General features: G+C 50.4%; 1 protein-coding gene across 1 annotated transcript; it reads right to left on the bottom strand.

The window, feature by feature from the left end:
- Positions 1-38,025: 38,025 nt before the first annotated feature.
- On the bottom strand, positions 38,026-70,677 carry TGFBI (transforming growth factor beta induced). The gene is made up of 17 exons (XM_077911767.1): positions 70,522-70,677; positions 65,869-65,967; positions 56,049-56,113; positions 54,197-54,357; positions 53,694-53,858; positions 53,282-53,428; positions 51,070-51,211; positions 48,431-48,643; positions 47,504-47,641; positions 46,800-46,945; positions 45,762-45,898; positions 44,868-44,998; positions 42,322-42,446; positions 40,936-41,038; positions 40,276-40,355; positions 39,205-39,229; positions 38,026-38,697 (listed from the first exon to the last, which is right to left on the bottom strand). Exons 1-17 carry the CDS (start codon positions 70,653-70,655, stop codon positions 38,657-38,659), a joined length of 2,052 nt encoding a protein of 683 aa, XP_077767893.1. The 5' UTR covers positions 70,656-70,677; the 3' UTR covers positions 38,026-38,656.
- Positions 70,678-70,903: the final 226 nt, after the last annotated feature.

Here is a 70,903-nt window from a genome sequence, read left to right as displayed (position 1 = left end):
TTTATAGGTAAAGAACCTAGGGTCCAGAGAGGGATGGTGACCTGACCAAAGCCATATATCTAGGAATGGGAAAGCTGGGTTTATACCAGCAAACAGGGGCAAGTGTGGAGAAAGTGAGTGTGGGGGATGGGAGGGGTACAGGACTCTATGCAAATAAGTGATGCTTCTTTAAAATCCCTTTTAAGAAGTTTCCTGTGATGACCCACCTACTTTCCACTTTGACCCACCTACTTTCCACTTTGAGAATCTCTTGGTCCTTATTGCCCTCCAGATAGAACAAGAGGGGTGACTGGAAAACCAGGGTCTTTTGGGGGTGTTTCCTCTTAAGTTTTTTTTTTTTTTTTAAAGGCTTCTGCTTCTCCTCCCCTGTGATTACTAGTCCCTGCTATCCAGGACTTGTAGATCAGAGTGGCCCGTAAGAAGGAGACCTAGCCCACCGTTCTGAGAGCAGAAAGATGGGAGGCAGAGCAAGTAGGCAGGCCACGTGAACACCTGGGACTGCCACCCTGCTTTTCCAGAACCATCTCAGGGGAGGTTGTAAGTACACCCGAGAGTGGGCCCTGGAGCTGGGAAGCCTCACTGTGCTATCAACCAAGGGAACCGGGGTGAGTCCTTCCCACATATGCAGAGCCTCAGTTTCTCCCCCTGGAAAACTAAGGAACAGGATGACATGCCTTCTGAGGCGATCCCTAGTTCTGGAGTCCTCTGCTGCCCCTCGGAGAGGATCCGGGTCTCACTACTCCAAAAGCTGACAAAGCTGCCTTACCTATTATTTTTTCAGACCCAGTTTACTTTACTGGCAACAGACTTTGCATTTGGGCCCCTTTGTGTGTCCTTTTAAGTTGTGAGCTTGTTTATCTCTATCTTTGATTAAGGACACCTCTTCTGAAGTTATGGGACCTGAATTTAGCAACAGAGCGGTGGATCCGAGAGCTGAACAGCTCCCCTCCCCACCCCCACCCGCCGCAGCACCCACCCGCTCCACTCACTGAGAGGGGATAGAAATCCCCCGCACGTCTGCAGCAGTTTGCAGGCTACCTTTTGTTTCTCCTCTGGAGGGTGTTCATGTGTATGAGCTGGAGGAGATGGAGCGTGAAGAAGCTGAAAGATCTAAGGGAGAGGAAAGGCCGGAAGTTTACAGGGAAGATGGCTAATCCTTGCCAAGGAGGTGAAAAAGTCAGACATCTGGTTGCTGGTTGTGTTTCCTGCTGAAAATCAGGGCAAAAGGTCCCTTACAAGTTTGGATCTGGGTGGGAGGAGAAGAAAAGGAGTAGGAGGGTAGACGTGAGACAGAAATCCCGTGGCTGGGGGAGGGGGAAGAGGCACACAAAAACAACTGATCCTGTATTCTTGCTGCTCCCATCTTCTTCCAAGAGTGGGAAGGAGATTTGGCAAAAGATTCAAAGCAATCCAGCTTCCGGGGAGTGAGCAGTATCTAAGAAGCCCTTACAGGTTCGCCCTTGGCTCAGCTACATGTTTTCAGGAAGAGCCGCACGGCTGTGATCCAAAGTCCTGCCAGATAACAGAGGCTGGGAGGCAACCTGGAATTCTTCATTAACAGAGCAAATTAATGAGACGGAGAATAAACAGATACCCGGATGCTCTGTGTATGCCCTTGGCTGCAATCAGCCCTTATATTTAGACAGCACTTTGTACTTTGTATTTTTACAAGGGACAGCGGCCTACATCTGATTCCCATCATCCCATCCTGGTGAGCCATGAGGGGGTCAGGCCTGGGATATTAATCCCCATTTCATAGAAGAAGAAATCAGATGAGAAAGGAGAGCTAATGTGACCCACACCACAAAGTCTCAGGAGGCCTTGATGAGACCCTTCAGGCCCAGATGTGTCCTTGTCCCCCCAACACCCTATGTCATGGGGCACCATGAGGAAACCTTGGCTCTGCATGTGGGTACCTGTAGCTTTTTGTTCAAGGTGCTGCTTCTGGGCCGTGGAGTGTAGAACGGGTTCTTGATAACTGAGAACTCCTAGAGCAGTTGGCAGTGAGTACTGGTCCAATGCCTCGTATGTCACAACCAACCAACCCAACTTTAAATTCAGTTTTCCTTCACATGAATTTCCATCGGTAGATCTTAATTGACATTAGCAATTGTTGAATCAATACTACACAACTCTTTCACCTTTCTAGATGTTTCAACATTTTTGTGATAGAGTATCAGGGAAAAGAGTTTTTATTTTATGTGTGACCCTTCAAATAAACGTGATGAGTTGGCCTGCTTGCCTTCCCTCCATCATTCCACAGATATTTAATGAGTACAACGCCAGTGTTGAGAATATAATCGAGAACTGGGCAGGCACTGACTTTGACTTCATCGTGGGGAGGATTGACAATACACAAATTAACATGTTTGAGGGGCCCCTGGGTGGCTCAGTGGTTGAGCTTCTGCCTTCAGCTCAGGGCGTGATCCCGGAGTCCTGGGATCCAGTCCTACATCTGGCTCCCTGCGAGAACCCTGCTTCTCCCTCTGCCTATGTCTCTGCCTCTCTCTCGATGTGTCTCTCATGAATAAATAAAATCTTTAGAAAAAGAAAAACATGCTTGAAAATATGAGGATATCTCTTCATATGTGCCTAGAAGGTAAGGAGGTACTATGGTAAACAAAAATGAACAGGAGGATGTGTATTTAAGATGGGAAAGGAGGCCGAAGACCAGGAGGGAGAGCAGGATGGGCAAAGGGAGGGCATAAAAGGGCCCCCAGATGGCCTGGGGCATGAAGGGCTGATGAACTTGAGAAGAAACCCTGTATGGCCTAAGCTCCTGGGGGAGCTTCAGAGGCAGCTGCTCATCCAAGAAGTCCAGTATGTTGCTCCCCAGCAACATACTGGGGAGCATATTTTCACTGGGAACCTCAGTTTTCTCATTTGTAAAGTACAGGAAGTGAGACCAGCCTCAATGGGTGTTTGAGACAAAGATGAAAATTCTCAACCGAGACATACAAATGTGTCTTTATCACATTACCAGATCAGCTTAATCGTGATGTCTCACAGGTCTTCCATGCTTTGCCTTTCTCCCACCAGGGGAGTATTAAATGATCTGGAAACACACACTTAAGAGTTTGGGACTGCAAGAGGATGCTGCAGAGCTTTGGTCCAGCACCACTTCACCCTCCCATGTATCGTTCCAGTGCTAATGGCAGAGTCTAGCCTAAGTAATAGACAAGGATGGCCTTTGTATATAAAAAAGAGATTCCTTCCTATTCTCTTATACCTGCCACATATTTGAGAGACTTTTAAAACTTAGGGAACAGGTGGAAATAAATACAGACAACTCTTCAACTTACTGTCAAGCAGTATTTCTCAACTTTTGGCTATCTGGATGCCTCCTCTCTGTGGGGCCCCCACCACATCTTTGAGAATCACAGAATCTTGTGTGTTTGGTATTTAAAATCTATGGGTGTTTTCTTAGAATTGTATTTTGTATCATCATGTTTTATAGTTTACAAAACCCTTTGATGAAACTTAATTGAAGGCCTGGCAACCTATCGTGTTCAATCGTACCACCACCCCGCTTGATTGTCATCATGGCACTTTCTGGGAGCACTATCATCTGATAGAGGATATTAGCTAGTGAGTGTATTTTCTCATCTCTTTTCCCACTTCTAGAAATGGGATATTCCCGCTTGAGGATACCTGTCTTGTTCACTGTTATGTGCAGAGCATCTAGAAATATGCCTGGCCCATAAGAAGCGCTCAGTAAGTAGGAGTCTGATGAATTAATTAATGGGTCTCATTTTACAGATGGGGCAACTGAAGCTTAGCAAGCCTCAGTGACTTTTCCAGGTTCATGCAGGTATTAAATGGTAGGGCCAGCACGAGAAATCAGATCTTTGGATTTCTTATCTGGGACTCTTTCTGAGATACCTTTCCCTCTTTCTATGGTATAACCATAAGCCCAGAAATATATGAAATATATATTTCTGACCTATCTGAGATCCTAAGAGCTGACTCTTATAATTAACTTGGTGTTTTGTTTCTTCAACAAAGGAGACTAGAAACTCCAACTGACATGGGAAGAAGCAGGAGGGAAGGCCAGCATCTGACATCAAGGGAGAGGTAGAAAGACTGAGAAGCAGGCTGGGAGCTCCAAGGCATTGGGGCCTGGGGTCATTTACCCTAAAGACAAAATGCACCAAAATGCACCACAAGTAGCTCTAGATGACAGCATCCTGGCATCACAGCATTTAATGACACTTTAGGGGAAATTCCAAGTCGGGAAGAGCATGCCATGAACTCTAAGAGTGGTTACCTAGAGAATAGGAGCACACTGGGCAGACTTCCAGTTTTGACTTTTATAGACCCCTTCACTGTTTATGTTTGTTTAGCGAGGTGTATAAAGCTTAACAAAAGCCCAGCAAAAGCAAAGAAATTCACTGTTCTTAGAATACTCTATTTAGTAAGCCTGGAGAATATGCACTTCAATGTAGAATGCTTCCATAAAAAATAATGAAAGTCTAAAGAAAAATAGTTAAGATACAAAGGACGGGATCATTTTCACTGGCAGGTCGAGTTGCTGCTATGAAGGAATAATGCTTAACAGACACTGAAAGCAGTAACATGACAGGTTCTATGCTGAGCATCTTGCTTACTCATCTCATGTAGCTCTTGTTACAACCCTCCTATTATCCCAAATTTATGGGAGAGTTGGGCTCATAAGATTAAGAAACTTACACACAGGCAAGCTACAGGGTGCAGACTCAGAGGCTGTCCCGTCTAACACCCAAGTTCAGGTTCTGAAGCCAGTGCCCTGAGCTGCCTGGTTTTTGGTGTGAATCCTGCACTAAGGGGGCTGTGGCAGATTAGAGGTTCATAGAAGTGTCTCCATTCTACAAATCAGCATGCCTTCAACAATTCTTTCCTGCTCCCTGCTGGTTACAGATGTTAATTAGCAAACCTCCTCTCTCCACCAGCAGCCCGCCCCCCTCCTCTGCCCTGGACCTGAAGCTCTTAGCACCAGCTCACCCTGCCCAAGAACTCACGGGCCTACTCCTTGCAAACAAAGGGCCATAACCCTCTGTTCTTGATTTAATAATCCCTATGTGTCCTGTATCCTCGAAAAATGTTGTTTATCTTGCTATCTCTTTGACATTTACAAAGGAGCATATGAAAGTGAAAAGATATTTTCCTTTGGATCCAAGAAAGGATTTGGATACTTGAGTTGTGAATTCCTCAAGGGCTCCAGTTTTGCTTTGTATCTTTATGGTGAAATGTGACATTTTGAAATATGGAGATGTTTGTTATGGGTAAAAGTTTTGCTTACTGAGGCAAAAAAAAAAAAAAAAAAAAAACCCAAGGTGATTTTTTAGTATTTTCTAATAAAAACACTTGCTTTGTATCTGAAATGTAGCCTTGCTCTGCTGGTGTCCTCTCAGAAGAGGTGCTGTAGTGCTGCCTGAGGCTCAGAAGATCAAAGTCCTAGTCCCTTCCTGGAGGAAGGGAGAGAGGGAGAAAGAGATGAAGGGAAGGAGGGAGCATGGCCTCTGGATAATCCATCTGCATAGAAGAGAAGCCTGCAACTCATAGACCAGGGACAGTATATAGCCAGTGCGGGCAGGTACCAGCCTCAACATGCAGGACCAGATGTTAAACCTCTCAACTTCATTGGCTTCCTGTATAAAATAAGCACAATTAGGGTGCCTGGGTGGCTCGGTCCATCCATTAAGCATCTGCCTTTCAGGTCCTGGGATCCCAAAGCCTACTTTGCTTTTTTTAGCCTATTTCTCCCCACCCCACCACCCCACTCATGCTCTCTCTCCTCTCTCTCCCTCTCTCTTACAAACACACACACACAAATAAAATCTTTAAAAAAGAAAACAAGCACAATTTAAAAACTCTGTCTCATAAGGTTATTGGGAGGATCAAATGAAATAAAATATGTAAAAGCACTTAAACATTTCATAGCACAAAGTAAATTCTCCATAGAAACCTCAGTTATCACTATAGTCTCAGCGAGGTGCCAAGTACTGAGTCAACAAATCACACAAATTGTCACAACATGGTTGAGATGAGTGCCCCAAAGCACAAGGTGCAATGGAAATGATAATGACAGGCCATAACCTAACTTGGGGGGACAAGTCAGGAAGAACTTGGATAGAGAAGAGGTGAAACTGAAACCTAAAGGCTAGGAGGAATCCTTCAAGTGGGATAAAGCCAGGACTATTCCAATGGTGCTTTTCAAAACCAACTACAGTGTATATGGTAACTTTCAAAGACTGCAAACGTGAAAAGCATTTATACCTTAGTACTGTTTTTATTTGCCTACCTTTGATTATTAATGACGTTGAATGTTTTCAAATATTTATTGGTCATTTGAGTCTTTTTTAATGACCTTTGCCTAAGTTTGTTAATGAAGGGGAACTGTATTTAAGATTTTATTTATTTCAGACAAAGAGTGAGAGAGCAGGAGCGGGTGGGGGGAAAGGGTTGGGAGCAGAGGGAGAAGCAAACTCCCGCAGAGCAGGGAACCGGATGTGGGGCTTGATCCCAGGACTCTGGGATCAGGACCTGAGCTGAAGGCAGAGACTTAATGAACCAAGCCACCTGGGTGCCCCATCTTACTTGTTTTTAAAGGTTCTTTACATATTAAATATATTAATATTTATCATAGACAGTTTTCCAAATCTGTAATTTATCTCAATTGTGTGATGATCTTCAAACTTCAAGTATATATGCAGGTGCATTAGTATTTTGAGAAATATATTTGCTGTTGTGTTCTTTGTCTGTTAAGAGTTCTTGCCCCGCCCCCACATCAGATACTCACCTATATTGTCTTCCTTTTTGATGGTTTTATTTTTGATTTATATACTCGTAAGATATTTTAAATTCCCTGCAATGTTTCAGTTATGTTTTATTGGTTCTACACCTACTCATTTTGATTCTTGTTAGAATTAATCTCTATTATTTATCCTTCATGTAGATCATTTCCTTTCTTATCATCTTTATTGCTTTTCCCATTTCCTCTGCATCTTGTAAAGACTGCTGAAGTTCAACCTCTGTGTTAGTGATTTAATTTTCTGTGCATTTAGTTCTTAAGAGCCTCCTATCTTGAAAATTTTAATCTTACCACTAATACATGAGTTTCCTTGCCTTCTTGATATCTTTTTTCATCTTGTTTTTTTTTTCTTCATCATTTTCTACTTGTATTAATGGAAGCTATATTTATCAAAGAGGCCCAAACATTTTTTAAACTCTTCTTCTGGATGCTGCCGTACATTATTTCCATCATTACATTCTTCCTGTAAGTTTGTGAGATGTTATCTCTACTCTGGTATTCTTCATGAGGGTTTGAGTTGTCCCTTGTCAGGTTCCTTCTTCTTGACTTGGTTCTGCACAAAGGGGGAACTAGCTACAGGGCAGTTGTGTGGGTGTTTTGCCTAACTCCACTTCTCGCGAATTCAGAAGTACAGCAGGTGGCTGTGACAGCTCATGACCCAATTCCCAACGTCCAATAGGAGTAATTACTACGGTTTTCAGCAGAACCCTTTTTCAGTAAAAATTCTTACTTGGAATTCCAATATAAAAACTCTCAAATCATAAAAAGCTTGACTGAAGCAAAGGATAAAGGCCCAGACTGCTATTCTGTCGAAGGTCTCCCTCATCCTCAGATGGATTTTCTCCTCCTTCCCAGGATCTGATGCATTGAATTGATGGAATAAACGAGAAACACAAACCCTCATCAGGTGCAATTTATAAAGATCTCTTCTCTCTTCCTTATTGTCCAAGGATTGACCTTGGGTCCTCAGCACTTTGAACCACTCCATTTCATCTATTTTTCTCTTGCCTACCCCCCAAACTCCCTGCCTCCTCTGTTCTGTGATTCGAAGTCTTTTAATGGATATAGAACATGTGGTACTCGATAGCCAAACTGTGGAAGGAGCCTCGGTGTCCAACGAAAGATGAATGGATAAAGAAGATGTGGTTTATGTATACAATGGAATATTACTCAGCTATTAGAAATGACAAATACCCACCATTTGCTTCAACGTGGATGGAACTGGAGGGTATTATGCTGAGTGAAGTAAGTCAGTCGGAGAAGGACAAACATTATATGTTCTCATTCATTTGGGGAATATAAATAATAGTGAAAGGGAAAATAAGGGAAGGTAGAAGAAATGTGTGGGAAATATCAGAAAGGGAGACAGAACGTAAAGACTCCTAACTCTGGGAAACGAACTAGGGGTGGTAGAAGGGGAGGAGGGCGGGGGGTGGGAGTGAATGGGTGACGGGCACTGGGTGTTATTCTGTATGTTAGTAAATTGAACACCACTAAAAAAAAAAAAAAAGAAAAAAGAAAAAAAAAAAGAAAAAGAACATGTGGTACTAGGGGCGGGTGGAAAATCCTCTGGCACCTCTAGCCCAAGAGGTTTAAGTGCTACCCTCCGGCCCTCCTTCATCCTTCCCTCTGGGCCCAGACCCCAGGAGAGGGGGAGGAGGCCACCTGGGCAGCATGCCCCTTCCCCACCCAGGGCTCAGGCGCAGGTGTGAGGGTCCCCTTTCTTTCCAGTTTGCTACAGCTTTGACCTTGCTTTAGGATGTCTTACTCTGTTCCAGAGCCCAACAAAGTCGGCATTTAGCTAATGAGCACCATATTACTGAGAATGTAAAAGACCCCATTGTTTCCCCCTCCCCTTTATGGAGGGATGTGGCTTCCTGAGGTCAATTAATTTGCGGAAGGAGTCAGAATAACCAATTGCTTTACAATGAGCAATGCTTTAAGCCACTCATGCACAGGGTGGGGCTCAGGGAAAATATTACACAGTATTACTTTTCTTCACCTAAGTCTTCTGTGAAAAAAGACTTCTTAAAACTTTTACTAAGGTATTCAAACTATGAACTCTGAGTGGTTCTAAAACACTCCCTTGCATTCTTCCTCATCTTCTGTGAATACCTTTAGAAAAGGCCTGAGTGTTAAGTTGCTGGAAAAAAGGAAACAGGTACAACAGGACGATTGAATATGGCCCTCTGCCCCAGAAGGGCAGGTAGTTCAGAGGAGATCACAGATGCACCAGGCAGTGACAAGGGGCAAGTCTTCCTAAGAGTAGTAAGTCCCTCATGAGAAACACTTGCCAGGGAGAAGAACCATGTATGTGTGTTGCGCACGTGTATGTGTGTCTGAAATTTTTAATGAATGAGTGCTTTTTCATGTTTTTTAGAAGTTTTCATTTATTTATTCATAGAGACAGAGAGAGAGAGAGAGAGAGAGAGAGAGAGAGAGAAGCAGGGTCCATGCATGGAGCCTGACATGGGACTCGATCCCAGGTCCCCAGGATCACACCCCAGGATGCAGGCAGTGCTGAACCACTGCGCCACCAAGGCTGCCACCACTTTTTCATGTTCTAAAAGTAATTCACCTTCAGAGTAACAATTCAAACAGTGCAGAAGGGAAGAGGTGATCCTGGTTTTTTTAAGGGCCAGAATACCACATACACGCACGCAAGCCCACTTGCATGTTCATGTATAATGTTCTTCTTCCAATGAGTTCTTCTATGAAAATAAATGGGAGAAGGTGCGTCTGTAAGTTATTCAAACTATTATCTCTAAGCAGTTTTCAAAAGCCACTCTGAATCCTACTTTTCTCACTTCCTTTGAGTACTTTTGGAAGAGAAGTCATTTCTCAAGTAAAACGCGATTGGTGGAAATGTCATCTGTTGGATTTCCCAGTAGGACAATGAAAGCCCGGCAGGTAGTACACATTCACTAAATAGTTACCGAAATAGCGGTTTGTGAAATGAAACTATGACCCTCCTTTGCAATTTGATTTTTACTTTCAGCACATTTTGGGCATTTTTCACGTGGGTCCGTGGAAATGGGTAGCAGTACTGCTAAGTGCTGCATTGTGTTATGTTGTAGGGATGCACTGTCACTTGACCAAATGGACATTTCAGTGGGATATGCGGTAGGACTTCAGGATAGAGCTTGAGTCCAACATCTGTAAGTAAAAAAGCAAGAAATGGATCAGGGCCCCTCAACCCTGTCCCTTCATTCCAGATACACTTGGAGTGTTTTAACATTTATGTCTGGACCTAAATCCAATGACAAGAATATGCCAGGGACGTTGACATCAGTGTTTCATATTAAGAAAGAGGTGAAGGAGCAAAGTGAAGTTCAAACAGAGAAGCATTAACACAAGTTTCATTTGGGACATCACTGATCAGAGGAATAAAGATTTCTGTTTCTTTGGAAAAAATTTAAAATACTATTGGAGTTAAATTCCTCTACCAGGGATCCCTGGGTGGCGCAGCGGTTTAGCGCCTGCCTTTGGCCCAGGCCACGATCCTGGAGACCCGGGATCGAATCCCACGTCGGGCTCCCGGTGCATGGAGCCTGCTTCTCCCTCTGCCTGTGTCTCTGCCTCTCTCTCTCTCTCTCTCTCTGTGACTATCATAAATAAATAAAAATTAAAAAAAAAATTCCTCTACCAAATGACTACCAAAAAAAAAAAAAAGCCTACAAAATACATATCTATGTGTGTATAAGTGTGTGTATGATTAACAGGTTATGCAGTGAACACCAATACTACAATGATAGCCTTATGAATAACTTTTTTTAATTCATAAAAACAATGGAGCAATAAAATTCTACGTGTGGAAGTGGGATAAGTTTGATACCCCAGAGGTATTAGGGGTCTGTTCTGGTATGCCAGTAGCCCTCTGGGGAGTGACCCCTCCGGAATTCTCTGCTCTCCTGTCCGATGGCTTGCCCTCCTGGCTATCTGCTTGCAGGTGGGTGTAGGATACAAAGTGAGACTCAGACTTGAGATAACAATCTAGCCCTTTCATCTAAAATAGCATGGCGTCATCTTTGCCTGTCCCAGAATGAAGCCACATCAGAGTAAGTCAATACAGAGAAGGAAACAGAGAACAGAGCTGGAAAGACCAAAAGAGAGAGACAAGAGATGACAAGTTGGAGCCTCTCCTCCCTGCCAGTTGACACCTTATTGTGTGAGTCAATACACATCTTGTCCTTGCCTAAGCTGATTTGAGTTGGTTTCTGTCCCTGATAACCATGAGAATCCTAAGGCAACATCTCGGCCCCCAAGAGTTCAGGACACATTTATGAACACAGGCTGTCTGGGCTTACTTTCATCAAGAATGCTTTCCTCCACCAGTAGGACGTGATTTTAACCCAGGATAAATTTTTCTGTGAAAGCCACTGCCTCACAAATAAAGAGAGCTTTGGGGGCCTTCTCTTGCTATTATCAAATGATCTGTCTGTTCTGCCAAAGGGTATTGTTTTAGTATGGTTCTTAGCCTCCCTCTGCCCTAGACCTTTATCTACCTTTGCTGAATAGAGACCCTCACTCCTACAAAATTTGGCCCACTCCCACCATCCAGCCTTATCCCCTTTCACCCTCCCTCTTTTCACTAAACTCCAGACAAGGTGTTTTCTTTCTTTCATGACCTCAAAAATGCCAAGCTGTCACCCAACCCCAGGCCTGTCCCCGTGCCATCCCCTCCCAACTGCAACTTTCTGCTGAGACTCTCTCCTTCCTTCACTTGGCTGCCTCTTCGTGAGTCAGCAGGGATAGTACTTATTCCTTTTTTTTTTTTTTTTTTTTTAAAGATTTTACTTATTTGTCAGAGAGACAGAGAGAAAACACAAGCAGGGGGAATGACAGACAGAGTGAGAAGCAGATTCCTGCTGAGCTGGGAAGCTGATGCAGGGCTTGATCCAAGGACCCTGAGATCATGACCTGAGCTGAATGCAGACACTTAACTGACTGAGTCGCCTGGGTGTCCTCATCCTTAATCCTTCTTCCTACTTCTTTGACAGTCACATCTAAGATCTGATATCAGCTTTCGCTTTAGTCTTTGCTGTTCTTTCTTGGCATTTATCACAAAGCATAATTACATAGTTGGCTGCGTCATTTCTCCAGCTGGGTGTCAAATATCTTTCTTTCCCTAGACGACCAGCCCCACGAAGGCAGGGTCAGGGTCCATTTTATCCACGACTTCCTCCTCAGTATCTAGAAGAGTGCAGAGTGCCTGACCCATGGATGGCCCTCCTTAGATAGTTGCTGAGTGTGAGTGCATGTTCTCGACCAGCCTTGCAGACACTGGACAGTTCCTGGAACACACTCAGAAGGAGGCCTGACTGTGGAGGAAATATCATCATATTTTTAAATTTTATGAGCGCTTTTGTATTATTCTGTCTTATTCCTCACAGTATAGAGCAACACCAGGCAAAGGCTTTGGAGTTAGCAAGACCTAGGTTTTAATCGTGCCCTGCTACTTTACTAGCTGTGCAACCCAGAGCAAGTTGCTTAACCTCTCTGGGCTCTGGAGTTTTTTCTTCTGAAAATGGAACCTCCCACATAGGGTTCTAGAAGGCGGGTGGGCATGAAGGTGGTATAATCAATGCAAAGCACTCAGCACCATGCCTGGTACCTTGTCAGCTACCGCTCTTAGCTACTGTTATCTGATTGATATTGCTATTGTCATAGATACAAGCAAAGCATCTAGAATGGGGGTGACTGGCACATAGCAAATATCAATGAGCTAGTGCTACTCTTTGGGTCCAGCATAGGTGATGTTCCAATATTTACTGACTGTGGCACAAGCCAGTTAGAGGGAAGATAGGCATTGACCTTTGGGTGGTTGGATTTCTGCTGAGGAGTGGGTACAATGGGACCCAGGAAGGAGGGATTGCAGGGATGGCTGTGATAGGGAAGAGTCATTTTGGGGGTCTGTGCAGGGGCTACTTACCAGCCAGGGTGGAAGTGGTTCTGCAGTGACCCCCACCCCCCTGGGGTGGCCGCACCAGGTCATGTCAGCCTGGAGCAGGTGCTGAGCTAGAGCATGCACAGGATCTGAACACAGGGGCACGGCTGACTCCCACCCAGTTAGAAAATCACCTCTCAGAGCTCACACACGCCAACGGGGCATTGTCAGGCCTCAGCTGCCTCTTTGGACTGTTCTTCTTCAGCGACTTCCTGCACAGGAACTGTGACCTCTGTCCATGCCCACAGACTTGCAGCCTCAACACTTCCCAGGCTGCACTTTGCAAGGATCAGCCTCAACCCACTTGCCTTGCCTCCCACCCCCTGAACCTTTGCTGCCTTTCCTGCTCTCCAGCAGGGCTGCCAGACCCTCCAATGGTCAGACACTCAAGGGCTGGGTGGGCCTTCCCACCTCCAGCTGACTCGCACTCAGGAAATGGCCAGTCTCTATTTTGAGCAGAGGAACGTGTCACACCTCCCTGGGCCAGGACACCTCCTCCCTTGCCAAGAAACCACACTCCAACTGTGCTTCGCCAACGACATTTCAGTCCTGGTCTGCAAAGGCCTTTGGGACCTTTCACGTTGCTTTGCTCCTCTGAGCCTCCAAAGAGTCGATCTTATTTTCTCTTTCTTTCCTAAAGTCAGCTATATATAGCTCCATGCACAACAGCTAACCTTGGAGGGCTGGACACTTGGACAGGGTGGACCTATTGTTTCAACACCCGCCCACGTGCCAAAGGCCCACACCCAGCTGGGAGCCGTGTGCAGGGAGGTGTCCACAACCAGGGACCAAGTGCAGCTACCGCAGGCCATGCACTTCCAGGCCCTCCCACTTCTCCGCTGTGCACTTCTGGATAGCTGATTGTCTGATGCCTCTGAGACTCCTTTTTGAAACTGTCACAATACTATGAATCTGTTGGAAGGATCACAAGGATTAGCGCATACACATATATAATCAAGAATCTGACTCATGGAGGGGGTCAGCTTGGTTGGTAAATAAATACTTGCTGTTAATCATACTATGCGGTGACTTTTTGAAAGCCCCAGATATTTGGGAATTTGACAAACAGATCTTCTCTTTTTGCATCTCACAAACAACACATTCATGCATATACTCAGAAGGGTCTGTTTGCTTTTTCTTAATGTTTGACTCTTACTAATGTCCCATCACTGCGCATGTTCCTAACATCTGTGGAACCGAATAGCCGGGAGGCTAACCTACTGGGAGACTACATGCTCAACAACTTTACTGAGGTGTGACTGACACATGGTAAACTGTACACGACAGGTGCAACACGGGTATACACCCAGGAAACAATCACTGCAAGCAGATAGTGAACATGTGTAACAGTCCCCAAAGACCCCTCCCCCTGGTGTAATTCCACCCTGCCTTACCTCCCACCCCACCTCTACCACCACCCAGCAACCACTGTTCTGCTTTCTGTCAAAAGGAATCAATCTGCATGTTTTAGAATTTTATGTGACTGGATCCGTAGAGTATGTATTCCTTTCATTTGGCTTCTGCATCTCAGCATCATTATTTTGAGACTCACCCATGTTGATGCAGATACCAATATTTCACTCTGCTTTATTGCTGGGTAGCATTCCATTGCATAGATGTATCACAGACTATTTATCCACTGACTAGTTTTTGACTATTTGTGTCCTGTTTGGGGCTATCACAAATCAAGGTGCTAGGAATATTCATGTACAAGATTTGGCTTCTGTATATGCTTTCTTTTCTCCTGAGGGAACACCCAGTAGTGGAGTGGCTGGGTATGTTACATGCTTTTTAAGGAACTAACATTTCCTTACGTGGGGCTGTACCCTTTCCACTCCCACCAGCAGTGCATGAAAGCATTCCACTTCCTTCCCACCCTTGGGTGTGACTGACACTTGGAATGGTCTTTTCCATTCTAGCCATTCTGACAAATGTGCAGTGGAAATCTTATTGCGATTTTAATTTGCATTTCCCTCAAGAATAATGATGCTGAGAACTTTTTATCATGTGCTTATTTGTCATCCATGTATCTGCTTTGGTGATATGTCTGTTCAAACCTTTGGCCCTTTACTGAAAAATGAGCTCTTTGTTTTCTTGATAAGGAGTTTTGAGAGTTTTTCTAGTCTGTATATTCTGGACACTTTATCAGGTGTATGATTTGCAAAGATTTTTCTCTCAGTCCGTGGCTTGTCTATTTATTCTCTTAACAGGATCTTTCAAAGAGCAGAGTTTTAAACCCCAGTGAAATTCAAATAATTTTTTTCTTTTATGAATCATGCTTTTTGATCTGGTACCTAAGAAATTTTTGCCTAGCTCAAGGTCAGAAAGATTTTCTCTGAGAAGCTTTATGGGTTTTGGGTTTCACATTTAGGTCTATGATCTGTTAGGTTTTTTTCCTTATTTTTAAAGATTTTATTTATCCATTTGAGGGAGAGAGAGAGCACAAGCAGGGGGAGGAGCAGAGAGAGAAGGACAAGCAGACTCCATGTGCAGCACTGAGCCTGACATGGGGCTTGATCCCATGACCCTGAAGATCATGACCTGAACTGAAATCAAGAGTTGGAGGCTCAACCAACTGAGCCACCCAGGTGCCCTTCTATTGTTTCTTTAAAAATTTTTTTTTTTGGGCAGCTCGGGTGGCTCAGCAGTTTAGCGCCTCCTTCAGCCCAGGGTGTGATCCTGGAGACCCGGGATCCAGTCCCACATCCGGCTCCTTGCATGGAGCCTGCTTCTCCCTCTGCCTCTCTCTCTCTCTCTCTCTCTCTCTCCCTCTGTGTGTATGTGTTTCTTATGAACAAATAAAATCTTTAAAAAAAATTTTTTTTTATGATTCCATTTTTTATATGGTGGGAAGTATGGCTTAAACTTCTTTCTGCATATGGATTACCAATTGTGTCAGCCCAATTTGTAGAAAAGAATAGGCTTCTTCACCAAATTGCCTTTGCAAATTTGTTAAGAATCAATGTCTATTTTTGTAATCTCCATTGTGTTCCATTGATCTATTTGTCTATCTCTAGGCCAGTATCACTGTCTTGATTAGTGTAGTCTTCCATTCAGGTAGTATTAGCCTTCCTATTTTATTCTTCTTTTTCAAAGTTGTTTGGGCTAATACAGGTCTGTTACTTTTAATATGAATTTTAGAAAAAAAATAATATGAATTTTAGCATGACTCATCAGTATTTAACTTAAAAGAAAGCCAGATGGGATTTTGATAGGCTGTATAATAAATTATAGAATTTGATGAGAACTGACAACAATACTGAGTCTTCTGACCCGTGAACACACTATGTTTTCTCTATTTATTTAGGTTTTTAAAATGTGTCTCAGCAAAGTATAGTTGTCAGTCTATGGATCTTGCACATCATTTGTCACTTTCATCCCTAAGTATTTGATAATTTCTGGTGCTATAGTAAACAGTATTTTTTTCTTAAAGGGCGAGAAACCAGGGATTGATTGATTTTTAAAGATTTTATTATTTATTCAAGAGACACATACAGAGAGAGGCAGAGACACAGGCAGAGGGAGGAGGAGGCACCTCAAGGGAAAACCGATGGGGGACTTGATTCCGGGACCCCGAGATCACAACCTGAGCCAATGGCAGATGCTCAGCCGTGATCCACACAATCTGCTTTAGGCTCAGGTCATGATCCCGGGGTCCTGGAATCAAGTCCTACATTGGGCTTCCTGCAGGGAGCCTGCTTCTTCCTCTGCCTGTGTCTCTGCCTTTCTCTCTCTGTATCTCTCATGAATAAATTAAAAAAATAAATTTCATTTTCAGATTTTATTGCTATAAATGGAAATACAATTGGTTTTTTGTATGCTGATCTTGTATCCCTCAACCTTGCTAAAGTTGTTTATTAGCCCAGGTAGTTTTTCCTAGATCCCATTAGATTTCCTGCATAAATGATTATGTCATTGGCTAGTGACAACATTTTTACTTCTCTCTTTCTGGTTTGGGTAACTCATTTCTTTTTCTTGATTTATTGCACTGATGACAACCTTCAGCAAAATGTTAAATGAAAATGCTAAGAGCAGACACCACTGTTTGATCTTATAGGGGAAAGTCCATTAGTCTTTTATACTTAGTTAAAATGTTAGATGTAGAGGTCTTATCGATGCCCACTATCAGCTTGAGGAAGTTCTCCAGATTCCTGGGTTGCTGATAGCTGTTTTTTGGGGTTTTATCAGGAGTGGATTCTTAAGTGTCTTTTCTGCATCTAGGATATGTTTTGGTGCTTGTTAATATAGTGAACTATGTTGATTTTCAAATGTTAAACCGACCTTCCATTTCTGTGATAAACCCTACTTGGTCATGATATAGTGCCTTTTTATGGATTGTTGGATTTCTACTCACTAAAATTTTGTTTAGAATTTTTGCATCTACATTTACAAGGGGTATGGGTCTGTTGTCTTCTTCCAAAGAGTTTTTCTGGTGTGGAATTAGAGTAATGTTAACCTCATCAAATGAGTTGGCATCCCCCTGGGTATGGTCCATTCTTGGGAGGATGCCCCGAGGAAAAAGCTTAGAGACCTCGGAAGACCCTCAGGGCCATTCTGGCAGGTGACTTCAGTGTTACCTGGAATATGATCTAGAAGAGTTCTGCATATGGTTCCTCTGCTATTTCCTTACTGTACTGTGGAGAGCACTGCAGGCAATGCTCTTTAAAACACCAGACATAAGGTGGGGCCCCTGGTGCCCAGAACTAAGGCACGCTACCACCAGACGGCCTTCTGGAATCCTGCCTAGCCATCGCCTGCAGTCTTTGCTCAGTATGAAGCTAACCTCTTTCCCTTCTAGAAGCCTGCTGTGTGAATCATCCTGGTGAAAACACTCTCTAGTGAGTTTTTAACTTCTTTGGCTACTACCACCTTCCCAACAGCTTTTAGACAGGGTCAAGACTCTCCTCTTAAAACCAATAAAAAACCAAAGCTCTCTCCAGCCCTGAAGACCCTCACTACCCTTGCTCTTTCTCTTTCACAGCCCAACTTTCAGGAAGAACGGAACACCCTCACTCTGTCCCCACATCCCATTCCACAAACGGAAATGTGACTCTCATCCTTACCACTCTTGCCAAGGTCACCAACAAACTCCTTGTTGCCAATCACTTGGGAGCCCTTCTCTGCTTCACCATTCACACCCTCGGGCACTGCTGGCTGTATCTGTGCTGGCTGTATCTTCTGTTGACTTCTATAACAGCCAGTCCTTCTCCTCTATCACTGGCTTTGTGTCTTTTGCAGACATCAAACATACTGATGTTCCCCTGATATCTCTTCTTTCTCCTATTCTTACTCCTTAGACTGATGCCCTAATTCCAGGTGACGTACCCCATCTTCACACGTTTGTTCAGATAGTGCACAGGCTGACTAAAGACAGCACTGTTTGCACTGGCTTCATTCTGCAGGGCAGAGCCCAGATTTGAGTTATGTACAACCTGACCATTCTGTGACTTTCCTGCTTCTACACACTCCAAACATACCACTTGACACCCTTCACAGCAATGGTCTCTAGGTTGTAAAGTATGTATGTATGTACGTATTTATTTATTTATAAAAGATTTTATTTATTTATTAATGAGAAACAGAGAGAGCAGAGAGAGAGACAGGCAGAGGGAGAAGCAGGCCCCATGCAGGAAGCCTGATGTGAGACTCGATCCCAGGCCTCCAGGATCATGCCCTGGGCTGAAGGCAGGCACCAAACCACTGAGCCACCTAGGGATCCCCCTGGAAAGCTTTTAAATGCTGAATTCACCTCTTCATCATCTTTGACAGGCCTGGCACACAGATGATCTTTAGGGTGTGCTGTCTGGATAAGTCCACTCCCCAGTCATGGCCAGTGTAGATTTCTCCCCTGAGAAAGGCCATCACATGCCAAGTGTGAGGTGGTCCTCATTTGGGGCTGTGTGTTCTTTTGTGCAAGAGGAAGGTATTGAGCCTGATGCGAGTTGTGCCTTGTACTCTACCTCTTTGACCTGAGTTTGCTCAACCAGCAAAAAATATGGTCAACCTTACAGACAATGGGGAGGATTACTGAGGCTGAGGTGTGGAAATGTCCCCTGCCTTCTATCCCCCTCTGTGTTCCCTAGGGCACTCAGAACAATACGTCTGATCAAAAGATATCTGGGGGAAAAATTTCTTAACCCAGGGAGGGAAAAGGAGCCAAAACTTTGGAAGGTATGTCCTGCCTGCCCCCTGCTTGTGTTTCTAATCGTGCCATTTATGTATTCATCCATCCACTCACGGAACAGATGCTTGCTGTTGCCAGGTGCCGTGGCAGCCGAGAGACCAGGACCATACGTAAGACAGAGTGTCTGCCCTCCTGACGCTGCACCCCCAAGCACTGGGAAATGTCTGAGTTGATCTAGGCGTATGCTTGCTAAGGGAAGAAAAACACTGGCTTCTGAGACAAAGAAGTGAGGTGGATGGTAGAGATGAGGCCCTTCAGACAGAGTATTCAAGGAGGGGCCCTCAAAGGGGCTGAGCAATAAACAATGAGATCAGAGGGTAGGGAGATTTCTGAGAAGCAGGGAGCAGCTAGAAGGGGCATGCTAGAGGGATGGGGATGGCGATGCGGTAGCAATGGAACCAGGGCAGGAGAGAGGGACCTCCAGTTCCATTGGAAAGGTAGGGAAGCACCAAATCATCCAGGGATCAGAGTTCCACCTGGACTCTTAAGAACCAGGCCTTCCCTCAGGGTTCTGAGTAGGAAGGGATAGGATTTGCTTTAGGGTTTCCAGGTGGGGGATTTCCTCACTGTCAAGGGACAGCTGCCCACCAGGGGGAGCACCTGGTTCGATCTGGCTGAGTCACCCCTTTCCACTAGGCCTGTTTGCTTATTCCTACACCTAGGCCCCAGGCCCCAAAGCACCAGCTTCCTTAGACCAGGAGCTGGGAACTGATAGGAGAGAAAAGGTTGTTGGCAGTATAGTGGGCTCATCGCTTATGGAGTCCTGCACACCTGGCCTGAACGAGGCACGCTGTCCCCCACACAACCTCCCAGGTCTCTATCAGACACAATACTACCCATAGCTCCATTTTTGGGTGGCCATTTGGCAATTACAATTTCAAATGTGTGTGTTACTGCTGAGCAATCCCACTGCTGGGATTCATCCTCGAGAAATACTTGTCTAGTTCCATGAAGAGGCTTATGCAAAGATATTCACGGGAGCGCTATTTGTAAACTGGTTAAAAAACGAAACAAAACAGAACTGCCCAGAAATGACTTCAGGGTCCAGTCCTACCAGGGGAATGGCAAAATAAATCATGGTTCATGTACTCTTGGGGAGCTATTATAAATAATGAGAGATCTCCAGACACTGCTGTGGGATCATTTCCCAGACACAATGGAGTTTCCCACAAAACTGGTGCACGGCAGCCCCATCCTATCAAACGAAACATAGACATAAGGAAAATAAAGCAATTTTTATTTACTTTACTATGTCAATTTATAGAAAGAGGACTAGGAGGGAGGCACAACAACCTTTTAAAAAATAGCTCTTTTCTCTGGGGAAGGGTTAGGATGAGCCACACAAATTAGGTCAAGGGTGGCTTTCATTACGTGTACTGGCTTTAAGTGGTCATGTGTTTTTTGTTTCATACAAAATAAAAAAACAAACAAACAAACATTTGAGCTTGAAGTTACAGAGCTGGGAAGTGGGGGAGCTGGCATTCAACGCAGGTCGGAGGGGCATGCGCAGTTGCTGGCACAAAGCAGGCCCACTTTTCCTAGTCACCCACTCACTCATGATCATTGGCTACTGTGGAGCATGCACTGTGCTGGATCTCTGGCCAGTGGAACTTACTAGTTGTCTGAGACATTTTAAAGCAAGACAGGCACACAGACCCTACAGGTAACTCTTCCCCTTCCCTGAGGGTTCAAACTTTGGTTGAGCCACTGAATCACGGCACCACTTTTTCAAGTTTTACCATTTCAGTTACTTCGTGTCTGAGTCTCTGTAGATTCATCTACAAAATGGGGCAAAACTACTAACAAGTTTATAAATGAGACAGAAGCTGAACCCTGGGCTTGGCAGGGTGATGTGTGCTCAGTTGACGGGGACATTATGATCCTTGAGGTTCCAGTACCTTTGTTAGCAATTGTACACATCAGATCTCTATCCAGCTCTTGAATGATCCAAGAGGAAAGACGCACAGACAAGAGGGTGCTATTGGGGGAAAAAGCAGGACAATTCACTCTCCTTTATCCTTCAGAGAGATTTTTTTTTTTTTTTTTTAATAAGGCCCGAGGCTTTAAAGTTTTCGCCTTCCAAGTTCAGGTTGTTATTGTTTTTTTTTTTTTAATTTATTTTTTATTGGTGTTCAATTTACTAACATACAGAATAACCCCCAGTGCCCGTCACCCATTCACTCCCACCCCCCGCCCTCCTCCCCTTCTACCACCCCTAGTTCGTTTCCCAGAGTTAGCAGTCTTTACGTTCTGTCTCCCTTTCTGATATTTCCCACACATTTCTTCTCCCTTCCCTTATTTTCCCTTTCACTATTATTTATATTCCCCAAATGAATGAGAACATATAATGTTTGTCCTTCTCCGACTGACTTACTTCACTCAGCATAATACCCTCCAGTTCCATCCACGTTGAAGCAAATGGTGGGTATTTGTCATTTCTAATGGCTGAGGAATATTCCACTGTATACATAGACCACATCTTCTTTATCCCTTACACTGTTGGTGGGAATGTGAACTGGTGCAGCCACTCTGGAAAACTGTGTGGAGGTTCCTCAAACAGTTAAAAATAGACCTGCCCTACGACCCAGCAATTGCACTGTTGGGGATTTACCCCAAAGATACAGATGCAATGAAACGCCGGGACACCTGAGCCTTCCAAGTTCAAATCCTCCGCTTTATGTCGAGGCTCAGTACCGGGAAAGCCCATCATTCATTCACTCACGCCCCCCTTCCCCCAACCCAAAAGCACTTGCACATCACCAACTTTGTCACCCAGGGGCCCGCTCAGGGCCTGGCACGGGGATGAAAGGAGCGGTTCTCAGCCCTGGGTGACATCACAGGCTGGAGTGGGAGATTTTTACGGAGACGTGGGCTGCTGGGTCTGCTCAGGGACACCTCGAAAGCTTCCTAGGCAAGGACTTCTCGGAAGCCTGGCGGCTAGTTCCAGACCGTGCTTGGCTCCCGCGCCCTCCCCGCTGCCGCGCACCCTCCTCGGGGCCCGCAGGCCGGGGGCGGGCTCAGCGACGCGGGGAGGCGCGGACCGAGCGGGGGCCGCCCCGGGGCCGGCAGAGCGCGCAGCCCCGCCCCCCGCGTCACGGCCCCGCTGCTTAGAAGCTGAAATGACGCCGGCCGCTCCCGGGTCAGCTTTAGCTCGAGCGGTTACTTCGCAACTTGTCTTCGGACTAACAACCCCCTTGCGGGGGTTCGAGACCCGCGGGCGCTCCCTGACCCTTTTGTCCTCCGAGCTTCTAGAATCCTCTCTCTTTGAGATTTTTAAACTTCCGTCCTCTGCCACTCTTCATTTGCCCCATTATTTATCGGTTGCTACTATACTGTGGTATCTTTAAGGGCTTGTGGGAGAATACGAAGGGCATCACTCCTGACCCAGAGTCGGCTTACCCTGCACGGCGGGCTGATTAGCCTTAGCGCCGGCTACGTAGTCGGATACCTGGGGGAGGGGTGGCCCTTGAACGGGAAGCCCCCCGCGAGGGAATCCCCGTCAAGGTCAAGATCAGAACGCTGCGGTGGGGATTACGGATTTCAAGTACGAGAGTGCCTCCCAAACTTTAGTAAGGATCGGCGCCATTTACTGTTATTTTACCCTTACAGACTATTTTGTTTGCATATACGAAGCTTTACAAGGACCTGCTGGATAAAGCACAGCTAGTGAGACCTCCCCCTCCTCGCTCGCCCCGGAGTTTTCCTTAAGGCCTGAGACACCCCAAAGGTCTTCCCTCACTGGCTGTGGCCGCACTGCCCCAAGCCTGCCCCCCAACCACAAGGCAAGCTCTCCTTTGGCCTCCCCCCACCCCACCCCTTCCCGGCCTCGCTCCCGGCGTTGCGTGCACAAGTCCTGACACCGTCGGGCACTTGGTTTAACTGGAGGCTCGCTCTAGAATGTAAACGGCACCGGGCAGGGGTTGGGGCCCGCCGCACCCGGCACCTAGCCCGTTGGGTGCCACCGAGGTAACGCACCCGGGACGGCTTCCCGGACCCGCGGCCCCAGGCCCCGGCGGGAAGGCGGCGTCGGGCCTGGTCCTCCGGGGTCGGAGCCCGCTCGCAGCCCCGCGGTCGCTCCTTCCGCCCACGCCGCCCGCGGATCACGCCTCGGGGGCGCCTGCTTCCAAGCCTTCTCCCGGGTGTGTTCCACCGCGGGCCCGCGCAGCCTCCCCTTCGGCCTCTGCACCGCGCCTCCGGGGGTGGGTGGGGGGCACGGCGCCTCCCGACCGCACCCCGGCGGGGCTCCCCGGGACCAGGCCTCCGCGCGGCCTCTCTGCTCCCCGCACCTGCCCCGGCCCCGGGCGAGGCCGACGGCCCACGACGAGCACCCCCAGGCGGCGGCACGCGGGGTGGCAAGCCCCGGCGCGCAGGAGGAGCGGGGTGGACCCGGGATCCCCTACCAGCTGGCCTGGGCCCGGCCCACCCTGTCCAAAAGCAAAAGTCAAATATACCCCAACAAAAGGGTTCCCCCTAACCCAGGTCCTCTCCTGACATTCCCTGTTTCTGCCCCTCCTTGGCCCAGCACCTTCGGCTGTGTCCTCTCCAACTCACCCCCTAAGGGCTTTCCCTCCACCAGGCACTGGCTTTTATCCAAGTCTTTGGGCCAAACTCAACCTCCATTCTCCTTCCTCACCTGTTCCACTCCCTCAATTTCAGTGACTTCCTCCTCCAAGCCGCCTGACGCAGGGCTCCTCTCTGTCCCCCTGCAGGCGGTGTGGTGTGGTCGGAAGGGACAGGACGAAGGGACCGCAACCCCCCCAACCCCCCCACCCCGGGGAGGCGGGGTGCAGAGACCACTGGCCTTCCCTGGTCTCCTTTGCTGGCTCCTGCTCTGTGGACCCCGAGGGCTAGAGGTCCCAGGACTCCACCACTTTTTCTGTGACTCTCCTTTCCCTCTCCTCTCCCTGTCACCTCAGTCGGCCTCCAGCCATTCAACTGACGGTATGCGGATGATTTCCCAACACAGATCCCTCAAGCCTAGGTCCTTTTTGACCTTCCAATTTTAATATCCAATTGCTTCCCTGATGAACCTCTGCCATTTCAAACTTGGACCCACACTCTCCATCCCCTCTCTGCTCCCACCCCAACAGGTTCCCTGACCCCATCCTACCAGGAAATGGCAGCTCTATCCACTTGGTTGCTTCAATCAGAAATTTTGAAGCTATTTTGATTTTCCTCATTCTCCCCCAGTTCAATCCGTGAACAGTCCTTGTGATTTTACTTCTAAAATCCTTAACTCTCTAACTTCTCATCTCTGCTGCTTCAAGGGTCCTGACTCTACCATGGTCCACCTCAACTCCTTGACAGCAGCCACCTGGGCTCCCTGCTTTGTTTCAGCACCTTCCATTTGATCCTCCACCGGGCAGACTCACCTGGTAATTTATCATGAAAAAAAAAAATCAAGGAAATGCTCAAAGCTACCAGGGTTCTTTTTTTAAAAAATAATAAGATATATCTTTATTATACCACTTGCATTTTCAAGAACATGGTTTAGTAACAATGGTATGATCAAGTATCCTTCGTGTATTTCTGATTTTATTAAGAAAGCCAATTGTGTTTCACTATTAAATACGTTAATTAATTTTTGATTTTTTAATTGGAGTTCAATTTGCCAACATATAGCATATCACCCAGTGCTTATCTCGTCAAGTGCCCCCCTCAGTGCCCATCATCCAGTCACCCCAACCCCCTGCCCTCCTCCCCTTCCACCACACCTTGTTCGTTTCCCAGAGTAGGAGTCTCTCATGTTCTGTCTCCCTCACTGATGTTTTCACTCATTTTCTCTCCTTTCCCCTTTATTCCCTTTCACTATTTTTTATATTCCCCAAATGAGTGAAACCATATAATGTTTGTCCTTCTCCGACTGACTTCACTCAGCATAATACCCTCCAGTTCCATCCACGTTGAAGCAAATGGTAGGTATTTGTCGTTTCTAATGGCTGAGGAATATTCCATTGTATACATAGACCACAACTTCTTTTTTTTTTTAAAGATTTATTTATTTACGATAGACAGAGAGAGAGAGAGGCAGAGACACAGGAAGAGGGAGAAGCAGGCTCCATGCCGGGAGCCCAATGTGGGACTCGATCCCGGGACTCTAGGATCGCGCCCTGGGCCAAAGGCAGGCGCCAAACCGCTGAGCCACTCAGGGATCCCCAAACCACATCTTCTTTATCCATTCATCGGTGTCCATCGATGGACACCGAGGCTCCTTCCACAGTTTGGCTACTGTGGACATTGCTGCTATAAACGTTGGGGTGCAGGTATCCCGGCGTTTCACTGCATCTGTATCTTTGGGGTAAATCCCCACCAGGATTCTTTTACTTTTTTTTTTTTTTTATTTAAGATTTTATTTATTTATTCATGAGAGACACACAGAGAGGCAGAGACACAGGCAGGGGAAAAGCAGGCTCCCCATGGGGAAGCCCGATATAGGACTCGATCCCAGGACCCTGAGATCACGCCCTGAGCCAAAGGCAGCTGCTTACCAATGACCCACCCAGGTGTTCCTACTGGGGTCCTTTTAGAAGGCTATAGAAGCTAGCTGCTCCAGAGGGGCAGAGAGATGTGACATGACCCCATTGGGATCCCTGAAACTGAATCTGGTAGGATAGCTGGAGACACCCTCCCATCCTTAATGCAAAAGCTGGGGTGGGGTTGGAGGCACATAGGAGGGTAAAAAATCCATGGCTTTGGTCGAAGGTCAAGTGCAGACAACGTGCTCCTCTGCTCTGCCCTCCATGCTCCCTTTATCTCAGACCTGAAATTGCATCACGGGAACACGGCTTCTCTTCGCTGCGAGCAGCTCTCATCTCTCAGCTCCCGGTAACCTACAAGTAGGGCTGCACTCTGCCATCTGATTTGACCCATCTTGTCAGTGTCCTTGTTTTTAAAAAACTTCCATGCAAGGTCGGCAGAAGGAGCAGGATTTGAAAGGGGAACCTCATGTGACCACCCCAGCTCAGGGAGTAGGGAGCTGGAGGGTGGACTTGTTCTCCTGGACAGAAGGGCCCTCAGTGGCCCAGGGCCCTAGTTCTCTCCCACTCCTGCTTTCAGCTGTAACTGATCCCTCCTCTTTTCCGGGCCCAGATCTCCAGCTCAGGGCAACATACCTATTCTGGACTCTGCTTTTAGAAAAAGGGGACCAATTAGAATGCCTGCAAAGACCCCTGTCTGGAAATCAGAAGTTCCTGGGACACAGGAATGTGTCCTTGTAAAGATTACCTGGTGTCCTGCAGAGAAGGGGATCCTGGCACCTATCTCTGGGGTAGGCATGGAGCTGGTAGGAAGGGTCTCTCCACTCAATAAATGCTACTTCCATTTCTCCCCTACTCCCAAGCAGAGTGCTTGGTACACAACAGGCATTCAATACATATTTACTGAAAGAAGAACCCATGAATGTTAAGAAGGATAATCCCACCCCCTCCTTTCAGAGCCCTGCTAACTTTCCCTATCTCCTCAGGCTAGGGACATCCCATTGTTTTCCAGATAAGGATATTAGGCTCCAGAAACTGATGCATTGGAAAAAAACCTCAACGCAACACACTATACTGCATCCCCTGGCAGCTGGTGGTGAACCAATAAACATCTGGAGAGAGGGCTGAGCCAGATCTCACTAAAATCATCAAGTCAATAGCTTTCCCTTCAGGAATGTTCAATTTTCCTATTTGCATAATGATACCTACCTGGCAGACCCAGATCTTGTCGGGAACTAGGGAATTCTTGCTGGGTTCCCATTTGGCTGCCGGGAGCCTAGTCTGCTTCCTGCTGTGCCTGACCCGGCCTCCTGGGGAAACAAAGCTTTGCCTTTGGAGCCCAAAGCAGAATCAACAGAGAAAGCTGACACCCCTTCTCTGCCAGCCCAGAGCTGCTAACCCAGATGTGGCCAGTTTCTCAAACAGAGGTGCTCCAACTGTACCCTGCACCAGAATCACCTGGAAGGCTTATTCAAAATGCTAGTTCCAGCCCCATAATTTCTAATCCAGTAAAGTTGAGGTAGGGCTTTCCAATTTCCCCTTCTAAGTTCCCACATGATGCTCCTGGTCCCCACACTACACTTGGGGAAACACTGGTCTAGGGCAGTTCTTACTAGTCAGCTGGGACATTTGCCACTTAAAATGTAGCCTCTGGACCAGTACCACTCATGTCAGCTAGAAGCTTGTTTGAAATGCAGAATCTGGGTTTCTTTCTCAGGCTTATTGAATTGTGTGTTAAACATCCTGGGCTGTGAGTTAAATATGCTAAGTCCTGGTCTTTACCCCTCCCCAAGTGAAACAACCTCAGAGGGCAGGGTCCAGAATCTGCATGTGTAACAAGGCTGGGGAGGAAGATCGGGGAGTTCTTTTGCATGACAGCTGTGGAGAACCTCTGCTCTGCACTTTAAAATCACCAGGAGGGGTTTTGAACTGTTGAGGTAGATTCCCTTAAAACCAATTAATGTCCAAATAGCTATTGAGGTCCAGGCCTAGGGATTTTAGAAAGTTGCTCAATAATCTAACCTGCAGCAGGATTAAAGACCATAGCTTTTGGGGCTCCTGGGTGGCTCAATCTGTGCAGCTTTGGACTCCTCCTGGTTTCAGCTCAGGTCAGCATCTCAGGGTCCTGGGATCAAGCCCTGCGTCTGGCTCAGTGCAGAGTCTGCTGAAGCTTCTCTCCCTCTCCCATTGCTCCACCCTCACTTGTACACTCTCTAAATAAATAAAATCTTACAAGAATAAATAAATAAATAAATAAATAAATAAATAAATAAATAAATAAATAAATAAATAAATAAATAAAATTAAAATCTTAAAAAAAAAAAGAACCACTGTTCTGTGGGTTGTTGCTGTATGCATACCTTTCCCTTGGGTACCCAAGGTAGTGGCCACAAGAGTGTAGTCAGAGTCAGGTCAGAATGCTGATTTCATCATCAATGGTGCTTCCTTGAGTAAATTTTACAACCTCTCTGACCCTCCATTTCTTTCTCTGTAAACTAAAACACTAAGATGATAAAAGGGAACGTGAGTCTAACTTACGTGGCATAAAGCTTTGTACAGTTAGGCCTTCAGTAAGAGAGGTCTCTGATTTTTATGACTGGCTCCAGAGGGTAGGATGGGTGGAGCTCCAGGGTCTTTGTGATTCCACTTGTCTCTCACCAGCCGGCCCTACAGCCACCCTTAGCTGCTACTGGACAGAAACTCGTAGGCTTTTAAGTGTGTGAAAATACAGAAGTGGGCATCTGTTCCCAGAAGACCCTGTGCATGCTCCCTGGTTCAGCTGATGCGCATCATCATTTGTCAAATACAGAGGCCCAGTGGATGCTGATGCCCTGGGCTGAGCTAGCTCCCCAGGGGTGTGCCTAGCAACCCTCCCACTCAGAGCACATTTTTTATAAGTCTGGCAGAATTTTAAGGAGGGAAGATCCTCTGCTTTCGGGAGCAGGTGGGCCTCATACAGCGGCCTGGCTTGAATCCCAGCCCCGGGGACTCCTCTTGACACAGACTTTCCTTGGAACCAGGGCAGTTGAGAGGCCATTACAGATGCTAAGTAGAAAAAATAAAACTAAATTCACAGGGTCATTCTCCAAAGTGATTTCCATAGTATTGAAAATATAGTTAGAAAATAAATGTGTTTTTCTTTTTAGTTGTTCACTAAAGGTCTAAATTAATTTCTTTGGCCGTGGAAGAGGTTGTCACAAACTTAGTGACTTACAACACCACCAAGTGCTTCCCAGGCACATGAACATTCTGGGTGGGCTTGACTGGGTTCTCGGCTCAGAGTCTCCTAGGCTGATGCTGGGGCGTTGGTGGGCTCTTACCTGGAAGCTCCGGAGAAGAATCCATTTCCCAGGTCCTTTAGGTGGGTGGTAGGGTTTAGTTCTTTGGGGTTGTAGGTGCAAGGTCCTCGTTTCCTTGCTGGTCTCACGGGGGGATATGTGCTCTCCTAAAGGCCGCCTGCTTTGTATCCCACCTGATGGGCTCAAACTTCAAAGAACAACCCTGCATCCAGCCCTCCTCAAACACTGCGCCTGACTTTCCCTTCTACCACCAGCTGCAGAAAATTCCACTTTTAAAGAGCTGTGTGATTAGCCTGGACCCACCTGGATCATCTCTCTTGCCAACCAGGCAGTCATACTAGAGAGCCAAGGTCATGGAGGCGCCTCCAAAATTCTGTCTACCACAACACCTGTTTTGCTTTTATTTTGAAACTTGTTAATAACTTATTTTAGCACAGCAAAGGAAGGTTGTGATATGTTACCTATGCTCACATTTGCCTCAAAAACAAAATGTGAAAGAATGTGCTCCAGTAATCTAACAAAGGTTGTCCCTGGTTGGTAGAGTTATAGGTGATCTTTTCTTTTCTGCTTCTGTTTTCTAAAACTTTTACAAGGAGAAAGTGTTAATTTTGCAAAAAGAAAAAAAGTTATCTTCAAAAGCAGAGGAATCTGCCTTGAGATGATAAAAGACATTAAATTAACACCATTTTAAGGGATGTGGTACAGACACCAGCACAGATAACGTAGATCAAAGGGACAGAAAATGAGAAAATACAGCCCTGAGACACAAGCTGATAAGAGTAAGAATCAAATGCATTTTGGAGAAGGCAAAATGATATAATGAGGGAGGAAGTGACTGTTGAATTCCTGGTAGTGGGATAAAAATTGGGAGGTGACCTGATACCTGAAGACCCTGAATTCTCGGCTGACAGTAACTCAAATTCAAATAGAATTTAAACATTAACCAGAAAATGAAGGGTGTGTCAGGAAATAAAACTAAATTCACATGTGAGACTTTTCTATAGCTAAAAATAGGGCTGGAAAGATGACCAAAGGGCTTTTATTTTTAGACACTTACTGGTGTAAATTCCGTGATTTCCAAAAAAAAGGTATAGGCCACTGAGAAACCCCTTCAAAGATTTACTTTCTGGACAGGCTGTTCTTTCTGGTGGAACTGCCACAGGTGTTTGAACTATAAACCACAGACAAAAGTGTTTCCCTGTTACTCCAGGGCCCAGGGGTTCCCACCAGCGTGGGTTCTCTCATGTGGGAAGCATTTTGAGGTCCAAGCGGAGGTCCTCCCACACTCCTGAGCCTGGGGAATCCAGGCCGGTGGGAAGGGTGTTCAGAGCGGCCAAGGGGGAGCGGTCATCGAAACTGCTGTGGGTACCCACGTCCCAGGAGAGGGGCCCAGCATGTAGCCGGAGCTCTGGGCTCCAGGAAGATCGGGAACCCCTGCTTGAGGCTGGAAGTTAGTAGGATCTGAATGTGGAGTTTCCTGTCAGGGTAGGGCTGGGATTTGAGGCTGCGTCTAGGCTGTTCAGAGACTGGTCTTGCTTTGCTCTCAGACACGTTCTGAGGAGCTGTTCCTGTATGGTGGAAGAACCGAGGAAACAGGGGTGTGTGTGGTGTGTGTGCGTGTGTGTGCGCACGTGCACGCGTACCCTAGCTCCAAGGTGCTCCCTGCCCTGACCCTGTCGTGACCAGGCCACCCCCAGGGCTGTCTCCCTCGCCCTCCACTTCTGGGAGCCAGAGCAAGAGCTGTCATCAGGGAAATGTCCCCACATGCAGATGGCTTCCTTGAGCTAGAATTATTTATGGGCTGTTGCCAGGAAGCCATAGGGACTCACTGGCCCCACTGACAGGGGAGAGAGTGGTTTTTCCATCTGTTCACTCAAAAACTCATTTCCGCCCAAATGAGGATATTTAATCAAAAGTCCTTCCCCTCTGTCTCTGCTGCTCCCAAACCTCAGACCTCCTTCCTTCAGTACAACTGAGGGTAGAGGATCCGAGAAACGGGGAAGACTACCTAAGCTTGAAATTTCCTCCCCAGGGGAGTTAGAAGGTCAGATCACCTGCTCCAGATGAAGTCGCCTGCTTTGTGGTGTGATTAACCAACCATTTGTCTGTTCCCTGGACCAGACGTTCTCCTTCTCCGGGGCCCTGCTGGCCCACGGGTGCCCCCCTCAGTCAGGGAGGCCTCTTAGCCAGAGTGGACTGAAGCAGAGCCAAGCAGGCCACCTTCTGCTTTCCTGGGAGAGCCCTGAGGAGAGCACCGCATGCAGGCTTCCTCCAATCTGCGTGCATAACTGCCTTCCAGAAAGATGCCCCCAAGTGTCTGGGAAGCCTCCTCTTCCTTTTCACAGAGCAACAGGTTCAGAGCTCACTTATTGAACAAATGGGCCATCGTCTGTCTGGAAACCAGGCTCTGGGGTAACTGCCTTTGGACACTTCCTGCATGCCAGGCCCTGGGACAGAGTGGTGGGACAGGGAGCAGCACACACTTTAGGAGGGGAAGCCAGAAAGGAAGTGGAAAATTACTCCGATTTAGTTATTGAGGCTATGATAATGGATCCACAGGGGATGGTGTAATGGGGTTCTGAGCCAGGTGTGAAGGAGGCGACTGAACGAGGAGACGATTTCCAGTTTTTCTTTTACCTACAGGGTTCTCATTCCCTGAAAATGGCTTCTATTCACACACTCAAACCACAAAATGCAGCCATCTCATCTTTGTTCCCTCTCACTCCAGATGCAGTCCTCTGGCCTCCATTGACCATGTTCTTGCCGAGGATACTGATGACATTTGTGTGGCCAGATCCGGGGGCCATACCAATAACTTAACATGGCTGATGCTCCATCCCTCTCGTAAGGCTCTCCTGCTTTGGCATCCAGGGCTCCACATACAAATTCTCGGTCTTTCTGCAGCTCTCTCTTCCTCTGCCAGGCCTCTGGATGCTGGAGAAACCCAAGGCACTCTTCTTTGTCTGTGTGCTCTTGCTAGGTGCTCTCACCTAGGCCCTGTGTGTGAATAATCCTTGTATGCGATAATTCCCAGACACTTCAACACAGTCTCTTCTCTGAGCTCTAGGCTTGGATAGAGAAAAGCCTCTTTGACATCTCACTTTGGATATTTAACTGGCTTCCCTAACTGCAAATATCCAAAGTAGAGCCATTAATTTTCTCCTCCTGAACTTCTCCCTCACTGTGCTGCATTTTAGAAAAACGGGCACCATCTTTGAGCCAGCTGTTTGAGGTGGAAGCGTCAGCATCTTGAATTCCCCTTTTCTTTCCCACTAGTCCTCCAACCCAGTTCCAAGTTCCGTCTGTCCCACTTGCAGGACAGACCTTATCCATCCATGTCCTTCCGTCTTTAGTGAGACCACCCTAGTCCTCCATCATCTCTTGCCTGCACAAGTGTAACAGCCTCCTGACTGGCTTCCCAGCTTCCACTCCTTTCTTCTACCCTGTAGCCAAAACAATCTTCTAAACACAAACTGGGAAATTAAGAAAATAATGCCATTTACAATGGCATAAAAAATTGAACACTCAGGAATTAATTTAACCAAGGTTCTATGAAAGACTTACACATGGAAAAGGACAAAACACTATTGAAAGAAATTAAAGAAGACAAAACAAACCTAAGACATCCTGTGTTTGTGGGTTCGAAGACTTCATATTGCAAAGATGTCAATATTATGCAAAGTGATCTACAGATTCAGTGAAATTGCTACCAAAATCCCAGTGATGTCTTATTGCAGAAATAAAAAATCCATCCTAAATTCATATGGAATCTCAAGAGACTCTGCATAGCCAAAAAAAATCCTGAAAAAGAACAGTCAGAAAACTCATGTTCTTGATTTCAAAACTCATTACAATGCTACAGTCATCAAAACACTGTGATTCTTTTTTTTTTTTTAAGATTTTATTTATTTATTCATGAGACACACACACACAGAGAGAGAGAGAGAGAGAGAGGCAGAGACAAAGGCAGAGGGAGAAGCAGGCTCCATGCAGGGAGCCCAACGAAAACACTGTGATTTTGACATAAAAACAGACATATAGACCAAGAGAAACAGAGTGCAGGCATAACACCTTGCATGTATGGCCAAATAATTTGCAACAATAGTGGCAGGATCCATTCAACAGGAAAGGGACAGTCTTTCCAACAAATGTTACTGAGAAAACTGGGTGTCTGCTTGAAATGATTGAAGTTAGAACCTTAAACCATACACAATAACTAACTCAAAATGAATCAAAGATCTAAACATAAAAGTGAAGACTATAAAACTCTTAGAAGAAAACAGATTTACGACATTGGATTTGGCAGTGATCTCTTGCATATGATATCAGAAGTACAGGGAACAAAAGAAAAACAGATAAATTGGACTTAATAAAAACTAAACATTTTAATTCATCAAAGGGCACTATCAACAAAGTAGAAAAGGCAACCCACAGAAAGGGAGAAAATGTTTGCAAATCATATATTTAATGAGAGATGAAAATCCAGAATATACAAAGAACTCTTATAACATTCAAGAAGCCAACAACCTAATTCAAAAATGGGCAAAGACTTGAATAGATATTTTTCCAAAGACATACAAATGGCTGATAAGCACATGAAAAGATCCTCAATGGTGCTCATCACTAGGAAATGAAATGAAATCAGAACCACATATGTTAAAAATCACAGAAAAACCACAAGGCGAAGATGTGGAGACACCGGACACTTGTGCATTGTTGATGGGAATGTAGAATAGCATAGCCGACTGAAGAAGTGGTATAGCAGTTCCTCAAAAACTTAAACATTTTATTTATTTATTTGAGAGAGAAAGAAAATGGGAGCAGATGGAGGGGCAGGGGGAGAGGGATAAGCAGACTCCCTGCTGAGCGCTGAGCCCAACTCTGGGCCTCCAAGCCAGGACCCTAAGATCACGACCTGAGTCCAAATCAAGATTCAGACACTCAATTGACTGAGCCACCCAGGTGCCTCATTTCCTAAAAAAATTGAAGATCACCATATGATCCAGCAAATCCCATTTTGGGGTATATACCCAAAATAATTGAAAATGGACTCAAATATTTGTACACCCACCTTCCTAACAGCATTATTCACAGTAGTGTGAATGTGGGAGCAACCCATCCTCCATTGGTGGATAAATCAATAAACAAAATGTGGCACTTGTGCAATGGAATATTCCTCAACCTTGAGAAAGAAGGACATTCTGACACATGCTATCACATGGATGAACCCAGAAGGCATACTAGAGGAAACAAGTCAGTCACAAAAGGAAAAATACTGTATGATTCCATTGATATGAAGAACCTAGAGTGGCCAAACCCATAGGCATAGGAAGTTGAAGAGTGGTGACCAAGGGCCAGGAGAGCCGGGGAGGGGCAGGGATGAGGATGCAGAGCTCTGGTTAGTGGGTACTACAGTTTCAGTTTTGCCCAACGACAGGAAAAGCATCCTGGATATGGTGGCACAACAGTGTGAAGGTACTTAATGCTGCTGAACTATACACTTAAAAATGGTTGAAAGAGCAGTGCCTGGGTGACTCAGTTAGCGGGACGTCGGGCTCTGGGTTCTCCGCTCAAGGCTTAGGTCGGGATCTCACAGGCCATGGGATCAAGCCCGCCTGGGGCTCCCCGCTCAGCATGGAGTCCGCTTGAGATTCTCTCCCTCTACCTTTCCTCCTCACGTGCACTTCCTCTCTCTCTCTCTCTCTCTCTCTCCCTCTCCAATAAATAAATCTTTAAAAAATGATGAAAAAGGTAAATTCCACGCTATGTGCATTTTACCACAGTGGAAGTCCGCTCAGGGCACACCCCTTCTCAGCCTTCTCCCCCAAGTAAACCCTCCAGCGGCTCCCCGTTGTCCCAAGGGGAGCTCCTGAACGTCTCACGGGGCCTCCAGGCAGTCGGCTGCAGGCAACTCTCTGGGGGGAGGGGGCGTTTGCTCTGCCCGCCCACAGGCACCCGACCCGGCCCCTGCATTCTTCAGGCCCTCCGCCACCTCTCCTCCCACTGATGGCGATGGCGAGCTTGGGGATGGCGGCCCGGTGTGGGTGGCCCGGATGGCCTGCCTCCAGCAAGCGAGGCCACAGCCAGCGCGGTCCCGTACAGGGCTCACGGCCCTGCCTGCTCCCCCAGGTCCCGGACTTCTCTCCCCACCAGAAGACACCTGTGCCCGAGGCTCTGCCTGGGGCCTTTTAGGCCTGCAGAGGGGCATGGGGCATGTGAGTGAGTATGTGAGAGTGTGTGCATGTGTGTGCATGTGTGACCCTGTGAGAGTGTGTGCGTGTGTGTGCATGTGTGACCCTGTGAGAGTGTGTGCGTGTGTGTGCATCTGTGATCCTGTGAGTGTGCGTGTGAGCATGTGTGACCCTGCGAGAGTGTGTGCGTGTGTGTGCATGTGTGCATCTGTGACCTGGTGAGTGTGTGCGTGTGTGCATGTGTGACCCCGTGAGAGTGTGTGCATGTGTGTGCATGTGTGACCCTGCGAGTGTGTGCGTGTGTGAGCATGTGTGACGTGACCCCGTGAGTGTGCGTGTGTGTGCACACGTGCATCTGTGAACCTATGTGTGTGTGTGTGCATGTGTGACCCTGTGAGAGTGTGTATGTGAGCGTGTGAGCACTTGTGTATGCGAGCGTGTGAGCACTTGTGTATGTGGAACCACCTCAGGCCAGGATCTGGCCACAGGATCCCACAGAGGGGATGTGTTTCTCTCTTCACCAGGCAGGCATGGCCAGAAGTGGCCTCATTTGACTTCTCTGGAGAGGGCTCTGGGCCCATCCCTCATTCCATGGCCTTCTATCCTGGCTTCGGAAAAATTTCTGAGCACAGTATTCCGGGCAGCTCCTCTCAGACCGTGACACTGAATTATGGCTCTGAGCACAGAGGCATTCTCCCCTGCATAAGAAAGTCCTTCCTTCTCTCTGCTTTCCTGACGTCCATGTGGCCAGGGCATCTGTGGCTGTCGCTGATCCCCCTCCTGGCCACCGGCAGCATGTAAACAAGTGACTGTCTAGGCTGTGCAAATAGAGGTCAGGCTTTCTGGGGCTTCTCAGAAGCAGTGGGGCTTTCATGCCCTTTCTGGGCACCCTGGCACCCCTGTCTGACTTGCTCATGCACCCCAGTGTGGGTGGGACAAAAGGGACAGAGTGCTTAGGGGTGTGGGGTCTGGAGTCACATGGGACGGGTTCATGGGCCAGCCTCTGCCTACTGTGTGGCCTGGCAAACTATGTCTTGAAGCTTCCATATCCACAGCAGTAAAATGAAAACCACTCACTCATACCTCTTAAATAGGACTGTAAGGAAAAGAAGACGGTGCATTTCGGTGCAAAGCCCAATGGAACAGCCCCTCCTCTGGCCCTAGAGCTGGGCTGGCCTCGTGGCTGGCCTACAAGGCCAAGTCTAGAAAGCCTCTGCCCCTGTGTGCGAGAGGCACAGCCCAGTCAGAAGGTGCCAGGGCCCCTAGGCTCAGAGCTTTTGCAGTCCTCTCCACCCCGAAGGCCTGGGAGCTGCCCCGTGACAGCAGAGAGAAGGGAACTAGCAGAACTCCTTGCTCTTCCTCCCTGGGGCTCAGCGGGCAGGGGCAGGCCGGGCCTGGGCAGCCTCCTGGCTTGGGCTGTTCTCTGGCCTTCTGTCGGAGGCGAACACAGGCAGGCATGTACCTCTGAAACATCCAGGGGCTGACCCCTCGGCCTGGGCATCCATTCCCAGATAGGGGCATCTAATGCTTAGCCCAAGGCGTCCAAGAAAAACACAGGCAGGAGTGAGGGGGATTCAGGCCTGGAAAAAGGGAGCTCAGTTCTTTTTGGCTGGAAGGAAGGCAGGGCCAGGCTGCGTGTGGTGCTCAGTCACGAAGACACTCCAGCTGAAAGAACAGAGCCCCTCGTTGTGGAGGCGGGCACGCAGGCAGGGCAGGAGGCAGCGCAGGGATCCCAAGCACCGATGGATGGAGGGTGCTTTTGGCATTTTTAAGGAACTCGCTTTGGTTTTTATTTTAAATTGAGGGATCTTTAAAAGTTACACTAACCATCTCTTAGGGTTCTGATATTTCCTTGGAAAGTCCGGGGTGTGCATTTTGGGCGCTTACATGAAGTATAGCTGCAGCATCCCCGGCAGCCCAGCAGAGGCCAGGGGAGCAGGGCAGGGCCATGGGAAGAGGCTGTGTGCTGTAGAGGGCTAAATGTCACCTCTGCCGGCACCTTCCCCAAGCTCCGCACCCCTGGCTTAGTTCCTGCACCTGCTCTCATCCTCTCCCCCTCCAAGGAGCTCCCTGCATCCCTTCCTCAGCCCCCACTTCTTCAGGTTCTTCCTCAGTGGTCAGGGAGGCACAGGTGGTAGTGCCACTCGCGATTCCCAATTCCCATCCCCATGAGCAAGGAGGCTTCAAGAGAACAGGGCCTTGTACAGGTATTTGTGGAGCGACCGCTGAGTGCGGTGGAGCAGTGGGTGAGGAGCCTAAGGGATGACAGGCGGCGTCTGTCTTCCCCAAACTGGGAGGGAGGCCCCGTCTGCTGCTCCCGGGCCCACTCCCTGCACACACCGCACCTTCCACGGGTCTCTAGGTCCTGCAAGTAGGAGTGAGCTCCACCTGCTGGCCCGGCAGCCCAGGCTGAGCACGGGAGGCTCCCAGCTGCACGGATCCTGCACAATCCCAGACAGCAGGGTAGGCACAAGGATGCCTAGGGCTGTGCTGAGTGTCTTAGAAGGATCTCGTTTCTTCTGCACGACAACCCAAGACTTAGATGCTTTGGTCCTCCCCCCAGGACAGATGAGGAAACGGGCCCTGAGAGTTTAAGGCCACACAGGCAGGGAGTAATGAGGCTGTGGGGGCACTAGCCTGTCAGTGCCAAGGATGTTTCAAAGTGGAAAGGACAAAAGGAGCAGGGGAAAGGATTTGTGTGTGGGTCGGCATAGGGGCTACGAGCCTGGGAAACCTAAACTGGCTCCCAAGCCACATGGTGGTCCCCGGGGGGCTGGAGGCTTGAGAGCGGCCCGAGCCTGGCTATCTGCTCTGTTGCTGGTACCTCTCCCTTTCCGGAGTCTCGATGTCATCTGTGTAATGGGCGACCTCTTCATAGGGTGGTGCCTCTTCAAAAGCCCAACAAGAAGTGGGGCTCACGAGGCTGGGAGACAGACACTTCCGATGACCAGTGAGAGGAGTCAAGTGAACAGAGGACTGGAGCCCCCAGGGCCCACGGAGGCGGAAAGGAAAACAAGTTCACCAAAGACAGAGCACGTCCCACAGGCCGTCCCCTCAGGGCTCCTTGCCGAGTTGCTCCCGGGTGGAACCTCCCCCTGCGAACACCCAGGCCGCCACGCGGCTCCCGTCCACGCAGGCTTATGTTTCTTTGGCTTTATTATTACGAACACATGATGGCTTTGCCGCACCTGGGAACTCCTGGGCTCTGCATGCTGTCCCTCCCCTCTCTTTTCTACCTGGACAGGGCCACCGAGAGGCGTCCAAGCCATGTGCAGGCAAAAGACACGTCTGACAGAGCGGTTCCACTCATAGCTTATAATGATGCCATTTCTCCAGTTGTAAAAGGGCTTTACAAAAACCTTGCTAGGACTCCCCCCCCCCCCCCGCCCCCCATGAGGCTGGATCGTATGATTTGTGTTTTATGAGCTCCACAAAACTGCAGCCCCCTTTTCCAGAGCACTTGGTGTGGGTGGGGGATTCCACGCTTGGGACAGGTCCTTTTTAGAAGCGACTACGAGGCAGCGACACCCAGGTCTCTGCATGCAGTGGGTTAACAGCCATGTTTGGGGGGAGGACAAATAAAAGTACATCTTTTTCCCTCCTCCCTCCCTCCCTACCCCCCCCCCCCCCAGGGCTCAGATTTCGTTCCGGTGCAGCCCAGGTACACTTGAAGTGTAATAATTTGGTTTTAAAAACATTCAGTCTCTTTGGTAAACTCAGAGAAAGTGGCGGTGAGCTGCCGCAGTGCGTTCTCCCCGCGTCCTCTGCGCTAATGCTTCATCCTCTCTAATAACCGCTGATACACAGGGGCTGGAAGAGAGAAATTTCGAGGTAAAAAGGATGCAGACCACCCCATGTCCGCCTAGGATGCCATCAGAATCACCAGCACGGGGCCGGCCGGCCCCTTCCACAGCTCCCGCCTGCGCCCTGCAGGTGCTGTTTGGTTTATGAGACTCGTCTCGCTCCATGACCTAACAAAGATCGTGATGTCTAATTCCGTGATGTAACATGAACTGGGATGTTCTCCATCTACCAGCTTAGATCCAGACCACCACGCACTCCTGCCAAATCCCTGTGCCGGCAATACTCCCAGGTTCCCAAAGCCAAAAACTCAGGGCAGCCCTAAAGGATGGTACTTTGAGTATCTCCATCTTAGGGAGAAGGGAACTGGGTTTTTTCTGTGTCTGACCCCAAGGGCCATGCTTGTTCTATTGCACCATCATGTTCTGATCTATATACAGCAGATGGCAGGTTTGAGCCTACTCGGGGGAAAGGCTCAAGTATGCATAAAGGACTTTCACCCCAGGCCAGACTCACCTAGTTTCACAGAGGTCTGCGCAGCCTGAAAGAGAATGCAAAATGTTAGGTTTCTAGTGAAAGCAGCACCTGCCCCTGCTCCTGGCAGGGCTTTGCACACTGCCATCCCTACTCAGAAAAAGTGCTGCGGGTGAGGAAGAGGAAGGGGAATGAGTAGCCGCTGGGTCTTAGAGGGTCCTCACTCGGTTTTGGCAGTCCCGAGTGAAGTGTGTGTAAGCCCTGACCAGGTGGAGTCTGGGGTGGAACCTCCTGGGAGACCCCAAAGCCAGGCTTCCACTGAGACCACAGCCTAGAGCTTGGGGAGCCAGGAGAGCATAGGGAGTGACCCTCAGAAGTAGGAGCCCATGGCCAAGAACCCCTCTCAAGGGGCACTAAGGAAAGGACATTTTCCAGCTCCAGGCCTCTGGGGTAAGAACTCCCTCCAGCAGCCTCTTCTCTTGAAATGCAAACTTTCTATAAGGTAGCCCTGTTCCCAAGAGGCTCCACCTCACTCGAAGCAGCAAAGGAGCCTCAGTGGAGCTTCTAGGCCCTGGGCACGCTGGGGGTAGGGGGGGCAGGAAGAGAAGCACAGGAAGAGGGAGTTAGAGCTGAGGCAAGGAAGGGAGATCCTACCGCACCTGCCCTGCATCCAGGACCCACACCACTGCCCTGGAGAGCCCCACAACCCCGCGATGGGCCATGTCATAAGAAACGGGGAGTGACTTAGAGACCCAGGCTCAGGCCAAGCAAGGCCACCATAAGGCGAATTCAGGATGGGTTTCCCTCTTTGGACAGATGGATCCCAGAGCTTTATCTGTTCTTACCAGCAGTGGCTTTCCCATGGAATGAGGCTCAGAGGCCTCAGTTTAAAGGCGTGGGCTTTTGCCCACAAGGGAAGTGGGGTTGCCTGGCTTCTCTTCTCAGAACTCCACTCAGGTGGGCACTAGGATGCCCATGTGGGGGTGGGGAGAAGTTCCACGGGAGCCAGAGGGCAGCAGCCAAGGAAGACGGGGACCCGGAAAGCCTCCTACATGGGCCTGAGCGGAGGACCCAGGGCTGCTCAGGCCATAGACAAACCTAGCAGCATCTCACCCTGGAATATGCCGACGCCTGTCTGAAGATTTCCAGCGCAGAGTCTGCAAGTTCATCCCCTCGTTCCTGAGGTCTGACGGCTGGAGATGAAAGAAAATGCCATGGTGGCGAGGGTGAAACTGTTAGCATGGCATTCCCAGAAACCATGACTGAAGGGCATTGTTGTGCTCTCTGGCTCACATTCTCCAATGAATTTTTCCTTTGTAACTTTTCCTAACTTAAGGTGGAATTTGGCCCATGGGGAAGGAACTCAAGGAAAGGAAAGGTGAACCCACAGTGCAGACAGAGGATGGACTCAAGTTCAACTTTGCTGGAAGTAAAGAGAACTAACTCCTGTGAGGCGTGATGTTGTAAAACGTGTGCTTTAAACGTTCACAGCATCTGTGTGTGACAAGTCAGTGGGCTGTGTCTGAGGGGGGCCTAAGGCAGCCAGGGAATTCAGCAAGAGGAAACATGTCCTCGAATCTCTGGTGTAGCGCATTTGAAACCAACAGCTCCTAATTCACTTTGCTGTCGGCCACAGCGATGCTGCCAGGGGAGGCTCCACTGGCACACCATTCTTATCTTTGCGTGGGATAGTTTTCCCATCGAGCACCAACTGCTTTGCATGAAGAAGGGCCAACTGTCAGCTGAGGGGGGACGGGATACTTAGGGCCTTACCTGGAGGCTGCAGGACACTAGAGATGGCATAGACCACGCCATTTGTGGCCATGATGTCAACTTCAGCAACGGGCTCCTTATTGACATTCACTACATTGTTTTTCTGGGAGAGAGAGAGAGAGATGACAATTATTGAACATGGACCACCGGGATCTTACTCACTCAGCAAGCGTTTACCAAGCTCTTCCGGATGCGAAATCCTGTGCTGGGTGTGAGGGACACGCTGGAGGACTGAGCGGCTCCTGCCAGCCACACACCACTAGTCCAATGGACACACTCTAACCCCAGCACGTGGGGCTCCATGCGGTGTAATAATTCACAAAATGGCCTCCCAGGCCAGCCACATAGTCCTCACAGCAGTGTGTGCTCAAGAGGCAGATAGCATTGTCTCATTGAACAGAAGAGGAAACTGAGACCCAGGACAGGCCAGGTGCCTCCTCTAAGCTAAGTAGGTGCGATGGCAGGGAACAGATGCCAGGCCTCCAGCCCTGAGTGGAAACTCCTTGTGCTTGTCCTCAACGGCCTGCTTTTCTCATACGGAGTGCACCCAGGTGTCTATCTGAGCCCTTCCCTTGGACTTATGGATCAGACCCAAGGGAGAAGGGAGAACGGAAGCCAGTGATGGAACCCCAACACCCAAAACTAGGAGCTGGGAGGTTCTTAGGGGACCCGCAGAAGTCAACAGGTCATCTCATTCCTGCCTCCCCACATGCTTCCACATGCTTCCTTATGCTCCGGAGGGAAAGTGATAAGCAAAGGGATGGCTGATGGTCAGGAGAGAGGAGCTGGGAGTAGAGGCTGAGCCAGCCACACACTGGAAGAGTGGTGGCTCCACAGGGCAGCCCAGTGATTTGGTGGATGCAGCTGGGGAGGCCGCAGGCAGCTTCACAGAGCTTGGCCGGCTATCAGTCCTCTGTCTTCCATGAAGGAATCCCCCGAGGAAGCTTCAAAGTGCAGTGGATGTCATCCACGTGCAGAGCAAGGGAAGGCTCGCAGACCAAGCATCTGAAGCAAAAGCCTGTTGCGAGGATCTGATCCTGGTGGAGCTCAGTGAGCTCCAGATTTGAAGGGAAGGGATGGGAAGGGGATGCTGGGTATCAATCCCTCGAGATGCATGAGGAATTGCCTATCATCTCCTTCAGGGAAGGAAGATCCAATGGCTTCTCCCCGATGCCAGTCAGATGCTTGAGTCCCCAGCAAATCTGGAAGTCCTCATTCGTGGCTAACCACAATCTCGCCTGATTTCCCAAGAACCTATTCTCTTTTCTGTCTTTGGACAGAATGCATGCAGAGATTCAAGGTGTGTGTCTAACGCTGGCCCAGGGGCGAGAGGCACTTGAGAGCCGCAGGTGCACGGCTGGCCTTTGAGCTCTTGGACACACTCACCGAACTGACTTCCAGCTTGTCCCCCTGGAGAGACTTCAGCCGGACCAGCGCCCCGATGCCTCCGCTGACCAGGATCTCATCGCCAATGTGGTATTTCAGGATGTTGGCGAGCTCTTTGGCATTGCCTGCAGGTTTGTGGGAAAGAAAGGAGAGCAGAGTTAATTCCAAGGGGCTGGAAACTGGCATGGTCCAGAAGGGCAGAGAGGGGATGCAACTGGTGATGCCTGAGGCAGAGAACTCTGCGACCAGGTGGTGAGCACACAGTGGGTGCGCTCAGCCCTCTGCCCCCCACCTGCACAGGCTCAGGGCCATGAGGCACGTGTCTGTGGCCATGAATCTGCCTCTGCACTTGGGGGTCGGGGTGCTGCTGGGCTAACGGAGAGCACTCCGTGATGCTGAGAAGGAGTTAATCCATACTCCTCCGTGAGTATGACTCATTTTTCCATGAGCTAAATATTTGCTTGGAAAGCCAGGAACCTTTCCAGCACCAGCATCTGGGACATTTCATCATCAGCGTGGCTCCCAATGGTTATAACACAGTAGTGAAATATTTACACATTCTGCCCTCAAATGCATATTCTGAGGCAGCCGTTTCCTGCTGGGAGAACTTAAAAGAGTCAACAGCTGCCGTCTGGTGGGGGGGCTACGGAGCCGAGCCGATGAGGTCAGGGCTGCGGGAAGGCATTCCCTTGGCGGCATCCCTCCCTGCACGTCCCGCCCCCGCCGGCATTCCTTCCAGCCCACATCAGCTCCTCCACCAACTGGGGACAGCATCCGATTGCTCATAAAGGTGCATAGGCATTTTCCAAATTAAGTGTGGGAGGCAATTCTTAAAGCTGCCAGCTGTCCTCTCCTCTCCATCACGGCTGCCCCGATCTTCAATTCCCAGCCAAATGGCCAGATTTCCCTCAGGGTTCTGGATGACTCCTTCCAGCATCTCAAACAGGAGTCCTTAGGAAGTTTTAAAGCATTCTGGAGAGTTCACTTGGGTACTAACAAATCCACATTAGTGCCATGGGATGGAGCCACCAGGTACTAAGTGATTTCCAAACATCCACAACTTGGCGGACAGGAATTCCCACTGGACAGAAATGCTGCCTGGAGGAGTGGAGCCAAGCCAGCCCCCATGGTGCGAGAGGCCTCCTTCTTCCAAGACATCTAACACCTGGATGGACCTCTTACACCTGGCTCGCCCTCTAGATCCCAGGAGTGTCAGGGACTGTTCTTGTGCGCAGGCCTGGCGGAGGGCGCATTTGGGAAGCTCTGCCCAAGCGCCCTCCTTACTCCTGCACAACTGAAAATGAGAGGGAAGCCGGGCAGGCTCAAGGCCATCTGGGGGAATTCCGCTCCCGCTGGTCCAGGAGAGGATGGAAAGTTTATGTTCAGAATGAACTTCTCCCCTCACATACGTCAGCATCAAAGACACAGGCATTTGTGTGGCCATAAAGAATATTAAACAGGACACAAATCCAGCCCACAGCTGCCTGCAGCCTGAACTTTTATTCTCCTGCTCTGGAGCTGGATGGAAGTTATAGATGATGCGGGCCCCAGGGTGTGGCCAAGGGCCTCCCTCCTCCTCTTCCTCCCCCTCTTCCTCCTCGTCCTCCTCAGGTTCACTGTCTTTCGAGAGTGGAAGTGTCTGACGGGCATACACCAGAACTCAAGGCTGTGTCCCTGCACCCACTCTCCATTATCGCAGCCATCGTGAGGGAGGACGTGTGCCCTGCACTGTGGGCGATGCCCCATTCACTCCACACAACACTGGGCATGCTACTCTCATTTTTCTAATGGGAAAACTGAGGCTCAGAAAGGTGAAACAGCTTGTTAGAGGTCACTCAGCTGGCGAACGCCAGAGCCAGGATTTGAAGCTGCTTTTAGGTATGCTAGGAGTCCAAGCCCTTAACCACTAGGGTTACTTCTCAAACACCCTCAACTAAACTTCTCAGGGCCAGGAATAGCTTCTCAGTAAAGCATTTATCTCAAGGAACATTTCTTGCAGATAAGTGGCTTCATTATCACTCTCCTCACAGGTCCTCAAGGGAAGACACATCTTGGTGACAGGGCTGATTGTTACCCAGTCAATGCCTCTCTGCTCTTCTCTGCCTTGTGTGGTGCCCAAGGAGGCTGACCTCTGTCAGGGCCATCATGTAGGCTCCCCTGCCCCCCTCTCATAGCTGATAGGAGGCCCACGTGATGGGCATGTGGGAGTAGAGAAAGGCTAAAGGGGTCCTGGCCACCTTGCCTCAGTTCTGCCAGCAGCTGTGTGTGGCTCTGGCTGCTGTCCTGTGCCCCTACTCCCAGGCTCCCGGTCTCCCTGTCCCCTCCTCCCCCCAGGCCTCCCCACCCCCGGGCCTAGGGAGGTAAACACTCTTCCCTGGGTGTCATCCTCCTTTGCTGGTCCCTTACTCCTGCCCACACTTCTGCAGTCTCCTCATTTAGTTCCTTTCAATCAAACTCTTTGTAACATGCCCCCTGTTTCCTGCTGGTCTCCTGACCAATATAGTCACTTTAGAAAACGTGGAAAATATGCTTCGGTTGGTCTTTACCCAAGAGTTTGTTCAGCTCTCCTGGTGGCATGGCTTGGAAGGCTTCATTCGTAGGAGCAAAGACTGTGTAGACGCCTTCCCTGTTGAGCATCTCCGTCAGCCCAGCGGACTGGATGGCGGCTACCAGCATGCTGTGGAGACACACAGAGGAAATGTCACTGGGCTGCGGCAGGGAGGTGGTGTTGTCTTCCCGAATACCTCCCCACTGTGGGGCAGGTAGAGCCCAGAATCAGAATTCACACCCCCTGCTGAGGCACAAGCAGGATGCACCTTCTCTCCATAAATGCTAAGCTTGCCTGGTCACACAGCCACAAGGCAGACGCCGGAGGGGAAAGGAGGAAGGAAAAAGCCAGTGGCATGGCTGACCCACAGACTGGACAAGCCCCCGGGGCCCAGGGGATGTGATTCAGGAGTGCAGAGGGCAGGCAGTCTCCCCGGCTTTGAGGTCACAGCAAGTCGGGAATGGAGAGAGAGGGGCAAGAGAACGAAGTGACACAGGGAGCCTGAGAAGGAGCGGCCAGGAGTCTCCACGTGCCACGAGTAGATACTGCACAGAGTGGAACATATCCCACGCTCAAAACCTGGTGCTTTCGGCTTACTTGGGACTTTGAAATGAGAGCATGATGTCTGCCTTGCACTTCACTACAAAAATGCGGCCCTCTCCCTGTTCTCAAGGATGTGGGGATTGTACTTCCAGAAATAACCCTTCTTCTCAACATAAGCTTCCAGCGTGACCCTTCCCCTTCCCAGATCTCCAGCTTGGAGGTCACCAGGGCACTGCCAGTGCCAACCGAACCCTTGAGGAAGTGCGGAGCTTGACAGATTGTTGAGACCCAGCGTCCCGACCCGGTCCGACCACTTGGCAGAAGTCTTCCCTGGGATGAGGCCAGTTACCTGAAGCGATTATCCCCCTTCAGGACGTCCATGACGGTCCCCATTGGGGGAGTGAGCATCCGGTCCATGGTGAAGAGTGTCCCGTATCTCCCCCTCTTGTCATGGGCGGCAATGCAGCTGTTCTCGATGCACAGGCTCTGTGCCAAAGAGGGGCAGACACGGGGCAGGTTATCCTCCTGCATGGGCCCTCTTGATGTGCTCGGGCCACGTGCTAATGCCTTCATCCACAAAGAACAGTGAATATACACTGGAGAGGGTCGTAAGACTAGGATAAAATGCTGTGTTTTCTCCGAGGAAGAAATAATTAAAATAGTGTTCCAGGAAAAAGGGCCGGGGAGCCCCACTAGAGTTACAGAGAGACCCCATGATGAGAATCTCCTGTCACATGTGGGGGCCGTTGACAACGATCAAATCAATAGATCGACTTTATTGACTTATTTATTTAACAGGTGACAATTATCTTTAGCCAACATTACTGGCTGGTCCCAAGGAATGGCTGTGTTGTATTGTGCTTTCTGTTTGATATTCCAGAGCAACTGTGGGGTCGGAAGACGGAAAAGAGACAGGAGAAGAGAGAAGAGGACCTTTTGGACCAGGGAAGGCTGTGCTTCAGTTCAGGGGGCTTCTCTTCACATAAGCTACAAATTCAAAATCTCCATCCCTCCTCCACGCTGAACTCGATGTGGATAGCTGCCTACCTAGCCGGCTCAGGTAGCTGTGTGCTTTATTCCCAAAGGTCTCCAGAAAAGGAGATTCTAATTCTTCTTCAGAATCCCATTTTGATCCTTTTAAATAAGGGACTTCTCTGAAATCCTTATATATATATATATATATATATATATATATATATATATATATATATTCTTCTGGTTATATATACATATATTTTTCTGGATATATATACACACACATATATACATGTATATGCATACACACACACACACACACACACACACATATATCCCCCACCCCTCAATGCAGCTTCCATTTCTTAAAGCTGAGACAAAGAAAGAGCATGATTTAGGAGGCAGAACTTACATTGCGATAAACAAAAACTCTCAGTTTTTTGCCACCCAGAGTGTCCAGGGTCTGTCCGTGATACAAATACTTGGAGGCCAGTTGGTCTTTAATCATGTGATTCAGAAGCAAATTCTTTGTGCGTGCATCAATGGTAGGGGTTCCATCTGCAAGAGAAGGTGTGGTTAGGTCCGGAGGCACGCTCCACAAAGGAAAAGAAGGGGAGATAAACCCAGTGAAGAAGTTCAACACTCCCTGCATTTGGAAAAGGGAGATTGAGAAATCCAGTGAGGCTGCCAATATTCCTTAACATCTGGCATCTTCTGCAAAATCAACCAAACAGAAGGTCTAGACAATCGAGGGTGTCTGGGGTTTGCCCGTACAGGGAGGGGAAGGCACGGACACCCCTCGGCCCCCTCCTCTGCTTTCCCTGAGGCCAAGGCTCAGCTGTATCCTCACTCTGACCTTTTGGCGGTCACATGAGCAGTGGATTCTGCAAATAAAAAGGCAAGAGAGTGCTCTGCTCTCCCGCCAGATGCAAACTCTTGGATTCTGACTACCAGATCCCCAAATGCATTCTCTGCTCGGCCGGCCAAGTGAGACAGCAGAGCCTCCTGAGGTTTTGGTTGAGCCCCGTGGAAGCACGAAGGTTCCGCGGGGTGCCATCCATCAGGGAGGGTGCTGTGGAGGTGACGAGCCCCTGGGGCTGCCTTGGCCCACATTACCTTTGAATACAGAATTCAGGGGGGCCAGGAGGGTCAACCGCTCCTTTCCAGAGAGATGGACGCCGAGGCCAGCCTGTCTGAAAAGGTCAACGGCTGTGGAAACATCAGACTCTGCAGCCAACTCAAACAGCGTCTTGGCTGCAAGGAAAGAGAATGCAGGTTCAAAAGTTATAAGTGCTGTTTTCATTTATCCTCTGTCCACCCCAGAGCATGACGCACGCCAACAGGAATGTCATCTCGTGAGGCCAAAGCCCTCTCCACACGACTGGGGCATGGCGGGCTGGTGTCATTGGGGCGCCGGTCCCCTGGGTCCCACTGGGCAGGGGCAGGGCTGGCCTCTGTCCCTGTCCTTGGTCAGGGCCCGGCCGATGCCTGCAGCGAGGCAGCGCCCTCTGTCGCAGCTTCTGAGGAGCAGATAATGCCAGCGACCACACCCACAGAAAGTTCTCTTCTGGTTTGGTTTTCTCCTGTGAAATGGCTTCACTCTGGGCAACGACCTCCCTGGAGTTCCAGGATGGGGCGAGCCTGCTGAGATGAAGCCCAAGCCAAAGTCCACTCAGTCACTTCCCTAGGGTCAGCGACCCAGGGTGCTTAGGCACCAGAGAGAAGGCCATGCTCTGAGGTCAGCAAACGGCCCTCTGCGCCCAAGCAGAGTGGAGAGAGCAGAGCTGCTGCCTCCCCGGGTCCCCTCAGCAGCTCTCCGCTGCCTCCAAGGTGACACCCGGACTCCCAGGCCTGCAGCTCAAGATTCCTCACAGTCTGACTGCAACCCACCTGGTCCCCAGGCCTTGTCCCCTGAGAGGCTGTGAGCTGGGTGCAGGCAAGGACATGGCCGCCCAAACCTCCAAAATTCCCAGGTGCCCCTGCCGCAGGTGGCAGAGGGGATGACGGGCCTGAGAGGGTCATGGCCGCAGGGGCCCAACTCACCAGAGTCTGGGATGAGCAGCTCATCGATGAAGTGGATCACACCATTGGTGGCCAGGACGTCTTTGTTGGAGATGATGGCCTTCCCGTTGATGGTGAGCATGTCCCCGCTGCAGCCCACCTCCAGCGTAGTGCCCTCCAGGGTCTCCACAGACATCCCTGCGACGATGGCTTCCGCACACATGGCCGACTTCAGGATGTGGTTGTTTAGCAGGTCTGGGGGCCCAACAGGACACAGGTCAAGGCAGTGCTGGTGCCAGGTTGATCCCAGAGGCCGCTCGCAGCCTCCACGGCGGTGAGGATGCTGCTCTCTGTGACGCTGACCTGCAGATGCTGGGGTACCAGCAGCCCCAGTCTTCCTCTCCTGCTGCTGCCGCTGAAACTAGCCACGCTCAGCAAGCAGACTGCCTGGGTCTGAGCCTCAGCTCGGCCACTTACCAGCCGTGGAGCCCCTGCCCAGGTGGAGCTAAGCCTGGCCCTCACCTTCTGGGGACAGTGTCAGGAGGACAGGAAGCTCTGAGTGTAAAGTGCCCAGTCTGGTGTCCGACCATGGAGTAAACACCCAACAAATGTTGGTGACTAGCTTATTAGTACCTGAACCTAAGGTTGAATTCTCTTAATAGTACTTGAACCTCAGAATAAGTTTACCCTGGGACTTTGTATGTGATTTTTAGAAAAATGTAAAATGTGGTAGGCAAAGATGGAAACCGTGGCAAATGAGAGTTCGCAATTATTTGCACATTTTATCTGTTTTTGTTAGTTTCACCCAAGGGTCTACTGGTTGCCAGGATCTTTCTTCGGGCCTGGGGATGGCAACCAATAAGACACGGTCTTTGCCACCCCACTTGCCCCACCCATAAATCACAAACACAATCATTTATTTACTCGTCCAAGTGGTCTTTGGGGATAGGACGGAGGTTGGGGGTCCTGCGGAAGCTGTAAGGAGCAGCAGGGCGACATGAGCCCAGGCAGGCAAGGGCAGGTTCCCGGACTGCCTCTTACCACCGTCACCGGGGCCCTTTGTTGTACATTCTCACCACAGAGGCGAGTTTCAATCTGTGCTGAGTGTGAGAACCAAAACCGCACTGTCACAGACAAGAGGAAGCTTGGGAGGCCTGCAGAGGCAGGGAGGCTCCTGCAGGGGCCTCGAAGGCCAATCAGCTGGCAGGAAGGGAAAGGACAGCCAGGCCACCATGGGAACGAGGTCTCAGGGATTTAGCTTCTCAGGGAAGAACAGTGAATGCTGGGTGGTGTCAGGGTGACCCGTGTGGGCCCCTGGGAGGGAGACCCGGGCCAGGGCTGGAAGCCACTCTTCAAACAAAGCACGCCAGCCCAGGGCTGCTTCTTGCCTGTCTGCCAGCCCAGTAGAAACAGCTGAGCCTGTCCGGCTGGACTCCTGTCCCTCTGCCTTTGAGCCTGCCAGGGACAGCCCCGTACTGAGGGCCCTTGCTTAGAGCCAACGGGTTACTGGGGGTGAGGGGGTGCTGGGGGGCTGTGCCAAGGGGGTAGATTAGAGCTGTTTTTTCTTACAGTAAGAGTTCTGATATCTACAAAGATGAAAATGTGCTCTGCACAAAACAGGCTGCAGGGAGACCACAGCTCTAAACAAAAAGTTCAATACGCTGAGATGCACCCAAGGCTCCCTGCCGGGGGCACTTATGCCATAGCCCTCACCACTTCAGTTCCCATGACCTGTTTTTAATCCCAGCTAGGCTTCAACTTCTTTGAGGACAAGTCTGTACCATGCACCATTTGTAGCCTTGGTCCCTGCCACAGGCCAGGCTCAGAGGTGCCATGACATTTGGACACAACAGATCCCCATCTATGCTTTCAGAAATGTGCCCCTGCCAGCCCCACATGGCTGCAAGGAGAACATTTTACATTTATAGGGCATCCAAAATGCAGCAGGTATTTTAGATTGTACATTCTGAAGGTGAGTTTAATAGACTGAAAAGCAATGAAGTCATCTCTGGGTTATATTTGGGAGGAACAGTGTGGTTGGGGTACACAGGGGAGCTGGGGCCTAGTCCTCTCTGCAGGGGTCAGCAGGGCAGCAGCTCAGTGGCCAAGCTGGGCCTTCCCTTCCCTCCCCTCTTCCACATGCTTGGTCCTTCCCTTTCCTCCAGCCATAACCCATGCACCTCTAACTCAGACGCTCTCTGACAAGGCATGGAAGGACCCAGCTATGGAGAGTCAAGACTGGACTATAATTGATTTCTAATCATAATTTTGGATCATCCATGAGGTCCCCGGCTGGACAGGAAGAGTTCTAGGGTCAGCACAATGGCTCCATTCCAAGGATGCCAGGACCTGCCATCACCTTCTCTCACCAAGCTGCTGCCCACATGGCAGCCTTGCTCAGGCTTTGATCATTCGAGTCTTTAGCGCTTTCTGAGTCTGGCCAGGGTCTGCTTTGGGCCTCCAGCTCCACCTTGCTTCTCAGCACACCTCACTAGAACAAGGCTGTTGGGTTCCCGACTTGCCCCTCTGACCAGGGCTCTGCTCTGGCCTCCGCAGAACCAGCTCCAGCTGGGAGCAGTGGGACAGGATGGCAGGCAGTATGTTCACCATATGCAAGAGCAGGCCTCGGGCTCAGGCTGGCCACCCCAGTGAGGCAGCAGTAGGAGTGGAGGGGTGCTCACCTCTCAGGGCTTCCGGGTCACCCAGGATCCTGTTCAAGGTTTCAGCAGGGATCTTCTCGAAGGCCTCATTGGTAGGGGCCAGCAGTGTGAACTGGCCATCACCTTCAAGCAGGGTGTTGAGCCCAGATGCAGCCACGGCAGCCTGCGGGGCGGGGAGGGGATGGTGTGCTCCCTGAAGGCTCTGGGATGCTCTGCAGACAAGAGGCACACACGGCCTTGCCAGCCCTCCCTCAAAGCACTCCAGGCTTTTGTCCAACCCAAGATGAAATGGCGAGCCAAACCAAAGCTCACCTCTTACCGTGGCTTCCGGGAACCTTGCCCGGCCTGCACTCCTACCACTCAGGCCACTTTTCAATTACTTGCTGTGCCTTTGACCTTCCCACCCCCAGGCGGGGTACCCGCCATTCCCTCTACCCTTCCTCTTTTCTTTGCTTCTCTGACTCCTACGCCTTCATTAGGACTTGCCTACCATCTTCTTTCTCTAGGTAGCAACTGCCGCCCTCACCACCCCTCCCTCCCTGCACCACCGCTCCCAGGCAGAAAGGAGTCTGTTGTACATGTTTTCACAACTTGCTGTCCTCCACGTTATACTGAACTAGCTCCTGGCCATACTGCTTGTGTGAGTTCCAGGAGTGGAAGGATCCTATCACCCATGTCTACAGAGCAGCCCGAGAACCTTCTAAAAGTAGAAAGGGCTTCCTACTGCTGTTGGATGGAGCTAGGCCCCTCCGGCCAGTCTGCAGCCCTGCACCGTCTGCCCCTGCCTGCCTGCAGCATCCCCTTCCCCCTCTCATGGTGTCGCTGCCTGCCCCCTGGCCTTGCCCACGTCCTCCTTGTGGTTCTTGCTCTCCCCTCTGCCTGCAGTGCTCTTACCGCTCTGCATTTCATTTAACTGGCCATTCTTATCCTTCAGTGCTCAGGTCAGAAGTCACTGGTTCACTGGTTCCAGAGAGACTTTCCCTGGCCACCCAGGGCCACCTGGCCTCTGCCCACCACTCACTGACTTCACCCCGCCCCTCACAGGCCATGACCACCTCATGTGCATCTTGTCTGTCTCCCCAGGAAGAACAAAAGTGCCGCTGAGGACAGAAAGTTGTCTGTCTCATTCACCCATAGGCCCCCGGCACACAGAACAATAGCCAGGACGTAGCAGGTGTTAATGAGGAGGTGCTATGGAAGGCAAGATGGGCATTAGGGAGGTTACAGGGGGAACGTCTGTCAAACCTAAACAGTAAAAGGAGGTAACTCAGTGGGGAGCAACCACAATGAATCAAAAGATGTGCCACCAACTTTGCGGGGACACGATTTACCTGCAGACTCCTGACCTAGGAGTGACCCAGAAGGAAAGCAGTGGGGGACGAGCTCAGGGAGCAGGGTCCCCCGCAGAGCCACTTGCTGAGGCCGCCTCAGTGCCAGCCCAGCCCGGGGGTGTTTATGTCTCTGTGTTGGAGATCTCCAGGGGAGGAACCATCCCAGGCCCTCTGGCTGCCTTTGTGGTCAGGGAGTTCTCCCTGAATCAGGGCAAAACCCCTGACGGCGCAGCCTGTGTTCACTTCCTCCAAGCAGCCACTGCCAAGAGCACTGCCCGCCTGCCAGTCCAGCTCTGAGACAAATGCCTGCTGGGCAGGGCAGAGGGAGCAGGATTCCGCAGCCCCAGAAGAGTCAGAAGCCAGGCCAGAAGTTAGACCTAGACTCCCGTGGCCATGCTGGTGGCCTATCTGCTGGTCTGGGCTCCAAGGAAATGTGGGTATGGCTGCAGCAGGGGTCCCCTGGTGGGGACATGTGGTCCAGGAGATGATGAAGCCTGACATCATTCTAGTCCTGTGTATGGGAACTGCCACCTGGGAAGAAGTGTCCCTTCCTGGACACTTCCTGGACACTCTGGAACCTGTGGAATGGGCCCGGGCAGCCCTTGGGCTCTAAGCCCAAGCCGAGGACCACTGAACTTTCCAGGGGAGCCACGGAAGGAGAGCTTTAAAAGGAGAGGGCAGGCAGAGGGAATTTCCCAGCAGAGGATTCTAATGTTCACTGTGGTCTAGCTGAGTGTCTTGACGAGTGGACCCTCCATGCTCACAGGCACTTGGAGAAACTCGCTGTACATCCCCTAAATGCCCATGAACACAGAGCCATCCTCTGCTTCTCCTGCAGGAGGAGGCCCTTTTGAGAGGTGGTATGTCCCCAGGCCAGGCCCCCTCCCAGGGCAGTTCCTCACCCGAAGGGTTTCGAAGGTGTCTTCGATCTCAATGATCTGCTGGATGTTGTTGGTGATGGTGGAGATGACCTTATCAATGAGGTGTACCACACCGTTGGTTGCGTGGTGGTCGGCTTTCAGCAGCCGGGCACAGTTCACGGTCACAATCTGCCCAGAGAAGAAAGGAGGATGAAATGAGCAGTTTGCATGTCAGAGGCACAGGCTCGAAGCCTCAGTGGGGGAGGGAGGGGGGGAATGACACAGTGCAGAAGCTAAACTAGAGGGTCTGAGGAGAAGCAGGTGCAGGAGGCAGGGAATACTTCCAGCGTACCCCATGTGCAGAACAAAACCCCAGAAACCAGCCCCATGTGCAGACCAGGAGCAGGCGCAGTGTGGACACAGGGCAGTGCTGTGTAACCAGGGGACTGCATACCCCATTGGGATAGTGGTGGATCTGGATGTCCGAATTCTGGTACATGGAGGTGAGGGCCATGCCGTGTTTCAGCTCGTCTGTCAGGACTCGTCTGTTCACCATGTGATAGCGAAGGGCATTGAGCAGCTCGATGTTGACGTTGCTCACCAGGGAGTCCAGCACTTCCTAAGAAGGAAGGCCAGGGCAGCAGTTAGGGTGCTGGGGACCACATATTCCAGAGATGGTGGCTTCTTGTTACCCTGGGAAAGGTGCTTCTGAACCCCCGGTGACCCCAGGCCTCCATCTCACCAAGGACCCCTCCTCAGTGAACCCCAATGCCTGTCTGCTCAGTTGGACAGATGGGGCATCGGAAACAACCTGGTGAAGGTATATATTAACTCAACTTCCTGGGCTTTGTCTGAGGGTGCAAGGAAAAAGCTGCCTGCAATGGCAGGAAATCACTACAGAGTGTCATGCTTCCTGCCCACCAGCCACCCCTCTGAGAAGTAAGGCAGTCATCTCACAGCTGGCAAGGAAGCCCAGGCCTCGTTGCTGGGGGCAAAGATGGTGAAGCTGCCGGGCCCTTCCATCTCGGGCCTCAGCTTCTCCGTGCGGTCTGTGTACAGCTGAGTGGTGGTTGATCCGACGACTCCCAGGGTCTCGTAAAGGTTCGAGAGAGGCAGGGCTGCAGGGGCAGAGGACAGAGGAGGGATGGATCTGTGGAGCCCACGCCCACCTGCCCATACCTTCCCTGGTCCACGGAATGCGTGGTGCCTCTGTAGAACGTGTGTGTGGGAAAGCCCAGGGACGACCATCGCTGGTGAGCCTAAAGCTTGTCACATACTTCTTCTTCTCCTTCTTTTTTTTTAAGGTGCTATTTATTTATTTGACACACACAGAGAGACAGAGCACAAACTGAGAGAGCAGCAGAGGGAGAGCAGGGATCCCGATGCAGGGGTCCATCCCAGGACCCTGGGATCATGAGCTGAAGGCAGACACTTAACTGAGTCACCCAGGTGCCCCCTTATCTCAACTTTCTTACAACAGCTCTCTAGGTCAAATGCCTCCCCACTCTGATTCTACTAATTGGTCATTTTTCATCAATTTAGCTGCAGCCAAATGAAGCTTCTGTTCATACATTTAAAGATAGAGAGAACAGAGAGTGTGTGGGCAGGTAGAGGGACAGAGGGAGAGAGAATCTCAAGCGGACGCCCCACTAAGTGAGGAGCCCGACATGGGGCTCAGTCTCATGGCCTGAGATCATGACCTGAGCCAAAATCAAGAGGCAGTCGCTTAACCCACTGGGCCCCACCCCCTGCGCCCCCATTCAGAGACATTTACAAAATACTAGCAGGAATGTGCACCCAAAATAGATACCCTAGTTACAAAGGAGGCTTTCAGATTTATCTAGTTGTTGAAACTGGTTTCCTAATGGCCTCTACTGGGATGAAAGAACATTACAAATCTTCCAGGTTCTTTGTATATTTATAAGCAATAAAATGTCATTTCCTAAAAGCCCTAGAATGGCCTGAGGCTTAGGAGACCTTCCCCTCCCATGGGGAGCTCAAGGCCCACGTGACGGGGGTGGGGGGTGGGGGGCTCTCCCCCAAGGTCATTCTCCACACACCCCACCACTTAATTCCCACTTGTCCTTCCACCTAAGCCCCCACCCTGCCAACCACACCCCTTTGTGACCTTGGCAACAACCGAACTGCCCCTTCCTTTTAAGTTAAGTTCGTCCCGCATTCTCAAGGAATAAATAACAAATATTTCAAAGTTAAAACACCCCCTCTGCATAGTCCCAGAGGATGTGCCTGAAGGGAAGCCTCTGAAAGAACTCACAGGTGCCACCTAGACCTTGGCCCTGTGGCCATTCGTGGTTCCCTGGGCCGATGGTGGGTGAGCCTGCCAGGCTTGGGTCACCCCCTCCACCCCCTACCCCCGCCCCCCGTGGGCTCCAAAGGACAGAGTTCCAGTGGAGGGAGGAGGGGAAGCCTGGCACAGGCAGCCGGCTCTCCAACAGAGCTGAGCAGAAATGTGGGTGCCGTGGGAATCATGCCCAGGCCCACACAGCAAGGCCAGCAGCCCAGCCTGGGAGGTGAGCCTGGGCAAGTTGGACTCGGAGTCTGCTCCACCAGCCTCGTCAGAAGGTCAGTTTGCACAGGAAGAAGCAGTGCAGGAAGCTCCCTGTCCTCAGATTCCACCCTCGGGCCCTCGCCTGGAGCCTGGAGCCAGAGAGCAAGCGGAGGATGTCCACGCAGCCCCGGCGCTTGGACCCCCACATGGATGGACCCCAAGGCCTCTCCCACTGGGCTCCTCCTTCCCCGCCTCCCTCCCCCTGCAGTCTGCACCAGTGGGCTGGACCAGCTTACTCACCTGCGGGACAGCCCTTCTCTCCTGGCACCTTCTCATACCCGGGGCAGCACTCATAGCTGATGACTCTGCAGGGAGAGGAGCACACACGTGAGGGCCAGGCAGGGCATCCATCCTCCTCGCTGTCATCAGGAAGAGGGGCCTCCACAGACAGAGGAAGGGAAATGACAGTAGGACATAGGACATCCTGCTCTCGGAGGGGACCATTCTGGAGCAAGGAACTTGTCACTCCTCAGCTTTCTAGAACATTCCCAATGGTTGTCATCCCTATGGCAATCCCACTGGGACTGTGCCAGCACGTTCCATAGGGGGATTAGAAAATACACCCACCAGGAATGTATCGCCAGCACCACATGTGGCAAACACCACGGTTAGCATTTTTGAGTAGCATTTTTGAGAGGCGGCAGGGAGCAGGAGGGGGTGCCCTGGATCCGGTTGAGTCTGCCACTAACCAACCGGGACCTCTGCTCCCTGGGCCTCCAGGGTCTCCTGCGTCCTCCCTGGGTCTCTGTTGCCCCGTCTATAAAACGTATGTGTGTATCCTTCAGTGGTCACCAGATTCCATCTCTCACGCTCACCCAGCTCTCTGACTCACTAACCAAGAGGGACAGCACATAGATGACCATTAAGGTTTCTGGTCTTGACAATCAAACTTTACAACTTCTAAAATTAAAATAAAAACAAAGCTCCCCTCTTTCCCCGTTTCTTTAAATTGAAAACAAAATCTTAATCAATAACAACATTTATATGGTTTCAAAATGAAAATGTGCAAAGGATTATATCGCACAGTCTTCCCCATCCAACCCCATCCCTCAACCATCCCATCGTCCTTCCAAGAGGCAACTGATACCACCAGTCTGTGAGATTCCTTGGCATCTGGATGAAAAGGAGACTGGCACTTATACAGTTTTAAACTCTGAAATCATTTGGCAGAAAAACTTAAAACTTTCTCTGCTCTCAACTCAGGCCAGCCTATGATGGAATAATTACTGTCCTCTGGTGGTCTGAAATACACAGCCTCGGCTAACCCAATATTCTGGGGAAGCCCAAAAGACAGAATTTCAAATCCTGTTGCAAGGAAGTCTGTGTCTCAAAGCTTATACCTAAGAGAGACTTGCTTCTCATCTATTCCCCAAGTCCTGTGCAAGGCCAGCCTGCGTCCTTTGACAGCCTCGGGACCAGATGCAGTGTCCTGTCCCTTTTCTCCTTGTCCAGGGACTCACCCTTCGGGATAGGAGACAACTCAGACTTGAACTGCAGCAAATTTTACCACAGACCTGCCCACTGTGGGGCTCTCCCAGGATGACCTCACTGGAAGACAGGCAGGCAGACTGGGGAAGGAACAGGGCTCTGGAGTCGGGCAGGGTGCTCTCAATGTGCCCAGGCATTCTGCTCCTTTAATTCAGTTGGAGTCATTTCAGGGAAGCCCTGGTGAGTTATGAGAAGACAAAGCCTAGTTCGTCTCTTGTCCAGGGGGTGTTTCAGAGACAGATTGGCTAGGATTCTCCAGCTACAAGAATCACTTTGCCAGAAGTGGGTCCCCCCAGAAATGGTTAAGGAGTTTGACAAGTCAGACACATCCCTCTTTGCCCTGCTCCCTCTATCCTCCTATCCACTTCGTCCTCCTACTCTCCAGCCTTCCCCCCATCCTACTCCCTTCTAACCTTTCATCCCCATTCCCATAAGGTCTCTACTTTTAAGGGCTAAATGGATTCAGAACTTGCCTTTTGACTGACCCACAATTTTCGTTTTGGAAACTAAAGTCTTCTTTTGCAACAAAAGTAAGATCTGACCAATATACAATTTTTCAAAGGCAACATGGTATCATAGGAAGAGTTCTAGAATTAGGGGACCTGGCTTGTGACCCATCAGTAACGAAAGGGTTTGAAAGGGACCTTGAAGGTCCACTTTTCTCTCAGGGCCTCAGTTGCCTCATCTGTGAAATGAGGTGAGGCTAAACGAGACGATCTCCAAGATTCATTCTAATCTCACACTCATGGTTCTAGTCACTAGGATTATTCCTTGGTGGGCAGAAAAGCTGTCTTTCAAAGGAGAGTGTCTGACGGCTCCTCCCAGCTAAACCTAGGGAGAGCTCCAAGCCTTAGGCCCATAGCCATAGATCCAGGACATGCCCAGGGCCTATCTGATAAACACCAGGGCTCTGTGGCTGAGGTTGGAGAGGCAGGATTAAGGTCAAGTCCACCAAAGCTTAGCTTCTTTCCAAAAGTGCTTGGGTGACACTCCCTGGTACTAGAGAAGCACACTTGGAGGATGGGTCTTCTCAAAGTTCTCCTTGTCCCAGAGGCCCCCGTGCATATGGGTGTTACACACTCCCTGCCTTGGACCCCCTCTCCCCTCAGCTGAGCTGGCCAACAATTCTTCTTCCAGGCTGCTGGCTTTTAGGTTCAATCTCAAAAAAACAAGAGAGAGCTCCACAGCTAAGGAGGCCTCAACAGGATTCCACTGAGGACAGAGAAAGCTAACTCCCCAAGTGTGAATTCCCTAGTCCCTGTATGTTCACTGGGGGATGGGGTGGGAGGGTCGTATGGGGAGAAATGGGGCTGAGGGGCTGGGAGGAGGACAGATATAAGTAGAAAAGTCTCAGTGTGGAGAAGAATACTTCGGAGAGAACCAGAAAGCTGCAAGGGCTCTCAGGGCCAGACCACAGCTGGGGAGGGACAGACCTGGGAACTTCCTGGGATTTGGTCAAGTCTAATCCCTTCTCCACTGTTCTTGGTGATGCACAGATTGGGGGAAAGCAGAGTGATCTGACACTGAGAGGACACAGGTGCTCTCTGTGATGCAGACCCCCCCATCATCAGCACCCACTGTGCCTTTCCAGGTGGGCTCTGCACCTGAGGCCCATGGTGGCTGGACATGGGTGGCCCACTGCCATTGCCAGAGGTCGATCCACCAGCTGAAGGCTTTTTCCTGGTTACATGAACAAGGCTCTGCCAGGAAGCTTTCTTTTCATCCTCCTGCCCTGCTGGCCTTTCCCTCTTCTGCCTTCCTGCTGCAACAGTCTGACATCCTTGGCCGTCTCTAAGCATGCAGGTGTGAGTCATGCCTCTCATCTCCAGCCTGGCAGCTTTCTGGGCTGAGATGCTTCCTCTGCTAGCAGTTTCCCTACTCCCGACTGTCCCTATAATACCAGCTATTCTCACAGCTGCCCTGTGTGGCCCCAGAGAAGCAGAGAGCAGCTGGAAATTACAGATTGAGAAGATAGCCCATTGAGACAGTGTTGACCAAACCTTTCCAGACTAGCAGCGCCTGTTCTCAGCCCAGCATGCCATTCTCCTTGGGCTTTCGCCCTGAAAAGAATAGATGCTGTGGGGGGTTGAGCTGGGTGCCATTACAGGGTCGAGCATCTGGTACCTTCTCTCTAGGATGAACGTAGGAAAGATGGAAACCACAGGAGCCTCCATTTGTATCTCCCCAGTGCCTTGGCCTCCCTGTGTAGAGAGGACCAATCTACTGGTTTCTGAAGCTAATCTCATCAGGGAAAACCTCTCTGATGAGAGGCTCCTGGCTTCTCCTTGACCTAACACAGTCCAATAAGTAAAAACCTCAGTCAGAAAAAGAGTATCTCTAGGACAGTGAGACACTAATATTCTTGATCCAGTCTCCCTGGTCAGAAGAACCATTTGAGGAAGAAGGTGAAGGTGAAGAAGAAGGTGAAGAAAAAAATCTAAATGCCCAATTTAGAAAGGCATTTAGATTATGTATTTATTCACAATTATTTATTCATCCATGAGAGACAGAGAGAGAGAGAGAGGTAGAGATACAGGCAGAGGGAGAAGCAGGTGCCCTGTGGGGAGCCCGATGTGGGACTCAATTCCAGGCCCCCGGGGTCATGACTTGAGCCGAAGGCAGATGCTCAACCCCTGAGCCACCCAGGTGCCCCTTACAAGGACATTTAAAGAAGGCAAAGAGCGTCAATCTAAGGCCTTAAGGCTAGAGGTGGCTGGGAGGCTCTGTGCCAGTCCCCTCCAGAGTGTTACTCATGATCAGATGCCGACAGAAGCACTGGTATATCTTTCCCCAAAACAATTTTCCAAGAAGTTGATATAATGGGTTAAAACCATCGCTGCCTCCAAGCGCGCGCCGCGGTCCTGGCCGGCTGTCATGGCTGTAAATGTCTAAGGACTAACCAGACGCTGGAAGTAGGTGGAGCAAGGGATGCAGTCCGAGCGCCAGGTTCCCGCGACAGAAGGTAAACCACTCAGCGTGTCATGATTTCCAAGCAGAACCACGGAGCAAGCGCAGCCTGCTGTCGTCTAGCCATGAAGCCATCCCCATGGACTGCCGGCCCCCAGGGGCCCCTTTTCTGTTCTCCCGACCTCGGAAGCTCAGCCGAGCTTTCCTCAGTCTCCACTAGAAAATCAAAATCTTGAGCTTTTTGATGAAAAAGGTCTCGTGTTAACCTCATGTCCTCCGCCAAAGGGCCCACCGCTGAGCAGGGCCAGGCTTGGCCATGAGGAGGACAGAGCCTTTAAGAACTTGATGACAATCCGTTTGTATGCAGTGTGCCAGGGCATTCTGGGGGCCCCTGGACACTGGCTACGTCTCCTCAGCTCCCATGCCCTTTATCTGAGCAGGGGGTCCCCTTGCAGCCGGGGAACAGAATGATCACCAGATGGGGGTGAGCAGCCGGGAGGAGGCTGGGGACTCTGGGCCAGAAGGGCCTCTGCTGCTCCTCTGGAGACCTTGTCTCTGGGACCCTCAGGCAGGGAATTTAGGGCTGTAGACAGCTACGTGGGGCGATTCACTCAGGCCTTATAGGGCTGGTCACTTATGCATCTCCCCATGCGACTAACAGCTGCTGGGTTGGTTTTTTGTTTGTTTTTTAAGATTTTACTTATTTATTCATGAGAGACACAGAGAGAGGCAGAGACACAGGCAGAGGGAGAAGCAGGCTCCATGCAGGGAGCCCAATGTGGGACTCGATCTCAGGACTCCAGGATCACGCCCTGAGCCAAAGGTGGACACTCAACCGCTGAGCCACCGAGGTTGATATATACTAAGTGCTCAGTTGTTGAGCCTTTTTTGGAAAAACTCCAGGTATAATGAGAATTGAAGTTTGGTTAGTAACTTTACTGAAAGCAACGTCCTGCATGAGCTCACCAATCAAATCACAGCGTGACAACACGATTCCCCCATAAACCACCTACAGAAAGCAACAGATGGGGCCTGCATGGGTTTCCCATTGCTACAGTAACAAATAATCCCACATCCAGTGGTTAGAACAACACAAATTTATCATCTTACAATTCTGGATGTCAGACCCAGAGCGCGGCCTTAAGAGACTAAAATCAAAGACTGTATTCCTTTTAGCGGCTCTGGGGGAGAAGGTATTCCTTGTCTTTTCCAGCTTCTGGAGGCTGTGGTCACATCACTCCAACCTCCTCTCCTCTGGCTCTGGCCTTCCTGCCTCCCTCTCATAAGGACCCTTATTACCACACGGAGCTCACCAGTTAACCCAGGATAATCTTCGCCTCCCAAGATCCTTAACCTAATTGTATCAGCAGAGGCTCTTTTTCCTTCAGTTACAGGTTCAGGGATTAGGATGTGGACACCTGTAGGGGGTCGTTATTCTGCCCACCACGGGGCATTACCCCAGACGGCACAAGGAGTCACGGAAATACTCACCAGAACACGATCCCCTGTCAGCTAAGCCGCCTCCCTGGAATTTACAGAGTGGGACAGAACCTTCAGGAAATCCTGTACAACAAAGGTGTTGGGTGAACCCCTGGTGCAAGATACATGTCAAATCTCGGTTGTTTGGAAGGACTTTATCCGTGGGGTCCCACGTGGCTGCACAGGAATGTAAACAGGGAAGGAAGTGCTGCTATGGGCCTGGGGACAGCCTGGCATCCCCGGCTGGTTTCTCTCTGTCCTCAGGGACCAAGGTTGTGGGACACAGGAAAGGAGGAAAAGGAGGGTTCTTCTTTGGCTTCATAGCGGACGTCCCTGGGGGTCCTGCCAGCACAAAACCTGCTGGAAAGAGCCGTGCCAGCTGATGGAAAGGCCCAGCTCTACCCCAGCTGCCTTCGGTAAAGGCTGGATCTTCAAGCCTAAACGCAGTGCAGAAGCAGAATTAATATCTCAGCCCTTGAACAGAGCAAGGCTTGCTCCTAGGAAAACGGGTGTGCCCTGCCACCTCATCTCGGCTTTCCAGAAGGGCTGCTGAGCTCAGGAATGTACTGTTGCTCACGAAACAACTTCAAGGCTTGGGGAATGCACAGCTACCGGCCCTACCTGCTGGCTCCCCCGCTGGTGGCGCCTGTGCCACACATGCAGGACGTCTGAGCTCGGGCTAGGACTATTGCATCCCCATGATCTCAACCCCGATCTGACTTGGCTGCTAAGTAGGCCTCCACCTCGTGGGGCTCACACAAAGGAGGCCTGTTGGGAGGCAGCAGGGCTTCCTGACCACAATTTCCTGCACCGTCGCTCAAGCTGCTGCACATAAAGTTTTTATGGTGACTGATCAGACTGGGGCCTGGAGTCACAGAGTAGGATGCTGTCTCCCTCTCACCCCCAGCCCTCTTTGTTTGATTAACTATTGTAGCACTCTGGTGCTCTTCAGGATCTGGAATAAAAGCTAATGTGAATTTGCAAGTAATAAAATCCACTCACATCGCTAAATAGGGGCCCACTGGTAACCACGTCCTGTAATAAAATCCAGATGGGAGGCTTGACAAGTGGCACCAAAGACTCAGGTTCTTTTCTCCTTGAAACTGCAGAAAAGCCACTGTCTGAAGACAATGTAGTGTCCTCCGGCCAGAGTACAGAGTGTGGCTGGTCCCCTCCCTCCTTCCATGGAGCAGGAGTCCAGGGCCTCACAGAAGCAGACAAATGGCTCCAGGCTCTGGGTCTCTGTGTGACTGGACACTGCAGAGTCTTCACCCTGTAGCCCTGGGCTTGGTGCCATTTGTGTCCTTTCAAATTTCAATGCTTCTTCTCCTAGGTGACCTGTGCTGCCTCTTGCCCTGTGATACTTTGCCTCCCTGCACCCTAACACACACCTCTGCTCCAGCCTCTTCCCTAGAGTCTTGCTGAGAAAATTCTCACTGCCCAAGCTGGCCCCACGTGGAGACAGTCCTGTTTGCTCCAACCACAGCTATGCTCCCCATTTCCCAGTCTGGTCTAGACCCAAATAAATGTACCTGGGGATCCATTTTCACAAGGCTGATGTCATCTCCAGCCAACACAGCCCTTCCCCTCCTCCCTTCCTGACCATCTATGGCACCAAACCCCTGGGGAACCGATGGCAGCTCTCTCATGGGTTTCTGTCCCCGTCCATAAGTGAGGTGCAAGGCCAATCCATCTCAGTTCCCTGACAATGAGGATGAGTTCCCCTTTCCCTCCCTGCGCCCTCTGGACCTCTTCCAAGTCAGCTCCACCTTCCTGACATTGCACATGGTGTTCCAGGAAGGGACCCTCTTGTCCTGGATTGTGCAGTTTTATATCAGCCTGTATTTTCCTATCCTCATTTCCTCTTTTTGATGTGGCCCAAAGCAATGGCCACATGGAGGAGTTGAATGTGCACACCATCCCCTTCTGGCTTTATAAGCCCTTGTCAGCATCTGCAACTAGGCTCTGAGAGCTGTGTGACCCCACGCTACACCCCTTTCCCACTCACAGCCCACTGCGGCTGCTGTACCACAACATCACCACTCTCTCAGAGCTATGCCTGCCCAGAGGGAAGAATGGGTCATTGAGAACACTTGCCAACACACAGCTGCGTGGCTGTGCCCTGTCCTGGCACACAGATGGAGAAGGGTGTAGGTACCAAGAACCAGCGAGCCAAGATGACTCACCATTGACAGCAGTGTCAGCTGGGGCACAGCCAGGCAACGTTACCAAGCTACTGTCAACCGGTCAGGCCAATGCCCCCACATAAGGCCACCCAAATGCCGCCCCACTGCCAGCTTGACATCACAAGCCGGTCTTACTTTTTAGGGAAATTGAGACTAACAAAAATGTGGAACTCCTGAGACCCAAAGGCTCTGGGATGGAGAAGAGCTGTTTGCTTGGTACCGGTCTTCTTCAGTCATCTTCTGAGAAGCAGTTATATGCAGCCTTGTTCTATGCTTAATTAAGGAATTAACTGTTTAACTGAGTAGATAATACACATACATGGGGGAAAAAAATCAAACAGTACTATAGACTTTTTTTGATTTGTTTAACTGGGGACACCAAGGAAGAATGTATGGTATGGAATTCACATAATCTCTTTTTGTCCACAGCAGCAAGAACTACTGCTGGGTGTTGATTCACTGAATGCAGAAGTTGTGTCCTATTAGCTCACTCACTCCTCACCTTTGAGGCTGGGTATGGTCAAGCAGGAGCCAGCAGTCATGGGTCTGCCCTACGCAAGCTCCCAGGGAGCTGCTGGTCTCTCCCCAGTTCTGCCATGACCCCAATTTCTCTCCCTCTCTCTTTTTAAAGATTTTATTTGTTTATTCATGAGAGACACACAGAGAGAGGCAGAGACACAGGCAGAGAGAGAAGCAGGCTCTCAGCAAGGAGCCTGATGCAGGACTTGGTCCCAGGACAGAGCCAAAGGCAGACACTCAACCACTGAGTCACCCAGGCGTCCCCCCAATTTCTCTTGATTCATACCAGGATCCATAATTGCCTAAGACAATCATAATTGCAAGTGGGGATATTTATTTTCTAGGTCCATTTTAAGGAACGAGCACTTTTTCTTCCTCCAACAGGCTATGAAGTGGGAAGACAGATCTACTCAAAAGCAATGTCCCTAGCAATACATTTAAAAATCCCTAGCATGGGAAGGAGTTCAACACAGTAGCTTAGAGGCTCTTAATCTTCCTATTCTGCAGACAAGAGGAAGGTCAGGCCCTCACAAGTGGCTCAGGAGGCTTCTCATTAGCACTTCTTCCCATCTGCAGCACAGAGCCAGCCTTGAGAGCTGCTGTTGACTCGTAGTGCTAAAACAGATTGGGTTGCTGGGGAATTCTGTTAGAACACACATGCCACCCTGTTTCCACAGGCAGCAAGGCAGCTGGGGCAAATGCCACTTCCCCGGGTGCTGCCAGAGGCACCCACAGGCCCTTTCATAAGCACAATGGTCCCTACGCCACTGGCACTCTCACTTCTGCCTGCAGGGCTTAGATCCACAATAACAGCACTTATTAGTGCAAGGCACCCTATTCAGCTTCGCATCTCCATCACTGTACGTCCTCGTGATGACCCGTAAGGGAGTCCTTAGTTACTCCCATCCAACAGATGAGGCAATTGAGGGCTACGGCTGTGCAGCAACCTGCCCAGGTAAGTGGCAGAGCCAGCCTTGGAATGGGGGAGTCTTGAGCCTATGCTTTGCTGCCTCATAACACACATATTCCTAGGTACCCAGTCTTTTGGGGGATGTTTACCTCATGGCAGCAGAGCAGGAGTGGTGTGTAAGTTCATCCATGGGCCTTCTTGCCTAGAGATCCAGGCCGGGAGCATCTCCACCGGCTTTGTACCACTTGGTGAGCATGGAGAAGCATCCACACCCCACCCCCACCCCAAGGCACACTCCATATTTCATGCTTCTTATAATCCCCCATCAGCCATGAAAAATACATCCAGGTCCTTTCAGGAGCCTTAAACATACGAACCCAAATCGGCCAGCTTGCTAAAAAGGCCACTCCCCAGCAACAGTTCCCCGACACGTTTGCACACGCATCTTCATGACTCCTGACGCAGGCTAACCTTTCAGAAGGCCGGCCCAGGCCCAGGGGCCCCGCTGCCGCCAGACATGCAGGGCGGCCACTTTGGTGGCTGGTAGTCTTGAGTGGTTATGGATACTCACGTGGATTTGCCACAGATTTTCCTCTGGTACCACTGCTTGCAGTTGGTGAAGTACTTCTTGTTGGTACCAATGAGCTTCTGCACGGCACACACGTTGGGGCTGAAATGAAAGCGGTGGTGTTGGCAAAATGAGCAGCATGTCTGCCCCACTACCATGTTCTTCCCACCACGTGGGCCCTCCCAGATTATTAGAATGTTCCAGATATGGAGAAGGGACAGTCATCTCAGTGTTGGTTTTGCTGGGTGGCTCAGGGGTAGATACTGTCTCAATCAATTTCCAGTGCCCCTGCAAGTCTCCTACCAAATTTAATTCTGGCCAAGTGTATCTCACACACTGACATAATTTCACCTAATTATCCTTCTTTGACACAGATACTTGGTACGCACAGATAAAAGCATCTTAAAATTTTAAGATCACATATTACAGGTTGTAAAACTAGTCTAAGTCATATGGCTGTGAAGCAAGGCAGCTTTGAGAGAAGCTCCCAGCCTTTCTCAGTACCTCCAAGCCCCACGGAACCAAAATGTCCAAAGGCTCTGACCCAGCACCCTGGAGCACATAGCCAGCCCCACTGTCCAGAGGGGAGGCCAAGGCCTGGACCCAGCACCCCCAGCGGCTCCACATAGACATGCTCTGCGTTCCTAGGCCAGGGGCTTGGCTCTGAACACAACCATGGTGACCATAGTCAGGACCTCATTAGGAAGCACTCTCCCGCTGGACTCTCATTCTTTGACTACTTAGGCTCCAGCCTGATTCTGCTGTCCCCAGGAAGGCCTCCTCCAGTGCCCAGGTGACACACTTCTGTGCACCTCTCACTTGCAATATGGCCCTTATTTGATGCTTGGTACCAAACAGAATCCAACACTGTTCAGAGTACGCATCTCTATTTTTTCCAATTATCCATCAAAGGACGAGGTTCCCTGCCTTGTTCTCTTTTACATTCCAGATGGGTCCTAGCACAGGGTCAGGGTGAAGAAAGAGTTTGGAATGACCTTGCTGAAAATGCTGCTCCCAGGACCACCCACTCAGAGGAGTTCCTCAGGAAGTCTGGAGAAGCTGACTGCAGTGCTCAGGGTTCTGCTGAGAAGCGTCCATCCCGGAGCCATGCAGTTTTGTCTTTTTTTTTTTAATCAACGTCCCAAGTCATGATCCAGACCATGCTCAGGCCATGTGGTGGGAGGATCTTCATCAGGAGCCCGTGGGGAGAGGAGCTAGCTGTGGCTGTGTTGTGACATTTGGGAGGGGGTCCTCCTGACCTGAGGCGGGAAGTTCATCTGCCCAAGCACAAGCCAGGGGACAGCAAGGCAAAGAGCCTGAGGCTTCCACAGAACCTCCTTGTCCTAAGAAATTCAGATGTCACTTTTACATACCACTCCCTCTGTTACTTTAAAAATGTACTCTGTAATCATCACTTGCTGCCGGGAAGACACAGGTTCTTTGGCAAGAGCTGCACCGACCATCCCCGTCGTGCTGGCTGCAGGAACGTAGGCAGTTCTCAAATACTCAGAGTTGGGTTATTGGGGAGGAGGGTGTGCGGACCCTTTGCTTCCCTGCCCTCTCTCCTCTACCACGTGGATGGCACCTCTTGTCCAGTTTGTGGCTCAGGAGGCAAAGGTGAGTGAATCAGGGAGGCGCACTATAGGTCAGTGAGTCAATGGAAAAAGCAGAAGGCAAGGGAGGTTAAAGGTGCAAACCCCAGGCCAGCAGAGAGGTAAGCCCATGTCCCCTTAGTCCTAGCTGGGTCTGACCAGGTGCCCACAGCCTCCAGAGGATTCTAACCAAAGCCACTTTGTTCCTCTGTCTGCTGCCTGGGATTCACAGGTTACGGCTGTCCCCAAATAACCCTCAGAGAGTCCCCACTGGCCACACTGCAGCCCTAGGTACTGTTTATTGCTGTACAATCTCCTTCCTTCTATGTGGTCGAGCAGGAAACAATTACTGTCGATGAATTCCCTGCAACTTTCCGTAGGCGGTTGGCGAATCTTCAGTAAGTCTCTTGTGGATGTGGCTCCAACATTCCTCCGTGGAGTGAGTTTCCACTGCCCCAGCCCTTTGAGACAGGGGCGCAGGCGGGGGGGGGGGGGGGGGGGCTCGCTCTCCCCGCAGGGTGGGAGGGGTGGGCTGCATCCACAGGAAATCCAGGCTGAAGTTTAATCGAAATGACCTAGCCATTTCTGGGCCTCCTGCCTCTGGCACAACAGCTCCACTGTCCAACTTGGATTTGAAAATCAAGTGCTTCAGGAAATCCAGTCCAGTTCTAAATGTCGACAATCTGAAGTGCAAATGCACTTTTATTCCTCTGTCAGTATTTTTTAACCTCTCTCTAGAGCAACATGGATGCAGCGGGGAGTCAGGAGACCACATCACAGTCTCTACCCTCCCAAGAGCTCCCTGTGCTGGAACTCAGTCACTCCACCCCACCAAGCTGTAGTTTCTCCGTCTGTGAAATGGGAGCTCGAACAACAGATCTCCTGTGTCGTGGTGAAGATTTAAGCAAACCGGGGCTGGGGCCAGAGAGTGCTGTGCAGGAGCAAGGCAGGCTTGCTAGTTCTCCTTCAGGTCTTGGAGCCTACTGCGTGGCCTTAAAAAAGCAGAGACTTTTTTTTCCTTCCTTTTTCACCACTCCTCTCTCTGATGGAAAGACTGGGTCTTGAACAATGTCATGCATTTTCCCCAGGGCGCCACACCCATGTACAAGGCCAGGCACTCTTGTGGCACTTTCAGGGACAGTTAGATCACAGTAAAGGCAACTGTACCTGCAACCATTTTGTCACAGGTCATCTGCCTGCACACCCGCACTTTACCAGGCATGCGGATGGTGCATGGGTGGCCTCTCAGACCATCCTGCCCATCGCAGATCTCTACAGGCCTTTCCAACTGCACCCCAAGAAGTGAAACAACAGGATCAGCCTGCAGAGGCCGGGGGAGGAGGGGTGCAGAGGAAGTTAATCTAATATCTGAAATGCATAATGAAGAACACTTGCTTTGCAAAAAAAAAGGTAGTATTTTCCAGGTGGTCGGTGTCTCTTCTGAGCTCCGAAGGGAAGGAGGTTTTCCGTAGAGACGATTCTTGGTGGAACCCTGTCAACACCTTCGGGGAAACTTCACTCTAGTGTGCACAGAGACACCATTCTGCGTGACAGTGCTGCAGGGCGTGCTATCCGGATCGTCTCCTGACTTAGTGGCTAAGATATGGAGGGAACAGAAACCTCCCAAGCAGATTGCGGCACCCAAGCTGAATATGCTTCTTTGGCAAGAAAGGCAGGAGGACAGAGCTGAGCTGGGCACAGACAGTGAGAATGCCAATGGCACACATTTTGACTTTTAGGCCTCATCTGCCTCTCAACTTTCTGAGCTGGCCCCTCAGCCTTCTGCACACACAGCCTAAATCCAAGATGATTCTCCCCTTTCCTAAAGACCCCTGGGCATGCCCTGGTGCTCTAGTCTTTCCAGGAGGACACCAAGGCTGTGGCTCACCCCACTTGATTCCTCTCTGCAGAAATCCCCCTCCCTGCAGCCCTGGGCAGCAGACAGGCCAAGTGAACCCATATACAAGGCCACAGGCAGAGGGAACAAGGATGACAGCTCCCTGTGAGGGCCAGCCTGCACCTACCCCTGGAGTCCTCCTCAGGGCACAGAGCCAAGACTTTGCAAGGCCTCTGAAGTCAACTCTAGTCACCCCCAAAGTGGGTTTTAACCTGAGTATACCTCTGCCAGTCATGTGGCAGTCTGGGCCCTACTGGGTTCGAATGCCAGATCCAATAGCATCTGAACTCCTGCTAAGGCCCAGTGGCATGTGGGCCACCACGTGACTTTATCCACATAAGAGTTTTACCTAGTTGTGAAAAAGAGTTGGTGCAACCAGGTAGGCTGGAAGCTATGGCCAAGCCTGGTTAAGTGTGGAGCAGGATGGCTCAGTTAGGGATGCAGAGATATCACCCATCCCTGCCCGCCCGGGTCTGGGCCCACGTCTGCCTGGGTTTGCCTCCTGAAGCCAACACACTGTCAGCGTCTGCAACGATAATATCCCACATTTATAACCCCAGCTTTCGTTTTAAGGCAGGTTCCAATCGGGGCTCCGGCGCATCCTGCAGGGCTGTAGGAAAGCGATGTGTCCTCTCCGGACTCAGTTTCCCAGTCTGCACGATGTGTGCGGGGCCCAGGGACTTCTGCTCTTCACCTGGCAGGGGAGGAGCGGCCACACGGCCAACGGTGCCTGGGAGCACCGCCCGGGGCCAGGTAGTGGGCGTGGGGCCCCGCCAGGTGACCGGGCCTGGCCCCTGGAGGCTGCCAGGCTGTGTGGACCCGGCCCCGCCGGAGTCTGTGCCCTGTGGGGTGGGCTTCCTCTCCCCCCGCCACCTCCACCTCCACCTCCACCTCCACCTCCACCTCCGCACCGTTATTGGGGCAGAGCGCAAGCCCCTTCCCTCCTCCTGGGACTTGACGCCGAGAGCCCCGGTCGCCCAGCGCTCTTGGCCGGGCGGGCAGAGTGGCCGCTGGGCTGTCGCGCGGGTCCTCCGCGAAGCCCCCGCCGGGCTTGCCCCCGCGCCCCCGCGCCCCCGCGCCCCCGCGCCCCCGCGCCGCCGCCTTCGCCTCCGCGCTCCGTCCCGGGGCCCGCCCGGCCCGCGCCACCCCCGCGCGGCGGCCGCTTACCCGTGCTGGCGGCCCCGGAGCCGGCTGTGCTGCAGCACCAGCTGGTACGGCGACCTGGCGGGGCCCCCCAGGGTGGCGGCGGGGCCCAGGGCCAGCGCCAGGGCGACGGGCAGCAGCCGCACGAGCAGCGCCATGGAGCGGCCGGCCGGGACCTGGGCGAGTGAGAGCGCCGCCGCCGCGGGCCCGGTTAAGTAGGCGGCGGCCGCGAGGGGCGGGGAAGCCCGGCGGCCCGCGCCCCCCGCCCCGCCCCGCCCCGCCCCGCCCCGCCCCGCCCCGCCCGGCCCCCCTGGGCTGCGCCGCACCCGCGCGCCGCTCCCTGCCGCGCTCTCCCCCTCCTCGGCCCCGGCCCTCCCGCGGGGTGGGGGGGCTGGCGGCGGGGGCT

Source organism: Canis aureus, chromosome 10, assembly GCF_053574225.1.
Source record: "Canis aureus isolate CA01 chromosome 10, VMU_Caureus_v.1.0, whole genome shotgun sequence".
NCBI classification, from domain to species: Eukaryota; Metazoa; Chordata; class Mammalia; order Carnivora; family Canidae; genus Canis; species Canis aureus.
This window is presented reverse-complemented; position numbering and strand designations above follow the sequence as displayed.

Excerpts from the sequence above, each read along its gene's own strand:
- TGFBI (XM_077911767.1), bottom strand. The coding sequence starts at position 70,655 with ATGGCGCTGCTCGTGCGGCTGCTGCCCGTCGCCCTGGCGCTGGCCCTG. Across the intron at positions 48,644-51,069 it reads TGACCCGGAAGCCCTGAGAG|ACCTGCTAAACAACCACATC; the intron begins GTGAGCACCCCT and ends TTGGGCCCCCAG. Across the intron at positions 42,447-44,867 it reads AGAGCTGAACAAACTCTTGG|GCAATGCCAAAGAGCTCGCC; the intron begins GTAAAGACCAAC and ends ACAAACCTGCAG.